General features: G+C 46.2%; 4 protein-coding genes and 2 long non-coding RNA genes across 10 annotated transcripts in view; 4 read left to right on the top strand and 2 right to left on the bottom strand.

Moving 5' to 3' along the window:
* The window catches only part of LOC124069902 (immunoglobulin lambda-1 light chain-like), an 8,615-nt gene extending 5,470 nt beyond the window's left edge, over window positions 1–3,145 (top strand). Inside the window, exons 3-5 of the mRNA XM_046409408.1 lie at window positions 169–209; window positions 2,097–2,396; window positions 2,497–3,145. Of these exons, the coding sequence (XP_046265364.1) occupies window positions 169–209; window positions 2,097–2,396; window positions 2,497–2,729 (574 nt within the window). The 3' untranslated portion in view covers window positions 2,730–3,145. The remainder of the gene's footprint in view (window positions 1–168; window positions 210–2,096; window positions 2,397–2,496) is intronic.
* A 6,374-nt stretch (window positions 3,146–9,519) lies between these two features.
* On the top strand, window positions 9,520–12,981 carry LOC124069831 (transcriptional regulator Myc-B-like). 2 transcript variants are annotated; one of them, XM_046409300.1, is made up of 3 exons: window positions 9,520–9,797; window positions 11,118–11,756; window positions 12,027–12,981. In XM_046409300.1, exons 2-3 carry the CDS (start codon window positions 11,127–11,129, stop codon window positions 12,531–12,533), a joined length of 1,137 nt encoding a protein of 378 aa, XP_046265256.1. In that variant the 5' UTR covers window positions 9,520–9,797; window positions 11,118–11,126; the 3' UTR covers window positions 12,534–12,981. The 2 variants fall into 2 exon arrangements, with proteins under 2 accessions (XP_046265256.1, XP_046265257.1); XM_046409301.1 differs by having other exon boundaries at window positions 9,522–9,797; window positions 11,118–11,757; window positions 12,031–12,981.
* A 6,761-nt stretch (window positions 12,982–19,742) lies between these two features.
* On the bottom strand, window positions 19,743–29,628 carry LOC124069723 (CYFIP-related Rac1 interactor B-like). 2 transcript variants are annotated; one of them, XM_046409122.1, is made up of 12 exons: window positions 29,473–29,606; window positions 27,712–27,895; window positions 25,445–25,518; window positions 25,215–25,336; window positions 24,947–25,052; window positions 24,606–24,742; window positions 24,442–24,519; window positions 24,051–24,167; window positions 23,270–23,349; window positions 23,041–23,167; window positions 22,606–22,676; window positions 19,743–22,447 (listed from the first exon to the last, which is right to left on the bottom strand). In XM_046409122.1, the coding sequence occupies exons 3-12, from the start codon at window positions 25,515–25,517 to the stop codon at window positions 22,378–22,380; spliced, it is 981 nt and encodes a 326-aa protein (XP_046265078.1). In that variant the 5' UTR covers window position 25,518; window positions 27,712–27,895; window positions 29,473–29,606; the 3' UTR covers window positions 19,743–22,377. The 2 variants fall into 2 exon arrangements, with proteins under 2 accessions (XP_046265078.1, XP_046265077.1); XM_046409121.1 differs by lacking the exon at window positions 27,712–27,895 and having other exon boundaries at window positions 29,473–29,628.
* A 1,974-nt stretch (window positions 29,629–31,602) lies between these two features.
* phb2a (prohibitin 2a) lies at window positions 31,603–40,715 on the top strand. 2 transcript variants are annotated; one of them, XM_046407790.1, is made up of 10 exons: window positions 31,603–31,743; window positions 32,902–33,031; window positions 33,636–33,720; window positions 34,389–34,468; window positions 35,498–35,682; window positions 36,040–36,169; window positions 36,443–36,546; window positions 38,051–38,128; window positions 39,256–39,332; window positions 39,686–40,715. In XM_046407790.1, exons 1-10 carry the CDS (start codon window positions 31,723–31,725, stop codon window positions 39,699–39,701), a joined length of 906 nt encoding a protein of 301 aa, XP_046263746.1. In that variant the 5' UTR covers window positions 31,603–31,722; the 3' UTR covers window positions 39,702–40,715. The 2 variants fall into 2 exon arrangements, with proteins under 2 accessions (XP_046263746.1, XP_046263747.1); XM_046407791.1 differs by lacking the exon at window positions 31,603–31,743 and adding an exon at window positions 31,846–31,864.
* Window positions 39,692–44,591, bottom strand: LOC124069071. Its single transcript, XR_006845019.1, has 2 exons — window positions 42,449–44,591; window positions 39,692–42,065 (listed from the first exon to the last, which is right to left on the bottom strand). It is a non-coding gene; the product is annotated as an uncharacterized LOC124069071 (long non-coding RNA).
* Window positions 44,592–44,593: 2 nt separating this feature from the next.
* LOC124069070 lies at window positions 44,594–68,108 on the top strand. Of its 2 annotated transcripts, XR_006845018.1 has the most exons (5): window positions 45,831–45,960; window positions 46,504–46,725; window positions 63,464–63,713; window positions 67,231–67,438; window positions 67,777–68,108. It is a non-coding gene; the product is annotated as an uncharacterized LOC124069070 (long non-coding RNA). The 2 variants fall into 2 exon arrangements; XR_006845017.1 differs by lacking the exons at window positions 63,464–63,713; window positions 67,231–67,438; window positions 67,777–68,108 and adding an exon at window positions 47,228–55,614 and having other exon boundaries at window positions 44,594–45,960.
* The last annotated feature ends 1,764 nt before the right edge of the window (window positions 68,109–69,872 follow it).

Raw genomic sequence — 69,872 nt, 5'->3', positions numbered from 1 at the left:
GCTGCTGTGTCTAAGAAGACAGTAGAAGAAGAGACAGTCATGTTGATATGAACATTAGAGAAACACATGATGGAGCTGAAATCTGATCCTGGTTCATCATGTGGACTCGTTCACCTCAGCTGACACATTCAGCAGCAGGAAGGTTTTTGTATCACTCTGTTTCACTGTGTACTTCATCTTTGGCTCTGGAACTAAACTGTATGTAACAGGTAAGAATAAACTTTCATGTTCCTTCAGTTGTTTTCTTGAACAAGTAGAAAATGTGTTTTTAATGAGTTTCTGCTGCTTCAGGCTTTACATGTTAGTTTTCTCTTCATTAGTAGAGAATTCTTGCAGCCTGCAGCTGCTGTGACATCAAAAAGCTTCATAACTGCTGAAAAGATGTTTAAATCTCACTGCACAACTGAACTTATTCTTTATTTCTGCTTCAGATGGAACTGATTTATATAGAAAAAGTATCCTGCTGACAACATTACAAATATACAGTATTTGATCACGTCAGTAATTCAGCAGCATCTCTTGTTTTTATCAAACAAGATCATTTATGAAATTAAACAGAATTGAATTTGTGTCAGAATATAGAAAAGAATAAAACTTTAGACACGTTGTATCGGATAATTAATAAGTAATTCTGATGTAAAATGTTCCTCATGACAGCTGAATTTTATATGATGGTTCATGTGTCTGTTAGTGAAGTTAAAATTATACATGAAGCCAAGCAGATCCTGAATATTAAAATAAATAGAATGTGTACAGACTCATTTAAATATTTCTGTATATGATATGTGATTATATGTGATAACACACACACACACACATATATGCGTATGGGAACACATTTAATAGAAACATTACGCGATCAGTATTTCAAATATATAAAAGTAAATATATTTTACAAAGTACATAACAAAGTAAATATTAATATATGCAGTTTTAACAAGAAATCACTATAATACATTACATGATATTAAGTTATGTGAATATTCTACAGTAATTTCCCGTCAGACATCAAAACGTTCCTTGTTGATATTAGACTGCAGTCTCATGTTCACATTCACATGTCCAAACATATCACTGCATATGAATAATGTTGTAATGAAGACAGTTTTGTAATTGATAATGTACTGATGTATTGATTAGTTCTGCAGTGGTTAGAATAAAGCGCTAAATGTCTAACTGTATAATATTTGTCAGATTATGACACACGGCTGCACAGTGAAATGTAAGTTCATGCTGCACACACACAGAACACACAGACAGTTTAAATTAAAACAGAAGAGAACAAAACCAAAACAAGATATAAAGTTATTTGTCTGCGTCTACACCCAGAATATAAAAATGATCCCGCCGCTCTGCGTCCTCTTCCTGTGGCCGTCACACGGCTCACGGCGGCGTTTGGTCCGGCTGGTCGGGCTGCGTGCTCACCAGATGTTGGTTGTGATCGTCTCAGGGTCCGCTGCACTTAATCCAATCCCCACACTTCATTTTGTGACTTTACTGAAAGTTTTGCTGTCACAGGTAACATAAGCTTCAGTAATGGGCCAGTAACGAGCCTGAATGCAGTGCAGTGCTGGAAGCTGCTGCTGACTGTGTGAATGTGTCTGTGCTGCTATCCGATTAAGACTGTGGAGATGACAGTGTTCAGGTACGCTCTGGTAGGTGATACAGGTCACTGTCTGCCAAAACCAGCCAGCTTGTTTCCCCAAGCAGTCACTCTGTTGAACACTCTGAAACAGCCTCCATCCTGACACTGGACTATGACAGTCACAAATGTCCTGCTCATCTACCTCATTTATTTAACCACACAGGATCATTATTATCTGTCTATTCCACAGCATTGCCTTGAACTGTATTTATTTATTTATTTTTAAAAATCTTAGTCTACCTACACTGTCGTTGCACTATTCCACAGATTCACCCTTATTGTAAATATTATTTTTTATTTTTATCTTCCTCTTATTGTATATAGTATCTTTTATGTTTCTTACTGCTAGGTGTTTGTTTTGTACTTGAGAGCAAAGTCTAACCGGAGTCAAACTTGGCCAATAAAGCTGATTCTGATTCTGATTCTGATGGTTGCTGCTGTCAAACTGCAGATGAGGAGGTAGTGAAGCCCGTGGTGAGCGTGTACCCAGCAGCCCACCTGGACAGGAAGGGCTCCCTGCTGTGTGTGGCCTCACACATGTTTCCTCCTCGGGTCAAGATCTCCTGGAAAAGACGAAGGAAGACTGAGACTGTGGAGGAGGTCCTGCCTCATGAGGGAGAGCAGCTGAAACTCAAAGAGTCGGGATGCACTGCCAGCATCAGACTGGTTGATCGTGACCCGCACTACACATATAAATATCGTTGCTACGTCGAGCACGAGGGGGGCACAGTGGAGGCCCAAACAGAACAAGGTAATGAAGGCTTGGTGACTGTGTTGAGCAGTGATTCAGCTTCATGTGGAGCAGAGGAGCAGAGGACTGACATTTCTGTTTGACTCCTTTTCTGTTTCAGAGGTTCCTGCTGTACCACCACCAGCTACTCCATCCCTTCCACCATCAGCAGTTCCATCATTTCCACAATCAACACCTCCAACAGATTTTCTCCAGTCTCAGTGCAGGGTGAAGCTGCTCTGTGTGCTCTACACAGTGCTGATAGTGAAGAGTCTGGTGTACTGCTATGGACTCTCTCTGCTGATGATCCTCAGAAACAAGGGACCGTCCACCAGCTGCACACATGCTGACTGACTGTTTTCTGCTCAACTTTTCTCACCATCAAATCTCAACAATTGATCTCATTCAACGTTTTGATCAGCAGACACAAATGTCAGTTTTCATATTTTGTGGTTGGTTGTAAAATTTCTCTTTTTATGGACAGGTCTGAAACTGTCATCCTAACAATATAAATACATGTATACACATATTGTTTGCAGTCAGTGAGTGTAAATTCTGTGTAATCGTGTTGTTTACGTGCTGTAGTTTAGTTTGAATTGTGACGTGTGTAATAATATAAAATAAAGCTGAATTGTTATCTGACTGATTATATTTTTCTGTTCTTGTGTTTCTTTTTAATACATTATGCAGAATGAGGCAGCTTTGTCCAATTCTTTCAGTGTAACAATCTCAATAAAGTGAAAAATCACAGCGTCTGTGTTTTGGAAACATCCTTGTTTTTATGGATTTCACTTTGGCAGGGAGCAAACATGGACACATAGCTGTTATGTACAAGTCAGTAGGTGTGGCTGTGCCACCAGGGTCAGTGCTGAGCCCCTTTTATAACTGTGTCAGTGTGGATGTCAAACTCTACGCTGATGACACTGTTGTTTACACACATGAACAAACAGCAGAGCTGCTCTCAAGCTACAGCTGCTATGAAACCATTACACAGCAGCTTCATCAGTCGGCCTCAAGTCTGAACGCTGGCAACATGATGGCTGTTTTTATTTTAATCAACCAATGAAATGACACTAAACATCAGATTCAACAAGACAACATGGATTGATGCAGTTACTGATAAAGTTGCAAAGTTATGTGTATATAAAGTTATGTTTCACATCATTTACACATGTAAACAGATAAACTGTAAATTATGTTTGTACTGATGTTGTTAAAAATGTTTGTTGCCGTGATACTTTCCCACGTGTCTTAATATGTTGTATTCTAACCAGACTTCCACTTATTAATGTGAAAAAGTTCAGCTGACACTGAGGAGGCTGCAAGACGAAAACCACAGAGCCCATCTGTTGCAGGAAAGGAAGTGTTGATTCATTGTCAACAGTTTCGTCTGAGTCCTAATAACCACTGAGAGCAGATTGGTATCTGCAGCTGCATGCACTCAGCAGCTTCTCTCAGCAGCTCTTTGTTTGTTCTGTTGTTGTCTCTGAGCATTTTTTTCCACTAAACCCTCAACACACACAAAGCTGAACTGAGCTCAGAAAACCACAACGATGACTCGCCTGGAGGTTTGTGGAGTTTATTTGAGGGGATTTTAGCCTTCAGAGTTTCACATTTCATCTTATTAGACAGTGAGACTTGCAGCTCATGTGCACCCTTTCACCCTGCCGATGCCCGGCCTGACTACATCTGCCATTTAATTTTATAAACCTGTGATCTGGAATGATAAATGCAAGAATGTTGAAATCAGTGAAAAAGATGAATTTTCCTGTTTCTGTAGTTCTATGTGACACTGCTGCCATCTGGTGGACATCAGTGAAAACATCACCACACCAGCCAATTACACAACTCTTTTACTTGAGTCAGAGTAAAGGAAAGTAAAGATACTCCTGATCAGATATTACTCCAGTGCATATAAAAAAAACAAGTAATACACTGTTACCTGCAGGCAGGTGTGTGTGTGTGTGTGTGTGTGTGTGTGTCTCCTCCTGTTCTCTCTTGTGTTCCACAGGTGCAAGCTTCTCGAGTGGATTCACCTGTGTAGCCTGGCGGTGCTGCTGATTGGTCCACTGAAGCTTAAAGCTGGCCAATCATGATTCGGGTCCTCGATATATAAAAGGCAGCACACCTGCGTGCTCTCTCTGGACCTTGGTTTTGGTCTGTCGGCCTGTGAGGCTTGTGTTCACTTGACATGTTAAGGTAAAGGTGTGTGGTGGGAGATGGGGGTAATTTGGTAAATTGGGGTACCCTTTACATTTTTGCTACACATAGATGTTATCTGTCTACATTACGGCAGGTTTATTGGTTGGTTCCTCATGGTGCTGTGTTTCATTTATTTAAGTCTGTTTTTAGATAAGAGAGTTAGGCCTTTAGTTTGTTCTTTTCTCACACTCAGTAGTGAGTAGTCAGGCCCAGTTTTATTGTACTGTTTTTGATTATTTTGGCACAGCCACACAGTTTCTTTTTGGTTTAAATCCCTGTTAAGTTTAGTTTGCTATTAAAATAAAATATTTTTATTTTCTCCTCCACCTTGGCTCCATCAAGTATTTGGTTGTTGTGTTGCAGCCCCTGGTAACCCCTTGGCTCCACCTCAATGTACATAAATACATGTACTTTAAAACTGTCCACCCCTGCATCCCATAAAGGATATCGGCAGTGCTTGTATATTATGTAAAATACGTTTTTCATACTGTAGAGAATTAATTAATTTGAAAATACACATTTGTGTTATTTACCTGCATAAGTGAGCCTATATTAATAAAATGTGAAGATGTGATGGTATGAATATTTAGACTTAGAAAGAACTCTGAGAGACCTAAACAGTGTGTGGCTTTACTACATACAAAATATACTAATAATAATAATACAACACATACATTGTTGAATTTCCCTCAGGATCAATAAAGTATCGATCTATCGATCTATCTCTATCTACAAACCTGTTCTTTGTTTGTAGGAGCCAAATGCAATGTTATGGGGAAGCAGGGTGAATCTGTATTTGTTGTGGGTGCCATAGGGGGCGCTGTGGTCACTCAGGCCATAAAAGAGTATAAAGGCAATGGGAAATCTGGGACCGTCAGGTGTTGTGTGACCCCGGAAGGTGAAACGGTTTTTGACGGCTGAGACACAGGTGTTGAATGTTGGAGGATGAAAGGACACATTTTGTTGCACGGAGAATAAACCTCGTATGATGGAACAATCAGTGGAGATGTGTGGACTCATTACTGACCTAGTAAGGAAATTTGGACAACTTAGCGCGTCAGATAGGTCACTCCGGGGTCAAACCCCTCAGTAGCTTAGAATAGACTAAGCTCCCATAACATTGTTCTTCAGGTGTCCTGCATGATGTGCCATGTTGTGTGTCTGAATTATGAAATAGAAAAAGCCTTATGTGTTTCTGTTTGAAGAAGAATGACTCCATTTGATAAAAGTCCTATAGTCAACATTTTCATTTTTGCCAAAAAATGCCCATGAGCAAAGCAAACCATCAACCAGGTGCTTGCATCACCTGTCAGTACTTGTTAGTCAGTCGGATCGCTAATGCTAACAGTCAGACACAAACACGTTTGGATCCTGGAGTGTTTTCTGGCTGCTAGCATCAGTTCATGTTAGCAACATATCAGCCTGCTGAGTGTGATCATAGCAGTAAGAGTTAAAAGGATCACTTGGCTGCTTATTTAGGAGTCTTTTGGAGTCTGCGTCACCATTTGGAACTGATCAGTGCTGATCCAAGTCTTGTCCTCATGTTGGATCAACCAGCATCTCGGCAGTTTCAGACAAACAAAAGGTTTCTCCGTCATGTGGACGGTCAGCTGACATCTCAGAGTTCCCTCTCGTCCAAATCTCTTTCAGCAAGTGGAACAGCTGAATGTCTCCCCCACATGGATTCTCATGTGTATCACCAAAGGTTTTAGTTTTGTTTTCCCCACAGGAACGTGCTCTACAGACTGGGCTTGTGAGAGTTCTGTTTCCTGTTTCCTGTGGCTTCGGTGTGGATTCTCATGTGCATCTCAACGTTTCTTCTTGATAAGTTTTCTTACAAACTGAGCAGCTGAAACGTCCTTCAAAGTAAAGTGTCATATGAATCACTGACTGGTTCTTCCACTGGTATGTTTTACCACAAACTGAGCGACTAAATGGTTCCACTCCTGTTCGGGGTCCGTTGTGTTTCTGCTGATGTCCCTTGTGGGACATTCAGAGGAGCTAACTGAAGTTTTTCCTGCATTACCTTCCATATCACATGCAGGGTTTAAACCTGACTGAGGTGTCAGAGAAGCATCAACTGTTTTCGTCAGTATCTGGCTGTAAATCTGGATTAAAGTTCCAGACTGGTCCTGGTCTTCCACAGTCTTCTTCATCACCTTCTGTTCTTATTTCGTCTTTGATGAAGCTGTGAGGACTGAAGGTTCTCCTCATCGTCTTCGTCACTCTTCACAGGGACAGAAGAGAATGTGAACTTGATGACATCAGCCTCCTCCAGCCCTTGAAGCTGCTCTGCCTCCTGACGGCAGCACAGTTCCTCCAGTTCCTCCAGTTCCTGTGGCAGCTCTGGTGGCTCCTCCTGGTCCAGACTGGGCCTCCACTCCGGCTGCTCAGGGGGATCCTCTCCTTCACTCACGTGTTTCTGAAACAGATTTTATAGTCTTTTAACATTTAAGCATTAAGACTTTGTCCAAACCCTCATTACAGAAGCAATATAATGTGGACCACTTGTGGGCAACATGAAGCACTGGAGGTGACAGCAGACAGCAGACAGGTGATACTGGTGTTTCTTCTTCTAAGGCAGACTGGACTCTGCAGTGGCGCATTGCTGCCCTCTACTGTTTGCTATAAATGACCTTTTGAAGAAGAAGAAGAATCACTTTATTGACAGTATATATATTTTTACATACACACACTGAATTCGTCTTCTGCATTTGACCCATCCTTAGTTGAACACACACATGCAACACCCGGCAAATTACATGCAGTGAAACACACACAGGAGCAGTGGGCAGCATCAAGCGCCCGGGGAGCATATTGGGGGGTTAAGTGCCTTGTTCAAGGGCACATCAGCCGGCTAATGGAGGAGGGGAGCTTTTTTTTTGCATTAATCACTCTACCACACCCAAATTTTTCCTGTCCGTCCGGTGGGGGAATCGAACCGGTGACCCTCCGATCACAAGCCGCTTCTCCAACCTCTAGGCCACGGCTGTTATTATTATTATTATTATTATTATTATTATTATTATTATTATTATTTTAGTCCAGTTCTGTGCTGATATTCCATCAGTTTGTTCATTTCAGTCCAGTTTGTGTACAGAGTACAAACAGTTTCTGCTGTGAGCAGCTTCCTCCTTTAAGTGAGATTACGTTAAGTTGTTACTGAAGATCAAACTGATGGCTACACACAAACCACAAGGCTGAAGACCTTTGGTCAACTGATCCATTAGTCAACTGACAGAAAATGAACTGTTTTTGATGCTGGTTTAAGTCATTTCTCATGTACAAACATTTTGTGGAAAAAAAGATTTGCTGCTTTCTTTTTAATTATTTTAATAATTGATTTCTCAATATTTTTAGAATTTTAACACAGCAAACAATCAGTGAATTAATGGAGAAAACAAGGCTGTGAGAACAGTCAGCAGCTGCAGCTCAGCCAACAGGAAACTCCTGCAGGAGTCACAGTCAGCTGATCTGAGGTCAGACAGGACAACAGACACAGGAGACACTATGCTGCATACTGAGTACTTCTACTTTGAATACTTTAAGTACATTCTCCTGCTACATCCTTTTCTACTCTTACCATGTGGTATGAGTACTTTTAATTCAGAAAAGATCTGAGTACTTCCTCCATCACTGCGTACTAACATGCTGCCCTGCACCTTAGCAATTAATTTTGCTCATTCACTGTCCACCTGCAGTTCATTTGCACTGTCTACCTCACCCACTTGCACTATACTCCACCCTGCACTACCTTACTTTGAACTACCTCCAGTAAAGTATTTATTTCACTTATTTTATTTTGTGTTACCTTATTCTATTTTATTTTTATTATTTTTTATTTTTTATTTTTTATTATTATTTTTTTATTATTTTATTTTATTCTTCAATTATATGTTACTGTTATGTTCTATGTATGCACCAATCACCAAGACTCCTAGTAATGTGAAACCTCTTCACTTACATGGCAATAAAGTCTTTTCTGATTCTGATTCTGATTCTGATACAAGACAAACAAACAGGAGCGCAGAGAGGCGCGGCGCAGCCACCAGGGGGCAGCAGGAGGCAGCATTTAAACTGGAGGGCTGACGGAAACAAGCTGAGCTCGTGGTGTGTCTGCTGTGGTTCAAACACCAGGACGGATGTAAACAAACATCCAGCTGCTGGTCGCTGCTTCATCAGGTTGTTCCGGTAGCTGCTCCACGATTCCATTCTCTTTATCACTGACGTGTCGGGTCCAGGTCTGTGTTACATGCTGGTCCTGTCCATCATCAGTGGTCCAGTGAGGCGGGGGGGGGGCTTTGTCCTCATGTGACAGTGACATGAGGTGCTGAAGGTTCAGACATTAGAGCTTGGGTTGGGTGAAGACAGGTAAACGTCAAGGTCAATATGCTTACGTCATGCTCACGTGTTTTACGTGTAAGCCCTTCAAATCGACGAGTTTGACAACATAAATAAGCGATGAGAAGAGATGGAGGCAAAAACAAAGAAATGTGACTGAAATTTATTTTTATTTCATTTTTATTTTAGACGTTTTTCTCTGATATTTTCTTTGTATTTAATTATTTTTATGGAATCACTTCACGTGTCGTGGTTTTGTCTGTACTTTATTTGACTTTTATCCTTTCCCTTTTCTCTTTAAAGTTTTGGTTGTTTTTATTTTTCAGTTTTTTATCATATTTCTCTCCTTTCATTTATCTTTTCTCATTCCTTCATCGTTTTGAATGCGACCTGATTTTAAAAAAAGAAAAACGTTTCTTTCCCAGCTGAATTCCCGGAACTTCGCGCATCACTTACTGTCCGCCGACCGGACCACCCGCTTACGTCACCGCCTCACTGCACATCCGCGGAAAACAGTTCCTGTGTTCAGGCATCTTATCGCTCCTCTACCCGCCAGAAGTCCTTTATGACATTGTTGAAGGCGTTTGGTTACCTGTCGCGTCGCCGTTTTGCTCGTTACGTAGTTCACACTTGGCGCGAAGATCGTCATGTGAGCGGATGACGACACAAATGAGCGGATGACGACAAAAGGCGTCATCCGCGGAGTATTAAATGTCTGCAGAGCGGCCGCTGACTCACACTGGAAGACATCCCGGGGCACCAGCGGAGATCGGTTGATCGATCAGAGTTATTGATTAGGAGCGGGTTGTGTTGCGTGAAACTCAGCCTGAAGTGTTCACTTTCTGGACTCCCCTCAGGTTCCGCGTCGCTCCGCTGACGGTGAGTTTTATTGGCAGCCCGGCGGCTCAGTTTGCTCCTGCATGGGGAGAACTTGTCTCCAGATCAGAATCAAGATGTCCAGACAGTTTCCACTGTGGACACAAACTGAGGTGTAATGTTAACACGACGTTGGACGCCGGTGGCATCGGCAGCTCCTTTCTTAGTAATAACTTGACGGTTCACGCCAGTTGGTGGTTTTCGTCCACATGGGACACGGACGGGTGCTGTCATGGGGTTTATGTGCCGGAGGGTAGCCTGTCCTCCGCCGATCACGACTCTTTGTATCTGAGTGGTATTTTCTAGTTTCTTCCTTTAACTATGAAGAAAAGAATCATAAACTTGCAGTTTCTTGAGTGAAGTTTGGTTGACGGTTCCCAGCAGCCCCCGTTAAAGCAGCGACACTGGAGGCGCGTCAGTGGAACCATGTGGGCTTTTCCCCTCACCTGCCCTCTGACTTACAGATTTTGACGTGTCCGGGAGTTCAGCACACCTGCAGCTCCTACCTGGTGACACCTGATCGAGCCCGTTTTAACGTTGGCTCATTCTGTGTGGCTAATATTCACGCTTCCAGAGTAGTTTTTTCAGTTTCCATCCGTGTGGGAATCAAAGAGCTGAGAAGTTTGTTTTCAGTTTTTTATTAGAGCTTTAGTGATTGATTTTTTCCTTTTTTAGCTGCCGAATGTAGGAGTGTCTTCTACTGTAAAAGAATATTTTTATTTCAGTCACATTTTATGTGTTCACTCAGACAAACAAACGATCGGGTTTTTAATGAGGTTTTGTATGGATGTGATCCTGGCTAACTTTGTCGTCTCAGCAAACAGACTTTAAACACATGTAATCTCTCATTTAAATACAACCTAACCCCGTTTTAAAGTGAGTCTGGGTTAATGACTCACCAAACGTTAGAATAACCTTCAGTTAACGTCCAGTCTTTGAGTCACAATCTGAAATGATGACGCGCACTTAAAGAATGTTAAACTCTGATTTCTGTTAATGGAATTTGGTGCAGCCTCCACCCCATCGGACTTCTTATATTGGCAGTAATTTTATTGTTGTGAATAAAGTTAAATGTCAGTACAGCTTTCAGTCAGGTAACTTGAAACAGTTTGGTCTAAAGTCTCCAGTTTGTGGTGCCTCACATCGTGGGTTTTTGGAGCTAAAGTGAGGACCCCTTTAGGACCGTGTTCGCTCAGACCGCCCTTGAATGTTGAAGCTGAAGTGTGAAGTCTTTACAGGCAGATTGTGAAACAGCTGTGGGTCCATCACAGTCCTGTCGGGTAAATCCTGCTGAGCCTGACCTCGTGTTTTGTCCCCTCACAGGCAGCCGCCATGCCGCCGGTGTTAACCATGTCCAGCAGGAACTATGACTATGATTATGACACGGTTCAGCCTTACTTCCTCCTCGACTGTGAAGAAGAGGACTTCTACCTTCCTCCTCGCAGCCAGCTGCTCCCAGGACCCGGCGAGGACATCTGGAAGAAGTTCGAGCTGCTGCCGACGCCTCCTCTGTCCCCCAGCCGGAGACCCTCCCTGTCCGACGTCCCGTTGTCCACCGCCGAACACCTGGAGGCGGTTTCGGAGCTGCTGGATGAGGACTGCAACCCCTCTGCAGCCTTCCTCCAGTCCTTCATCATCCAGGACTGCATGTGGAGCAGCAGCTTTGCCGCCGCCACCAAGCTGGAGAAGGTGGTGTCGGAGAGGCTGGCGTCGCTTCGGGCCCGTCGGGACTCCTCCGCAACCGACAGCGCTGACGCCAGCACAGACGCAGCAGCTGATCAGCCGGTGAACACAGGGTACCTGCAGGACCTCCATACGGCAGCGACGGACTGCATCGACCCGTCCGTCGTGCTTCCTTACAGCACGCCGAGCAAGAAGAGCGGCGGCGACGGAGCATCGATGGAGGAGGCGTCGCCGCTGTGTCTGGACTCACCACCACTCAGCAGCAGTGACAGCGAATCAGGTGGGAAGCAGGCTTTTATTTTGAAAGGTTTCAGACTGGCTTACATCCCAGGTCTGAATGTCGTGACCCTGTGCAGAACAGTTTAAAGGAGCACTCCGCCAATTATACACACTCATGTTAGTGCAGGAAAACAGCAGCGTAGAAAAACTCTGCACTGTGCCTTTAATCCATTCATTTAACTGTGAATTGTTCCTTTAAAACCCTTTAAAAAGTGTAACAGCTTCAGTACTGCTCACACACTCACACCAGAATGTGGTCTTTGTTTTCTCGCAGAAGAAGAAGTGGAGGGAGGAGAGGAGGACGAAGAGATCGACGTGGTGACGGTGGACCGGCGAAAGGCGTCGCGGCGGCCAGACGGCAGCAGCAGACCGGACGCCTCCCCGCTGGTGCTGAAACGCTCGCACATCAACATCCACCAGCACAACTACGCCGCCCGGCAGCCCGCGGGGAAACGGCCGAAGGCGGAGGGCGGCGGCCGCAGGTGCTGGAGTCCACGGTCTGACGGCGAGGACGACAAGGACAAACGCAGGACGCACAACGTGCTGGAGAGGCAGCGCAGGAACGAGCTGAAGAGGAGCTTCGCCGCCCTGAGGGATGAAGTCCCGGCGGTGGCCAACAACGACAAAGCAGCCAAGGTGGTCATCCTGAAAACGGCGACGGAGTTCATCGCGGAGGTCCGAGAGGACGAGAGGAGGCTGCTGACGACGAAGGAGCAGCTGAGGAAGAGGAGCAGGCAGCTGAGACACAGACTGGAGCAGCTGAGGACTTCACTTTAACTCCATCAGCTCCTCTTCGTCACGTGTTCATGTTGGAACTGAACTCAGATGCTGCAGTGAATCATTACTGATGACTGAGTGAACAGGAAGTGGCTGCTGGTCTGGCATCAGTCAGACCGTCTGTTCGTATTTATTGTGTTTTTATTGTCATTTTAATTTAAGACAGTCCTGTGAGTTTTGCACTACATGGAGACGTCCTGTTGGGAGCAGCAGGTTTCACTGGAGCCTGAGGCCGACTGCGACTCTCACGTGATAATCTGTCATTTCAGATTATTTAACCCGCGATTCATCCCCAAAGTCTAACTGTGTTTTAGGCCCTTTGTCACATAGTTTATATTTTTATATGTTTTCCCTCTTTGACTGATTCTGTGGAAAATGAGCTGCACGAGCGGAAGTGCATCAGACACACTGCAAACCCTTCAAAATAAAAGCCCTTCATACTGTCAGAGTTGCGTGGTGTAAAATTTGTATTGAATTTGAATAAATAAATAAAACCTGTGCCGAGTCACAGTTACTCTCTGCTGAGTCATGCAGAGATGTGACAGTCAGGATTTTCTGTTTCTGTTGTGTGAAACCTCCTCGCTGCTTCTGAAAAATCTTATTTTTTAAAGGGAAGCTGAGGCCTTCAAGACTCCAAGCTCCAAACCACTGCAACGTGAAGAACAACGTGAACGCCGACAAAACTGATTCAAAACGCGTCACCGTAAATCAAACGTCTCCCCAAACATCTAAATCTGCAGCTGCTCCACCTCCACCACCCACAGTTTCATTCATCCATCAGCAATAAAAATCACCGTCTGCTTTCAGTTCGTTTCTCTGGTGCAAACACGTTTCTGCTGAGTGTGTGTGTGTGTGTGAGGTGATGTGACACAACAGGTGGCATTATGGGACAGGGTCAAACAGGTGTCCTGAGGAGCCGGGGCCCCTGGTCTTTCAGAGAGACTGTGGGAGTCCTTCTCACAGTTCTTAAACCACACCACGTGACGTGACCAAAGGGTCCAGGTTTAAAAAACACTGTAACTGCCCTTTAAGTGTGTGAACTCAGGGAATCAGAAACGAATGTCTAGTTAGGCTAACAGTCCACCACTGCTCCAGGTCTGATCCAGGTCTGTTCCAGGTCTGCTCCTGGTCTGATCCCAGTCTGCTCCCAGTCTGCTCCCGGTCTGATCCAGGTCTGCTCCGGGTCTGATCCAGGTCTGCTCCGGGTCTGATCCCAGTCTGCTCCTGGTCTGATCCCAGTCTGCTCCTGGTCTGCTCCGGGTCTGCTCCTGGTCTGCTCCTGGTCTGCTCCTGGTCTGATCCCGGTCTGCTCTTGGTCTGATCCCGGTCTGCTCCTGGTCTCTTTACTGGGAGCACCATCTGGTAATCTGTCTTCTCGTCTCACAGTTTACCTGTTCAGGTAGAGCAAACAGCAGTCTGCCCTCCAGCTGTTTAACTCTTAGAGACATTAACATGCAGATGGGTCAGGATGTCCCGTTCACAGCCAGGCTGGCAGCTTCGTGGCGGGTCAGAGCCGCTTAATTAACACGGAGACCATGAGAAAACCTGCCGCTGACTCTGCGCTTCATCCACGTTTTCACACACCGAATGTTGTGGCGGCTTTATGTTTAACATCTTTTCTTTCAGATTTCATTTCTGGACTCGAGCAACGAACCTCATTCCTTCGTGTGTTTTAACATGTTTGAGTGACAGTAAACTGAACCTGAACCTCAACGATAACCTTCTGTCTCATCTTCAGACTCCTCGCTCTGTCCAACAGTCTCGTCAAAACCAGGAAGCAGCTGCAGCCGGTGAACACATGACTCAAAGAGCTGGGGATTAACACGACACGTCTCAGAGCTCCACCATACCGAGACTCAGTGAGGCACGGCCCCGTACTGCCCCGACTCACCCGGCTGAGCCCCATGGGACACCGCCACGGGATCCCCCCTAGCACCACCCACTCTCCACCCCGGTGCGTCGACTCGAGGGGGAAGTGAAACTTCTCTGCCTGCAGACCACCGGCAGAAGAAGCCGCCAGCCGCAGAGCAGCTTTCCACAGACGTAACAGTCGACTCGCGAGGCTGAGCCGTGGAAACTGAGGCTGCTGAACCTGCTGGAAAGTCAGAACAGGAAGGAGAGCGCCTGACGCTCTGCTGTTTCGTGAATTTCCTTCAGGTCATTCAGATGCCAATAATGGACAAGACTAACGTTCGTGTATCATTTGGTGCACTGATGTGTTCAGAAGCTGAAGTCATCAGTTGAAGGTGAAGACGTTCTTACGAAGGCGGCGACAGACAGCAGAGCAGGTGGAGGCTTTCTGTCAGCGGAGATTCAGGGGGAATTTCCCTTCAATCAAACAACCATCAAAGACAGAAACGTGCTGGTAAATTTGGAAAGTTTGAATGTGTCAGAGATCAGCCTGCATGAGTAAACTGTGACTAAACTGTGAGTCACGGGTGCCCCCCTCCACCCCCCTCCACCCCCCTCCACCTCGGCTCCATCTGGTCCTCAGGCTCTGAAACCCAACCCGACTTCTGCAGAAACTCTGATTAAAACGTCTTCACATTGTCTCGTGTAAAAGATGCCCGAGGTTCAGTGTGGTAAACAAACATTCAGCGTGTCAACATGCCAGCTGGGTCACCCTGAGAAGAGTCCGGTCCCGGCAGCTTTACAGCAGTCTGTAACGGACACCATCTCCCAAAAGCCCACAGACGTGTTCAGCGTCACGCCTCGAGTCCGGGAGGGAGTCTGTTGTTGTTTGTTTACGTCCGTTTGGGCACAAATTGGTGCATAAAAAACACAAAAACACATGTGATGCTCAAAATGTCCTCACCAGTGCAGAAACCGAACCTGTGAACTGACAGCAGGACAGGACGGACTGCCAAGAGTTTTCAGAAAATGGAAAACTGGTTCTAGACCAGAGTGTGCGAAGACTTTACGGAGACGAGTGAAACAAGCGTCCTGATCGTCCATCGTCGGAGACTTCAAGTGTTCATTTTTCTGTTATTACGTCACGTCGTGATGGACAGCTGAGCGCCACTCCTGATTGGCTCAGACAGGTGTGTGGGCGGGAACTCGATACCGTGGCTCCACCTCCCGATCGTTACTGCACAGACTCTGGCTCCAAATGACATCAGCGGAGCAAGACGGAAGCACTCGTATTGAGGATATTCTGGCCTCACTTTTGGACAGCAGGAGGAAGTGAAGACGTGTCGGCCATCTTTATTTATGTCAGCGGTTCAAAGAGTGCAGGATTAAAGGGTTAAAACAGAAGCCCAAGCATCAACCTTCCTTTTAAGGCACAGCTGATAACAGCTGAAGACAAATCAGTTTTCATTCTTTAAAAAGAGTCATGAGACTTGACATTTGAATCAGCTTCTTCTCCACGCGTCCTGTGACCTTCAGTTTTACACTCTCAGTTTTTGATTTTGCCTTCGTTTCTGCTCACATGTTTCTCCATCACTGAACTGAGTTTTTCCACTCAGGGCAGCAGGCAGATGAAAAGAGAGTGAAAGCCAAGTGTTTTTGTGAATGTACACCAAGCAGCAGCTAAAAATACCGCAGCGTTTCCTGAGCTTCAAACGCAGCACCTCGTGTTTTTCTAAGAAGTGCAGTCAACGTTTAGGAGAAGCTTCACCTGCTGTGGTTTCTGACATCGATTCGGTTCGCTCGCAGCTCAGGTGAGGCGGCTGACACGCACACACTTTGTCCTTTTATCGATGTGAGGAAAACGTACGTGAAGTATTTAAAGTAAAAGTACTCAAACAACTGCTTCATAACTGACGAATGTACTGGTGCCTTCAGCTGTGCTGTACAAACTGAAGGGGAGTTTAATTAACAACAAAACGTTCTGTAAACTCCTCATATGTTTTGTGTGACCTGCCTGTCGCCTTCGGCAACAACCAATGAGCTTGAAGACAGGAAGTCAGCCGGTACTGAGAGACACGAGTCCATTTTGGGAAACCTGGCACATTGACTTTTCGTCACAGTCCCTTCACTTAGTCCAAGTCAAAGTCCAGGAAGCGTCCACAGCGGCGATAACCGCTGAGCTCCGTCTTCTCCAATCGATCAATCAACATTTATTTGTGGAGCCTTTTATAACACAAAAGTGACCAAAGTGCTTTCCAATAGAATCCAAATCAAACAATAAAGCAGTTAACAGACAATAAAACTTCACAGGATACACAAGATACAGTAAATGTACCTGCTAGGTGTTAAAGCCGGTCTGAATAAATAAGTTTTGAGCCTGGATTTGTACAGATCCAGGTCTGTGATGGTGCACATGTCGGGGGACAGTGTGTTCCACAGTCTGGGGAGGCCGAGACTCTTTTGTCTCTGGCTGGAAGTGGAGGACACGAGTCTCGTCCGTGATTTTGAACTGCTGGAGATCCGCCCCAGAAATGGAAAGATTTCCCTCCACATGTGCTGAATCTGCTTCTCGTCAGGTCCAAAGAGGTTCGGGACCCAGCGGGTGGACACCTTGGTCCTGTGGAGGCTGCATGGACACGTCGCTGGGAGACACTCGCTCCGGGACGTGTCTTCTTACTCGTCGATCTCAGAAACGAGGCCGCGGAGGTTCAGATGCACAGAAAACAGTCGCGTTAGTTTCTGTGGAATCTAATCAGACAGCTGCTGTCTGGTTAACCGACACAACTAAAAGTGAAACTCCACACCTGATAGCTCAAACTGCCCCCTGATAAGACATGTGCTCCCTGTTTACCCACGATGCCGAGCGGCGTTATCACTCAGACAGAGGAGCGCTTTCCTGCTTCCTGCTGGCATCAATCCCTCTGACCAGGAGAAAGGAAGCTCCTTATACGGGCAACAGGTGCACGTGTGTGTGTGTGTGTGTGTGTGTGTGTGTGTGTGTGTGTGTGTGTGTGTGTACGTGTGTGTGTGAGAGAGAGAGAGGAAGACAACTGATCACTTGTGTTTAGATTTTCCTGTTTTATTTTGGTATTCAGTCGCTCTGGTTTTTAACTCCACTTCCTGTTTTTGTTTAGTTTCCCGCCACTTTTGATTGCAGGCTGCGCCCTGATTGGTCTCACCTGTGTCTCACCGCGCAGGTGCGTCCAGCGCTCTTCTCGTGTCATTTCTCGACGTTCTCTCTGTCAGATTGTCACAAAGACAGAAGAAAACCTCAGCAAAGTCATGTCATAACAGTACATTTACTCAAGTACTACTACAGTTGTGTACAGTCAAGTACTTGTACTCCACTTTCCACTCAACCACACTTCCAAAGCAAATCTAATGACTTGACAGACGCAGGAAAATCAAAAGCATAAAGAGATAAACAGTGACGGCTGTGAGCTCGCTGAGGACGTTGAAGCAGATGACAGGAAGTCGCCGAAACTGAGCGAGTCAGTGAGAGCTGATCCACCTGTGTGAGGGTTTGATTATCTGTGTGTGTGTGTGTGTGTGAGATAATAGAAACCACACACACGTCTATATTTAACTGGCACAGGTGAAGGAAACCTGATGGGATAATAATATCTGACCTGACAGGAGTCACTGTGTGTGTGTGTGTGTGTGTGTGTGTCTGTGTGTGTGTGTGTGTGTCTGTGTGTGTGTGTGTGTGTGTCTGTGTGTGTGTGTGTCTGTGTGTGTGTCTGTGTGTCTGTGTGCCTGTGTGTGTGTCTGTGTGTGTGTGTGTGTGTCCCTGCAGACCACCGTACGCTGATCACATACAGGAAACACACAGTTTAATGTCGACGTGATGGTTTTTGTGCAGCAGACGTTTTCACAGGAAAACGTTTTGTCACAGGAGTAACTTTTCAGTTTCATGTGTTTGTGTAAATCAGCAGACCTGAAGGTAAAACTGTTGTTTGTAGAAATGATGAGACACACACACACACACACACACACACACACACACTCAGAGCGCCCCCTGCAGGCTTCACTGTTTTTTCTTTTTCTTGGCATCTCATCCCTCAGTCAGCAATGAAATAAAATGTGGGGTTATCAAATCCCCCCACGCACACACATGTACACACACACGCACACACACACACACTCACACACATGCACACACTCACACACACACACAGTGTTCAGATTCTTTGGAAGCAAGCTATCTATTCCCTAGAAAAAACATGTGACAGGAAACAACACATTCCACGTGTGTGTGTGTCTGTGTGTGTGTGTGTGTGTGTCTGTGTGTGTGTGATGGGTGGAGTGCAGTTATTCTGATCATGATTTCAGCTCAGTGTGAGAATGGAGTCTGAAATAAAGCTCATTTTTGTTGAATTCTCCTTATTTGATGAATTTAATTGATGTAGAGAATTCAGAGTAAAACAAATGAAGAGCTGAGTTCAGTTGTGATAAAAGATGAATAAAAACACAACGTAAAGCAGAAACACGTCATGTATTTGGAGAAGATTTAGTGTAAGCAAAAAAGCAGAAACGAAACGATGAGGATTAAAAATATCCAAAGGAGGAAGAGCTGACGGCCACATCAGCTGTTCCTCCACCAGCACAGAAAACACAAAACAACAAGTAATGAGTATGTTAATTACTTCATCAAAGTCAAGCACCCAATCAGCCAATCAAAATGTGAGTGTTTGCTGTCCAGTGAACGGAGGCGCCTCAGCGCAGAGGCGGCTCCTCCAAAGCCTGCCTGCTCTTCATGTCCCAGCAGACTGACTAAACCACGTCGACTGTGCTGACGTTCACCTCTCGGAGTGTTTGTAAGACGTTTTGACTAACGTCTGGACTCAGACTATCTGCTTCTGAAACGCTTCAGTGGACATCTGATCTGCTGCCAAGACGTGACCGAGTTCTCCACAACACGATGCAGCAGACGCAGCAGACGTCTGATGATGATTCTAAAATTGAACCCAAAGGGAACAAATAGAAATAGAACTAAATCTCGCCCAAAACGGATCCCTGTGGTACTCCACAGGAAATCAGTGCAGTCTAGGAGGTAATCCAAACAGGAACTGCTCTGTGTTGTGGGTAAGACACGAACCGCGGCCAAGCCAGACTCAGAATGACTCATGATGATCGGCTGTGTCAGAAGCAGCTGGGAGGTCTGAATGAATGTTATGTAATGGTTACCACTTTGAAAACACCAAAACCTTCAAGTGCAGCTTCCACAGATGCTGTCAGCTCCTGCAGCAACGCTGACCAGGACTCTGCTGGCTACAGAATTGCTTTATCTTTGTTTAAGCAGTGGACACTCATGTATCACTGGGCAGAATCTCATCTGAGGCAAAAAGGCCACAAGAATCAGGTTTTTCTTAAAAATGTAAAAACTTTATTTGGGCAACACAAACAAAACAGTTAATGCCATACAATCCCTGACACTGCAGCGCCAACATACACAGCGAAATAAAAAGATCTCCAGTCAGCAGTCCCACTGATCAGATCAGTTCAAACATCAGTCTGAGGTTTCCCTCATTTCAGTACCGCATCGTCTTCGTCACAGTGGTTCTCCTCCTCCTCCTGCTCTCAGTAGCCTGGTTATTACAGTGCTGCCCGTGTCACAGCAAAAAACAACAAATCACATTTCATTAAGCTGTTTTTCAAATCATTAAGTGATTTTTATATGAAATGATTCTAGCAAGGTGCAGAAAGACGGTCAAAATGCTTCCCGTGGAAACACTGTGGGCACATTACCAAACCAACGAGACGGTCAACCTTTTAGTTCTTGTAAAACAAAACATACTGTTTGAAAACTGGTCCGATAAAGCAGTGAGAAAGTTCGGCTGTAAGACATTTCACTGAGGCCGGCGTGTTAGCCAGAAGGTTAACTTTATGCTGGCAAGATTCAAAGTCAACAACAAACAGCAAATTTAATTTAAGTAAGTGTCCATCACCATCCTGAAGCCAATCAGAATCGAGCATTCACCCCGACCATGGTATAAACACATGTATAATTCATTTCTACTGGCACTTGATTACGCTGACATACAGATACTTTAAGACCTTTTAAGACCAGCGTGATATCTTTACTCAAGTATGATCTTTGAGTACTTTTTAAAGCACTAACTGTGATAAAGCATAAATTTCATGTTTGCCTCTCGTGGCTCAGAAACTCAGATACAGTCTGTGCTTTCTGCTCTCTGGCCTGATTGAACTCATTGCTGCCTACAGCGCCACCATGTGGTGACCAGGTGGGTACTGCACCTGCTTTATGTGAAGTGTTTCAGGTTTACAAGTGAAAAGACTTAAAGGACGACCACTGGCTGATTGGTTTGGTGAAGTGCGTCTGGTTTCCAACAATAAGGAGCAGCGTCTTCTGAGGAGGAACGAGCTGTTTCAGTTTCCCCAAACAAACTGGCTACAGAGCAGCTCTTCTCCACCAAAGAATCCAGAACCCACAGGAAGTGTACATTCAAGCAGCCAGGAACTTGTCTGTGCCGTGCAGGAATTTTGGGGAAGTGAGGACTATTTGAAATGCAGGTCACATGATGCTCTAAGATCAAAAGAGATTTTTATTTTTTTTAAAAAATCTACAGTTTTCCTCATTTCAACCACTGACTCCAGTTTGAACACTGGAAAATGAGAAACTAAAACTGTGAGTGTTGGGTTCATGTGGGACCCCAACGCCGGTACTGTAACGGGGGCTGGTTTCAAACAGCAGCTGTGACACGATCAAAAGTTATAAAGGAATTAGTAATAAAGGAATTATTTGGAAGCGAGAACGAAGGGGAAAATTATTATCCAAACAGCGTGTTCTGTCATTACTCACAGAACTACAATAAAGTGAACTTTTCCTTTAAGATTCTCACTGAGCTTGTGTTTGACCAATCAGATAAGCTCAGTCCTGTAAAACCGTTCAGTGAAACCTCGGCCACGGAGACTTTTCTGAGGTAGGAACTGTGGCCCAGGAATTTAACCAGAACAAGGTTCCTCCAGTGTAAAGGTTCCTGGCTTCTTGAAAATAGTTTTGGAAAAGGTTCCTGTGGTGGAGAAGGGCCTGAAATGATGATCTATCCAACTGCCAAGCTTAAACAACTGGCAGCGAACAGATGTGCGCTGCTCAAAAACTGAGAAAGCTGCATTCAGGTCACATCAGAAGTACGGACGAACGAATGGTAAACTCAACAGGCTCGGCTGCAGTCTCTCATGATGATGCAGAACTGGAGGATCACAATGTGGCCCCACTCATTTATGACCAGAATGAGCTTGACATTGGTGTTGCTCAGGGTCTCCAGTGGACATGTTATCGCCCTCTATCAAGTGTTGGCTAGACCACTGGCAACGCTAAAGGAGCAGTTCGGCCAAAAACAAAAATTCAGTCATTATCTCCTCACCTCCATGATGGAAAGTCAAGTTTCTTAGTCCTCAAAACATTTCTGGAGCTTCACCATAAAACAGCACTGCGGATCTCTGCTAAACAGCTGAAGAAGCTGGGTACTTAAAACATAAACAACATGAGGTGGCTCCATGCAGCTTGTCTGGCGTAATCCAAGTCTCCCGAATCCCTGAGATCCCAAACAGATCTGAGAAGACGTAATTTACACACCTTTATAAGCTGAAATCTTCCCTGAAGTGGCTAAGCTAATAGCATCAGCATCCAGTCTGCAGTGGGCACACAAGCTCTAACGCACACAACTCAGAAAAAGATGGCTGTAATATTCTCAATGTCCACTAGGTGGCAGAATAAACACTTTGTTGTAGATCTGATGTGTCCTGAATGCAACTCAAGCAGCATTTTCAACTAACTAAAAGGTTTCCCTTGTTTTTCTTACAACAAAAAAAGCTTTTTTCAATTTTTTGAATGAGAATAAAAAACGTCTGAGGTTAAACAAAGAAATGTTAGCCACAGCTTTGTTCAGTAGTTCTTTTGAAATTTGGACCATAACACTTTTGTCTCCCTGCGTCGTTCCAGTTTCAGTTGTGCTGAAGAAGCGTTGAGTTAATTTGGCTGCAACATGTTTTTGATCTGCTTGGAGGTAGCCTCATCGTTCAGATGTTTGGTCGTATACCTGCAGGGATGCACAATTCAAACATATATATGATATGTATATTTTGATTTGAAAATACAAAGTCAGCCAAGCCAGCTTTCAATCCCTTAGACAATACATGTGTAGTTTAAATTAGGAGATTCCTGTGATGTGTTGGTGGTGCTGGTGGCGTGTCAGACCTGAGAGCGTTGAGTAATCCCTCCACACTGCTGGGCGGCTGCTCCTTCAGCACTCTGATGCAGCCTTTCATCTGAAAATGACCAAACCAACAAGAAGGTCTCAGTCCTCTTTGTCAGCAGGTGACAGGAAAAACTCCTGGTCCAGTTTTCATGGAACTTGGTGGAAGGATGCACCAAAAGCCACAGAAGAACCAGTTCAGCTTTGGAGGCAACTCCAAAACACAAATTCTTTTTCACATTCATTTAATTGGTAGCATGTAAAACGTGGCCAACTGCTGCTCACTGTGCTGGTTGCTGTGGTTATCTCTGGCCTTAGCTAAAGTTACCGTTAGCTTAGTTAGCTCAGTTAGCTCAGTTAGCCGAAGAGGTCCTAGTGGTCCTAAAGCTGACTATAAGAAATCTGATGACTGTCGTGTTGTTGTCTTGCTAACGTACGTCTATATTGGAGGTCTTCACGAAGGCCCCAGCCGGGTGGACGTGATCGTACAGGATGATGACGCCGACCATCACGCGGAGGCAGAACAACACCGTCTCCTCGCTGGCAAAACGACTGCGATACTCCCTGCACGCGCACACACACACACACACAAACACACACACAGTGTTGGCTCATGTCTGAGGCAGGTGGCTGTGACGATGCATTCAGGAACGTGTCAGGACTCACGGTGTTTCCAGCATCACTTTACACACACTGGCCATCGTGCTCAGGCAGTCTGTCGTGTTTTCGATGGGGACATCTGGGTTCTGTAGTATTAAAAATGTTATTAAAGTATTATCCACAAACCGTACTTTTACTTCTCTCAATGCAAAAAAATGTGCACTTTATATCAGAGTATTAAAGTATTATTATTACAAACAGATGAAATAAATAGAATTAAAGGAAGTTCTAAATAAAATAAGTTGCAGTTTCAGTATTGCACTGCACAAAGCTGAATTCTTATGCTTTTCTTGCTTCAGGTGTGAGAAATGACTTTGGGAAACATTTCCACAACGTCATGTGAATGTTATTCACCTGAGTGTGTTTTCACTGAGAGGAGGATGAACGCCGTGTGTGTGTGACAGAAATGGAAATGTGACTTCAGGGTTCATTAAACACTGAGAGAGAAAAGTTTCACTTCCTCTCAGTGTTTGTACACACAGAAAAATGCAGCGAGGGCGACCCCTGCTGGCGCTTCGTGAAAGAACAAGAGAAACAGCGCTGCTAGTGACCCCTGCAGGCTGAAGTGTTCATTACACCCATAAGAAGCGGTGAATGACTGGTTGCCGTAAGTTTGTGTCTTCCTGCTGTTGTCCTCTTTTTGGTTTCTGGCAGCAACCAAGAAACCAGTAAAACATTTTTCAGTACACTCAAAGTTCTGTATGATAAAACTCATTCATATGATGCATAAATAAAAACAATACAAATTCTCAAATAAAGTGCAACATAAATCTCTAGATGGACTCACATCTGAGACAAACTTTGACGTTGCATCACTTAGCGTCTTCAGCATCGGTGTGGCGCTGGCATAAAACAGAGACATCCGATTGGCCAGCTCGTTGTTGACCTCATTTCCTGTGTCGGCCTGTACACAAAGCAGCGATCAGCTGAATATTATGGGTTGTGACAAAGTCAAAAATACACCAAAGCTTTATTCTTCTTCTCGTCATGTTGACCTGTGGGGTTCATATTTCAGGATTAAAAATGTATTTGCAAAACTTAATTTTGATTTTCTAGATGACCTCCCACAGTTTACACAACATGTCCATACATTTGGTGGAAACGAGCAGGATGCAGTGACGCACTTGTGCCTTCTGTCAGGGGCGTCAGTGAACAAACTACAGACTTATGGTTCTTACAGACAGGTTGTTGATTCGCATGCGGCTGATGGTTCGGCGGTAGTAGCTGAAGTCGTTCTGGATGGCTGGGTTGGTCATCTGGAACAAACATGTGAGAAGGTGAAGAAGAGGAGGAGCGGGGGGGATGGAGGAGGTGGAGGAGGTGCAGAGGAGCGTGAGCACACCTTCAGCTCATCGAAGCGCAGCGTGAAGTGCAGGATGTGGGCGAACTGCCGGGCCAGAGCCTGTTTCTGCTCCAGCTGCTGCGTGGGAGTGGAGGTCGACCTGGTGAGGACGTCCAGGAGACACTGCAGACTGGACTCTGATGGGGGGGGACACAGCGGGACAGGTAAGTTTTCCATCACTGATGTGAGCTCTACCGGGCAGCCGTCTCTGCCGGCGCCCCCTGGAGGCCGCGCTGCTCATTGCAGCCACAGTATGACCCGACAGCAGGCAGGCGAGGCGTCTCCGCTCAGTGACAGAGCACACGTTTATTAAAGTGGACAGGTGGTGTCCAGGTTCTTACCGAGCTTCTGGGAGAACTCGTAGAAGGTTTTGAGTTTAGCGACCAGAGGAACCACAGCTGACCAGGCCTTCTCCTGTACGCCCTCCACCCCAGGACTCTGGATGGCCTGAACACACACACACAGTCCACTACCTGATGAATCCACTCATCATTTCAGCTCTACATGTAAAAACTCTTCATATGTTTTGTGTGTAAGAACGTGAACCCGACCAAAGCAGTCAGATGAACGCAGTGCGCTGAGAAGTACAGCACCTCCCCCGAGACCAACCTGTCGTATTTCCTCTCCTGCTCCCCTGTAGGCCTGCAGGTCGTCCAGGATGTCCCGGGCCTCCGTCAGCACCTGCTTCACCTTCTCCCACACCTCCGTCTCCGACTGCGTGGGCTGAGCGTCTGCAGGGAGACACGCAGTCAGAGGTCAGAGGTCAGAGGTCAGACACTCTGCATCTCACGAATGAATCAGTCCTTGTGTGTGTGTGTGTGTGTGTGTGTGTGTCTTACTCTCAAAGTCCAGGAAGAAGTTTCCTCCATTGTTGTCGATGTCTCTGGTTAGCACCTTGATCAGGTTCCCCATGCTGTGAACAGACAGGATGTTGTATGACGAGCTCAGCTCTGCAGCTTACGTGAAATAACAAAACTAGATCACATTTCAAATGTGGTGCTCAAAGCTCCAGAAAGTAAATCTCATTATTCTGAAGAGCAGGCGGACGTCATGAGGGTCCACACCTCCAAACTCTGCAGCTCACACCAAAGCTGTCCAGATGGGTAAAGAGGACATGCATGTCTGTCTTTGGGGTGAACTGTCCCTTTACAGCCCCCTCACTCAGTACTGCAGCTCACCTGGTGCACACAGTAGTGGTCTTTGTCACCAGCAGAGCATCACTAGAGTCTGGCAGAGCTGTTAAATGTGCTGAGCTCGTCTCTGTTCTCTCTAAACACAACATTCGATGATCTTTATTCCATTTGTCCTCTGCTGCCCCCGGTGGCCACGCGGACACATTACACTGATTGATCATTCATGTTTCCCTTCACCCAACGAACAGAAGCTGAAGAGGGAAGGAGCGGCGTCACCTCAGAAGGATGCACGCCATGACGACACTGTGTTAGCAACACAAGCACACACCTGGTTTAAGGTGAGGCCTACAGATATTCATAAAGGTCAGAGGTCACAGAGTCCTCGTAGCATCAAATGAACTTTTGAACGAATGAGCTGAACGTCACACAAACTGTGAAGCTGGTGGAGAAGACGAAGTGACCGACAGGGAGGAAGGAAACGTGGATTCAGGCTTCCCTTCAAACCTCAACGGAGACGCCAGAAAGCATCAGGCGCCGCCCACGGCACAGAAGACAACCAAAAACCGTCTGCAGGTCAGCGTCCTGCAGGCGCTTCTCCATAAACCAAAGTGAGGGACAGCTTAAAATGTTGACCTGTTGGTGGCGCTAGATAAAAGGTCAGAGCATCACCACAGTCCTTCAGGTGCATCCTGAGGGGAACACCTGAACCACATTTCAGCACAATCCATCCCACAGTCAGCAGCAGCCTGAAACCCTGATCCAACCTGAGCCACCAAAACAGACCAAACCAAGACTTCAGGTCGGCTTCAGAAACGTGTCTGTGAAGGAGACAAGCTGTAACTCTGAGCTTTGAACAACAACACGAAACGCGACAAACTGCGCGATGTAACGACCTGGAAGCGACTTACTGTGACGCTGAAGGGCAAAACTACACAAACATGAACTTTCTGCAGCTCAACTTCACACTGACGCAGCTTTGTTAAGTTCGTGAGCTGAAACTGAACTGGGATCAGCAATTGCTCGCTAAAGACGGTGAAAAGAGGAAGTGATGAAGTCTCTGAAAGTTTGGCCTAAATTTAAAACAGAGGAAGTAGAGCAGACTGAGCTCGGATCAGGTAAGACGGCGTACGAACGACGGCAGGCGCACACGCTATGAAACACTTCGCTTCAGCCTTTTACTTCTCTGTCAGCTTCAAAACAACAAGTCATCCCAGACATTAAAACTTTTATCATCCTGTTCAGGCTCATTTAGGCAGCTTCACCGTCTGACGTCTCTAACAAAGTGAACAGGAAACCAGACAAAGCACCAAAAACCCTTCAGAGTGTTCCTACAAAACAGCTCAAGTTGGTAAAAACACTGTAAACGCAGCAGGAAACAAAGAAATCAAACCAGGATCCAGTTGATTTACTGGTCTGAACTTGTCTTACTCACTGAGACTTTATGTTTGACTGTAAAACTAAAACATAAAAGAGTTTTTATGTTGTGAAACGGTTTGAGTAACGTTTTCACTGATACTGAAATGTGACAAGCGAACGCATCGCACAAAGACACAAACAATCATCATCAGTTACGTTCTCAGTGAAAGAGTCAGACGTCCTCACTTTCTTCACTCTCTGACAAACATCAGCGAGGACATCTGCTGCTTCTCCATCCATCAATCAATCAATCAATCAGTCAATCAGTCAATCAATCAATCAATCAATCAATATCGGCCTGCCGATCGATCGCTGCGGCTCCGGTCTGACAGTCTGAGGCGTATTTCAGCTGCTCACTTCTCGTTTGTGCTGTTTAATGAGAGGCTCCGCTCTGCACAAGGAGTACTTTTACTTCTGATACTACTGTGATGGAATACTTGCACATTGTGGTATTTTTACTTTAAGTAAAGTATGCGAGTCTTCCACCACGCAAACCTGCAGCGGTTAATCGATCAGTCAGTGGATGACGGGGTCACCATAGGAAGGTTTCTGCAGACCTGAGATCAGCTGTGAGTGCAGCTCTGGGCTTCAGGTCTGCTCAGGTTGGTGAGGACCAGGACCAGGACCAGGATCAGGACCAGGACCAGGACCAGGACCAGGACGGGTGTTTCCCCGGCCTTGCTGGCTGTGTTCTCGCCGCTTCAGTCGCCACGGGCTCCCCTGACGGTGACTCGACGCGTACTGTGGGAACGTTCAGGTGACACGTGTGAGACGCAGTGGAAACATTAAAGTCTGACGAGTGGACGGCGATCAGGTGATCGTATTGATCGTATTGATCACTGATCACTGACCAAAATAACATCGACGGCGTCTTCGTGTTGCTGCAGTCACAGTACTTCTACTGTTGGGCTGTTTAAAGTACATGAGAGATTCTAGTACTGCTTATTACAGGACATATTGTGTATTTGTACTGCGTAACATCCATCTGATGGCTCCAGGAATATTTGAAATGCAGTAATGTTGCCTGTAATGTAGTTCTCGATGGCAGAACTCTGAAAGTACTCTGATACTTTACTGAGGTAAACACAGTAATAGCACAGTGTTAAAATACTCTGTTCCAAGTAACAGTCCTGCTTTGTGTTTTGTGTTCGGGTTCATCTTCGTCTTCTTGTTAACATTTCTGAATTTAAAGGTACTCACATGTACTCTTTGTAGTAGTGGAAGAAGTACTCTGATCTCTGCTAAATCACCACATTCTAAAAACACTGCAAGTTCTAAACAATACAAGTACTACAAAACATACAAAATGTTGCTGAAGGAAAACTGCAAATTGTAAAGTATCAAAAGTAAAAAATACTCTGTTCACGGTGTTATTATTGCAGTATTAAATACACGTCCTAACGTTTTAATGTTGTAGTTCATATTTGTGCACTACTACAGTACTGCATAATGTAAACATGTTTTCATGTCACACGGACGTAGTTCAGCAAGACTGCAGTATTTCCTGTGAGATGTGGAGTAAAACACACACAGTACATGTACTGTTCTGTGGTAAACTCGTGTTTTTCATGTTTCTTCCAGCTTGTTTGACGAGCTTCACGTCAGCTCTCACGTACAGCGTTAACTCAGTCAAAGTCTAAAGTGTGACGACATGGAGAGACTCGCAGTACCTCACAGCAGTACCCCACAGCAGTACCACACAGCAGTACCTCACAGCAGTACCACACAGCAGTACCACACAGCAGTACCCCACAGCAGTACCACACAGCAGTACCACACAGCAGTACCCCACAGCAGTACCACACAGCAGTACCACACAGCAGTACCACACGGCAGTACCCCACAGCTGTACCCCACAGCAGTACCTCACAGCAGTACCCCACAGCAGTACCACACAGCAGTACCTCACAGCAGTACCCCACAGCAGTACCTCACAGCAGTACCTCACAGCAGTACCACACAGCAGTACCCCACGGAAGTACCTCACAGCAGTACCTCACAGCAGTACCACACAGCAGTACTCGGCACTAACGCATCTGGAGCGGTGTCGTCACGCACCTTCAGTAAACCGTCGCGCTGTTCCGGTGATCTGATCCCAGACCAGACAAACAAACCGATGCTGGTCACACAGTAAAAAGTAAAGCTGAACTCTGAAGTCAAACTGCAGTTTTTCCTGGCGAGTCCGCAGCCGCAGACTGCAGGACCTGACATGTCTGATCTGAGATCAGGATCCACCCAGAAGAAGACTGAACCCCCCCCGTGTCGATCCACAAGACCCCCCCGGCCTGCCCCGATCACGACCCTGCCCCGCTCCTCACCTTCACTGATAGCTGATCGATATGTGCGGATCGATACCGTGTGTCCGGGCTCCGGCGGGTCCGCGGCGGTCCAGGTGTCTCCGGCGGTCCGCCTCCTCTACATGCTGAGTGAGTGTGAACCCGGAAAACGGCCGCTCGACGCTCCGTTAACTATAAAAGGAGTGATTTCCTCAGGAGGAACTGAACCCGGAGCCAATCACAGCGCAGAGAAAGTCACGTCAAAGTCACTTTTTGAAATCGGAGTTCAAACACTTCCAGACTTTTTCTTTATTAAAAAATGTCCAAATTTTAACTTTTATCTCATGACGTGGGCCACACGTTTAAAGATAATGTTTCATACTTTCAACTCAAAGTCCTAATTCTGACTCAACATGTAATAATCCCGACTTTACTAAACTTAATAGTCCCATAGAGTCTCATAGTGAAAAGGTTTACAACACGTCATAATCTTCACCTGAAAGTTCACTGCTTTAATTGATATTCAATAAGATTTAAATAAGAAGGATATGTCTTCATCTTGAGTTTAAATCCTAACTTTGATTGACTTTATAAATATACAAAAAAAATCATAAACCTGACTTGAGTGGAAATTAACAGCTTTTTTGAACCTTAAAAAGTTTTAGATTAGCTGTTGGGCCCTGGACCCTGACGTTGGACCCTGGACCCCAGTGTTGGACCCTGGACCTCGGTGTTGGACCCTGGACCCCGGTATTGGGCCCTGGACCCTGACGTTGGACCCTGGACCCCGGTGTTGGACCCTGGACCTCAGTGTTGGACCCTGGACCCCGGTATTGGGCCCTGGACCCTGATGTTGGAACCTGGTGTTGGACCCTGGACCCTGACGTTGGACCCTGGACCTTGGTGTTGGACCCTGGACCCTGACGTTGGACCCTGGACCCCGGTGTTGGACCCTGGACCCCGGTATTGGGCCCTGGACCCCGGTGTTGGACCCTGGACCCCGGTGTTGGGCCCTGGACCCTGACATTTACCCTGGACCCCAGTGTTGGGCCCTGGACCCCGGTGTTGGACCCTGGACCCTGGTGTTGGACCCTGGACCCTGATGTTGGACCCTGGACCCCGGTGTTGGACCCTGGACCCTGGTGTTGGACCCTGGACCCTGATGTTGGACCCTGGACCCCGGTGTTGGACCCTGGACCCTGGTGTTGGACCCTGGACCCTGATGTTCAGAATCAGAATCAGAATCAGAATCAGCTTTATTTGCCAAGTATGTGTGACCATACAAGGAATTTGACTCCGGATTTTTCTCTGTCCTGTGCACCATACAAATACAAAATACCAATAATAATAATAAAAAGAAGAAGAAAATATTTACAAGAGAAAAATATATATATATATATATACATGTAGTGCAAACAGTGTGATGGGTCACACAATGGCAGGTGGTTTACGGGGAGATCAGGCAGACAGCCTGGGGGAAGAAACTGTTTTTGTGTCTGGTGGTCTTGGCATACAGAGCTCTGTAACGCCTACCAGAGGGAAGCAGATCGAACAGTTTGTGTGCAGGGTGAGAGGGGTCTGCAGTGTTGGAACCTGGTGTTGGACCCTGGACCCTGGCGTTGGACCCTGGGCCCTGACATTTACCCTGGACCCCAGTGTTGGGCCCTGGACCCCGGTGTTGGACCCTGGACCCTGGTGTTGGACCCTGGACCCTGATGTTGGAACCTGGTGTTGGACCCTGGACCCTGGCGTTGGACCCTGGGCCCTGACATTTACCCTGGACCCCAGTGTTGGACCCTGGACCCCGATGTTGGACCCTGGACCCTGTCCTGCTGCAGTCGGACTCCCACAGCCAGGTGGCCCTGCTGCCGCCCGCCTAGAAACAACCACTGCTGAACAACCAGAGTCCAGAGCAGCTTCTTCCCTCACACTGACACTGCTGAATTCACTCTCCATACATAACACCTTGACACTGACATGTGCTGTACGTCGTTTCTGCTCCAAGGCCTTCACATACACACGTATATACAAGTATAAATACATATAGTTTATATTTATTTGTGTGACTCAGGCCCGTTCTGATTCAGCTGTCTGTATGTTCAGTGTATGTGAAGAACGATGGGGCTACAGCGGACATGTTAGTGTGCAGCCCTGTGTTACAACATGACAATAAACGAACTCAGCCTCGGTGAAATCCTACATTTCCCATGTTACCCCGCGGACCCGGAAGTGCGTCATCACGCTTGACCTTGCACCCTTCTTCACTTGCTTTTCTAGAAGGAGAGGACGAGCATGGCGAATAAAGAGCCCGGTGTAAGTGTCTTTAACTTTAGCTTGTGTTTTAAATGAACCTCTTCCTTCAGTTCGGTCGACTCGGTCTGCCGTTTCCCGCTCTTTGCGTGTCGCTGCGTGACGTTAGCATTTTGAACATCAGGTACACACACACGTGAGCCAGGCTGCGTCTGCTGTAAGCTAGCTTACGGTTAATTTAACGTTAGCTCAACTGTACTCAGAAAGATTCGAGTCAAAGGTGACAACAAGAGGAGGTTTTGTTTAAGCTAATTAATGTTGGTTTGCTAACATTTCACTTAAAGTCTTTGAGAAATATCCCGAAGATTGGTTCACTCTTTTAAGCAGAGATACCAGTTTCCTTCTGAAAAGCTTGCCGTTTATTGTTCATTTATTGCCTATCTCCACATCTCCACATCTCCACATATACACGTATTATACAACAATGCTTTAAAGGTCACTAGACTGTCCTGAAATCTCTTCAATTCGGCATACATGTAGCACCCTGAGCGGACATTTACGCCTGAATCCTCAAATGTCACTGATTTTAGACAAGCCATTTACACGGCGACAACTACAAATAAAACTAATAAAAATGTGTTTATTGTTTCAGCTAATTCCGTCTTGTGGGTTAAACTTTAAGCCGAATTAAAGCTTAGGGCCCATAAATTCAAAACAGATCTTCAGTCATATCAAACTATGCGATTCATTTGTATTTGTGCTAGAAAACATTAAAATAGTGGAGTTTTGAATGAGTTTGTCTGGTCACGTACACACATGGAATGTTTTTGAAGCTTGAGGTCGTCCTTGGTGAAGCTTTTGGGGGGTGTCAGACGTGATGAGCCATCCAGTATCAAGGTCACTCAGTGTCATGAGTGTGGCATGGTTTTTACAGAACAGAAAAGCGTCAGAATCGTCTTTATTGCCATGTAAGTGAAGAGGGTTCACATTACTAGAAGTTTGTCTTAGTGGTTGGTGCATACATAAAACGTAAGAACGAGTAACGTATAGCAATAGAATAAAATAAGATAAAATAGAATAAAGTAGAACAAAATAAAATAAGATAAGTAAAATTAATATGGTTCAGGTTGTTTTTACTTTAAAACCAGCCCAGCGTGCGTTGTCACCGGTCGGTACTCGTATTTGTGAGCTGCGTCTGACACGTTTGTATCTGTCCCTCAGGGTTTTCTGCAGCAGCTGCGGCAGATCGCAGGCAGGATGTCGTCGGGACCTCGGGGTGCAGGACTCGGGCTCAAACTGCTGATCGGTGCCGGAGCTCTGGCTTACGGAGTGAAGGAAGCAACATACACAGGTAGGTTTACACACCTGCAGACTCCAGTGACTAAGTGGAAAAGTCCAGTTTAGCTGTAAGAAACTATTCCTGTCAGGAGGAGTTTAATAATACAGCTTGTCTTCTGAAAAATGACTGCAGTTAAGAGCACTTTGATGTGTGAGCCTCTTCAGTTTGCAGTGCAACAAAACAAGAAAGAAAGCTGATGGAAAACGTCGCTCTGATATGACACAGCAGTCCCACAGTGTGCAGGTTAATCTTAGACCTCTTCAAACCCGTAAGAGCTGAGGACTGCCAGACGTCATTCAGAAGGCTTCAAGTCCACGTAGACGTTTATGTTCCTGTGCAGACGTCCACGCTCCACGTCAAAGGCTTCACTTTGACGTGGAGCAGGACCAGAGATGTTGTAGGTTGTCTTTGCCCCCCCTGATAGATGCTGAGAAAGTAAAGGGAAGGGACAGAGAGGTTGAGGGATGTAAGTGCTGTGATATATTCTGTTTAGGCTGTCAGTAAATGAATCTGGACGGTCTGTGCTGAGCGTCGTGTCAGCAAGTGTTCGCTGGCTGGTAGAAGAGCGTCAAACTCGGCTCGGTTTGTGACCGTCATCGTGTCTTTGTGTGTCCAGTTGAAGGAGGACAGAGGGCCATCATCTTCAACAGGATCGGAGGGATGCAGATGGACACTGTTCTGGCTGAGGGACTCCACTTCAGGTAGGAGGCTTCCACCGCACTCAGAGGGGTTAGTGCATCGTTCTTTTCATGTTGAGGACGGAGGATACGAGCATCAGATCAGGAAGTGGTGGTTGGAGACGGATGTTTTGCCTTACGAGAACTTGACTCCGCATGGTGGTTATGTGGAGTCAGTAGCTGCTGCAGGATCCTGCACTCACCTCAGCCACCTGTCGGGCTGAGGTGAGTGCAGGATCCTGAACTCACCAGCCCTGCACACCTCAGTGTTTAGCTGCTACCCTGAAGCTCTCACCACGTCGTCTCGCGGGCGCCGCAGAGCGAGTCGGCAGGGAAAATATTCTGCTTCTGTTATCTGAGACGATAGCAAAACCGAATCTTTCTGGGCTGACGGGAGGATCCTCCTGAACTTCCTGCTTTTTAACTGCTCAGAGCAGTTTGCAGAAGTAATCTTTGAAATGAGACCGAAAACAACAAAGAGAAGAAGAGAAAGAAGAGAAGAGAGAAAACTAATGAAAGCTGAGTGGATGACAGAGGGATTCATGAAAGCACACTTAATGTTCACTTCCACTCTTTCTGCGGAGTTTGTGTTTTGTTATTGTTTGACGTGCGTCTCGTGTCTCGCGTGGACGCCGTGTCCTCGCTGGACGCCTGAAGCTGCTGCTCCTCTCTGACTGTGCTGTCGTCCTCAGGATTCCCTGGTTCCAGTATCCCATCATCTACGACATCAGAGCCAAGCCCAGAAAGATCTCCTCGCTGACCGGGAGCAAAGGTCAGACAAAACGAACGCGTAAAAACTACGAGTACTCGCAAATACTCTAATCTGTGAAGTAGTCGTATCACAGTGTGGAAACACAGCGTTAGCATCACAGTTTACTTATTCATGATGTTAATGTAGCAGCTGTTACACTGATTTATTGTGGTTCTTATTAATGATTTAATACTTTCATTGTTTAATCTGTAATAATTCATCTTTTATTTGTCAATTATATTTTTAGAGGTTAAGTAACCATAGTAACTAGAGCTGTCAGTTTAATGTAGTGGAGTAAAAGTATTAAAGTTTCTTAAAATGGAAATAGTTTAGTAATTGCAATTCAGTGCGGCACTGCGGTTAACATACTGCAAAGGTTTTATTTTAACAGATTAATTCAGCCTCCTGATTATTTTAAATGTGCATAAAATGACTTTATTGCCACAGAAAGTTAAAAATCTTTAGCTCAGCCTTTAAGTGCAAATAACCGTCATGTCCATATTTAATGTGACGCTTTCTCAGTGAATCTTCTTCTGTGGCTGCCAGTAGAAAGATGGTACACAGATATTTTATCCTACAGTGATGTGAATAGTACTTTTTAATAATACTTCTTGAAGGAAAGTAGCGAATCTGGAAGCAGAGAAGAAGAAAAGCAGAAGGATTAATTGCCGATCAAACGGTTCATTCAGCAGGCGTTTGTTGTCAGATCTTTGAGGCTGTTGGACACAGTTTGTCCAGCAGGGGGCGCTGACAGTTTGTGTACAGTATGAACCACAGTTGTGTTGTTTTCAGACTTATTGAACATCTATTTATTGATATCGATGTGGTTATTGATTTGAATGCAGATTGAATGTGTGCGTTTCCACGACGAGTCATGTGACCACATCGCCTGATTTCTCCCTCTCACAGTGTATATATTATATTTTTTACTTTTTCTTTTATAAAGAATATGTCGGTAATTCCTGCTATGCTTGAGCCACTGTACCGAAATTTCGTTTGTGATGAAAATCCAAATGACAAATAAAGAAAGTCTAAGTCTAAGTCTCTCAGACCTTCAGATGGTGAACATCGCGCTGCGGGTCCTGTCCCGGCCGGTGGCGTCCAACCTGCCCACCCTCTACCAGCAGCTGGGACAGGACTACGACGAGCGCGTCCTGCCCTCCATCGTCAACGAGGTGCTGAAGAGCGTGGTGGCAAAGTTCAACGCATCACAGCTCATCACGCAGAGGGCACAGGTGCGAACACACCTCCATCACACGCTTACAGTCCAGCTGCTTCAGCTCACATCGCTGTGAGCTGACTGTCGTCTCCTCTCACAGTGAGCCGACTTTTGTCCAAAATGTTTTTTCCTGAGACAGGAGTGTTGTCTCCCGTCCGCCTGGTAACCATAACAACAGTGCAGATGCTTCAGGCTCTGTTAGCAGTTAGCAGGTTAAACTCACAGAACCACGAGTCAGATGGACTTCAGACCCTCTACCGACCAATCAGGGCTGTCTGCTTCCATTTTGAATTGTCGCACAGCATCTGGTAGGAGGAGAGAGGCGAGACGGTCTAAGTGTCTCCGTTAAACATCAGGGTTAATCCGCCTGCAGGTTTCCCTGCTGATCCGCCGGGAGCTGTTTGAGCGGGCGAAAGACTTTAACATCATCCTGGATGACGTGGCCATCACAGAGCTCAGCTTCAGTCGAGAGTACACGGCCGCCGTCGAGGCCAAACAAGTCGGTGAGTGCATACAGGAAGTGGGCAAACCTCTGGCCTGACAGCTGGTCCCGTTATAAACCAAGTGAAGCTGCAGGCGTGTCCAAGTCACTGCAGATGATAATCCATCATGTTGTCAGCTCAGGTTGTAGGTTACATCATTGTGGTGTTGAATGGGGGGAGGGTGAGGGATTTCTATAAAGATTTATTTAAAGATTTGCTTTTGGTACATTTGGTGCATGAGGTTAACAAGAGACACGCAGAAGCATAATGTGACTGTTGTTTGTTCCTCTCCAGCCCAGCAGGAGGCGCAGCGAGCTCAGTTTTATGTGGAAAAGGCCAAACAGGACCAGAGGCAGAAGATCATCCAGGCTGAAGGAGAAGCTCAGGCTGCTAAGATGGTGAGCTGATTCAACTGCTCTGAAGTCAGTTTTATCCTGCTGTCATGTCTGAGTAGACTGTCACCACGAGTAAGGTGGTAATACCGCCGTGTAAAAGTACTGTTACCGTTACTTTAATGTTTATCAAGTCTTAATCAGTGAAGTGAGTGCAGTGAAGGCGTGTAGCGTGAACCTGCCGGCGTCGGCTCAGAGGTCTCTGAGGGATCGTTTGTCAGCCCTTTGGGTCGGTGGCAGCCGTGGCTGCCAGCCGTCTTTAGAATCATGAATGTGATCTCAGGAGCTGAGGGAGTTTCTTCAGGTTTGGCACAAACGTCCACTCGGACTCAAATATGAAGTGAGGAGAATTTGGAGGTCAAAGGTCACTTTGAGCTCACATAACTGAAGAGTTCATGTACCAATTCTGACAAACTTCACCCAAATGTCTAACAGGACAAAAGGTCAAAGGTCGTCCTGGCCTCGACACCGTGATGTTTCCTGTCCGTCATTCAGCAGCAGAACTCGGGATCTGAAGGGCAGGTTGGGACCAGATTCCACATGTGGTCCCAGACTGAACTGGTGACTCTGATCTTCAGACTGTGCTGATTGTGTTGATCTTCTGAGCTGTCAGGTTCAACACGTGTGTGAAGCCTCCATGTTTTCCAGTCTGTAGCTTCTCTGCAGCAACATCCACATTACAGACTTTGTAGTCCACCACAGACTCAGTGGTTTGATGATCCTGAGCTTCAGCTGATGAGGTGTGATGTGACCGACGGGGATGGAAACTGACACTGGACTGATGATGGGAGGACTACAACCTGAAAATGAGCTCAGGTCCTCTTTTAGTCCCCTAAAAGGACAGAAAAGAAGAAATGTGGACATTGTGTGTTTCAGTCTGTTAAATGTGAACAGGGAGCTTCAGCTGATTAACCCAGTGAGGAAAAATAAAGCTTTAGTGATCAAATGATTGATTTAACATTTGAAGAGCGAAGACCCGGAGGCAGTTTGAAGTGCGTGTGTTGAGCAGCAGTCAAACCTGTTGCCGTGCCGTCGGCGGGTTGAGCAGAAGGTTAGTGCAGGCTGTGGGTCAGAGGATTATTTGGATCAGATGTAACGACGACTGTGTGTCGTATCTGCAGAGTCCAGCAAACTTAAACTAACCTAATGAACCCTGAAAGCAGCCTGCAAACCGCCTGCGGGTCTCAGGTGAATTCCTGTTGTGACGTGAACCGCGCCGTTGCAGAGGGAAACCATTAGACAAACACTTCATCCAAATATGCAGTCATTATGTTCTGTGCCTGTCAACGTGCGAGAGAATCTTAAAGCTGGGCGGCGACTCGCCCGCGGCTTTGATCCTCGTGACGATCGATGTTTGTTCTGCTCTGAGCGACCGGCTCAGCCAGCTGCTGATCCGCCTCAGGTCGGCCGCTCGCTCTGCCTTTTGTTAGGTGTGTAACACTGCTTTCCTGTGAATACACTAACGTTTCAAATGTGTGTGTGTGTGTGTGTGTGTGTGTGTGTGTGCCAGCTGGGCGAGGCCGTGACGAAGAATCCAGGCTACCTGAAACTCAGGAAGATTCGAGCGGCGCAGAACATCGCCAAGACGGTAAGAAACGCTTCCCTGTAGCAGGAATGAAGCCGAACGAGCCGACCTCGACACACAGACCTCATCTGATGTTTGTCCGGTCCCTCGCTGCACCTCTGAGTGTTCTGTTCACCAGCAGCACCTGACAGATCCTGCTCGGTCTGCCCGTAAGTGAGCTGCCAGTACAAACAGTGGGGCCGGTTTTTCTTGCTGCAGTCGCTCGTCCTGTGAAGAGATGATTTGACCTTTGAGCTGTTTGGCAGCAGGGTTTTCACGTTCCTTTCAAAATGAGCATCACAGGGTTCACTTTCATTTGATGTGAGCTGCGCTGACAGGAGCAGCTCACAGTCAGTCCACCAGGGGGCGCCAGCAGAACACGAATGTGACAGAAGCCTGCGGAAACGTGACAGCTTGTCAGGCGTTTGTTGCTCATTGGGTCGAACTGTTTTTTCATGCTTTCATTTTCATTAATTATTGGAAACCGTGAGAGAGGCACATGAGAAAAGGTTTTTGTAGGATTTAACTTCATCAGTCTGTTGGCACTTTGACTTCGTCCCACTCAGTCACAGTTTTCCAAACTGTAAAACTTGAAGCCCAGCCTCTGATGAACAGCCCCATAAAGCGGATTAACTAATTAAACTGTGATACATGTGGACGGGTTACAGTTAGACTATTTATTTAATGTAGGCTTCATGAGCCGTTTACTTAGCAGGACTGAACGTCTGGAATGTGTTATAGTTTATGGACTGTTTATTAAAAGCATGCAGCAGGAGGTCAACAAAATAACACAACAACAACACGACAGGTTTGGACGGTTGTGGTCCAGAGGTGTTCGATGTCTCTGGAGCTTCTCTTTTAACAGGGGGGGGATTAAATAAAGTTTTGTGACTGTAGGTCTTCGTGTGAGTATTGATGATTGGACGGTCCGTGTCGGTCTGTAGGTTACAGTCACGTCATGTGACCCGGCGGTGCCTCACTGCTGTGAATCAGCTCAGTGTTGAAGCTGACAAAGTTCTCATTGTGCTCAGCAGCAGCAGCTCAGGCAGGCTGACAAACTTTTCCACCTGTTTGTGTTGTCCCTGCGCTCACACTCCCTCCTGTGTGTGTGTGTGTGTGTGTGTGTGTGTGTGTATCTGACTGACCTGCAGGTGGCGCAGTCCCAGAACAAAGTCTACCTGAGTGCTGACAGCCTGGTGCTCAACCTGCAGGACAGAGACAGCTTCAAGTGAGTCCACTCAGTCGTTTAATGATTTGAAAATGTCAGCTGTGACCAGCAGGGCAGGAAAACAATCAATTCATGCTTTAGTTTATTGTATTAGTTTATCTGTACCGGTATTGTTTGTGCGTTTATTTACTTCTTTATTGTTGAGACTCACCTGCTCAGGTCACGTTTACTGTTTTTAGCTGAACAAAGTGACCTGAGGCAGACTTTTCAGCTGCAGCAGTGTGACAGTTTGGCCCGGCTAACAGTTTCCCCCTGCTCCCAGTGTTTGTGCTAAGCTAAGCTAAGCGGGTCCTGCTCACTGGTCCCTTATCACGATGTTCACGTTGTGATTTTAAATGTTCTGTTTCTTTCAGTTTGTCGCTGAAGTAAGCCGACGGCTTCCTGTCGGGCTGTCGTCGTTCCTGCTGGTTCGTTTCTACAGAAAGAACACCTCACACCTGGCTCATTTCTCAGCTCCCGGCCGCAGGATGTCAGTCTGGTCCAGGTCCTGACTTTGATCTGTGCGTCGTGTCATCTGCTCGAGACGTTTTGTCTGAAAGGTTCCTCTGCTGTCAGTTAAAGTCCTGATTTCTTCACCGTTTAATTTGTGAATGAGAATCAGTTTCCCTCGGAGGAAGGAATCTGCTGCTTTTCCTCCACGTTAACTTCCTGTTAGCTTGTTTCAAGCCTCTCAGCTCCTTCCTGTGTGTTTTTGTCCTTGTGGACACTTGAGTGTCATCAGTCCACAGTTTGTCACATGAATAAGCTACGAGTGCTGATACATAACAAGTTGAAACAAACAAAGCTCCATTTTCATGAATAAAATGTAAAGACTTGAACCAACAGCGGAGGAATCTTTTAAAGCGTCGGTTCTTCTGAAGCACACACAGTTTTCACTTCCCATCTAAATCTCAGCCTTCCCTCCTCCCTGATGTGACCTGCTGTGCTTTCTGTTCACTGAGGTGTGACGAATCAGATTAACTGCTTTAGCACTAGAAGTTTGTTTTGTGGATCTCTGATGGCCGTTTAGGTTTAAGCATGCTCAGTGTCAAAACCGTGTGTGTGATTTGGGTGAACTGAGCCTTTAAGTGAACCGAGCAGAGCCCTGCTGGTCTGAAGGGAACTCTGAACCTGGAAACCTGTCGGTTAGACGTGTCACTGGTTTGTCTCGGTCGCACGTGGACGTGGACGTGGACGCTTCGTGACGTGGTTTCCTCCCTGAGGGTCTCAGCTGGACTCCCGCTGCACAGCCGGGCCTGGACGTGAGTCACCGAGCTTTCAGCCTGGTGCCTTTGACACCCGACAGTCTGTAGGAAACCGTCATCATCGTGTCTGTCTGTTGTGTCCATAGAGTCTCACCTGTCATGTTCAGTGTTTGCCATTAAAGGAAATTTGCTTATACGATATCTGGTCAAAGATTGGTATCGCAGCCCTTCAACATCCGCACGGGGGCATCCATAATGAGCACATTTATTAACACATAAGCAGTCGTAAAACATCATAGCTGTGACTTTTAATGAAGTACAAAGTAGTAGCAAATGGAAAGAATCAAAGTACAAGTTTCTCAAAATTCTACATAATTCTCGTGCTTAGTGGAATAAGCAGTGCTTGGATACGCGTTATTCTAAACTTTGACACTAAAGTATTTGTTCCAAATGTAAATGAGCTCCAAATATCAGTTATTGTCTGTGTGTTACTAATAGCCCTGTTATAAACCATGTCTGACAGGAAGGCTCAGTGAAGCAGTGCCAACAGACTGCTGCTAGTTAGCTTAGCATAAAGACTAGCCTGTCTGTCCACCATCCTCAGCACGCTGATTAACGAAGAGACAGAAGCTCTCGTTAAACTGGTTTACTTTGCCTCATTATTTCTGTGGAATTGCACGTTTCTCCTCACCGACTTTACTAACGGCTTCATATTCACCGTACACATACGAGAGTGGCAGCAATCTTTTCCTAAAATGCAGAACTGTTCCTTTAACCCAGTCAAACTGGAGGATCGTGTCCACAGTCAGACCTGGGACAGGAGACTGTTGGACTCAGCAGCTTTGGTGTGTTGTAAGCCGCTTCACTGAGCAGAGCCACATTGTCGAGTCATGGCCGTTAGGACCAGCGGGTGTTTATGTCAGGAGGCGTCCTCGCACAGCGGCGGCACTGACCACACACACTTTCACACACTGTTTGTTGCTCCTGAGTGTAAATGAAGAGCTTGTTTCGGTCTGCTCCTCCACGTTCAAGCGCTAATTCAATTTACATGAAATAAATCATCTTCGTTTTGACTTCATCAAAGGGCTCATTCCCTCATCTTGGTCACATAAAATAAATAATAAATAAATCCAATTTTTCCTCATTCCAGTTAAAAACAAGCGTAGAGTTTATGTCTCCCTACCTGATGGGCTTAACTCATGCAGTCACATTTAAAGATCAGAACCGGCCTCATTAAGACCACTCTGGACTGACAGGTGGCAGCCATGACAGCTGCTCTGCCAGGCTGTACTTCAGCTAAATGCTAACATCAGCAAGCTAATATGAGGCACAAAGAGTTGCAGCCCATAACTGGTCTGTGGGGACCGTGAACGTCACATGGAAGCCATCCAGTGGTCCCAGTCTGGACTGATGGCCCAGCAGTTCTGACTGATGCTGAGTCGACTAACAAACAGTCGTGTTTGTCTTCCGCACGGACTCAGAACCACAGCTGTCAGTGATTGGAGATGTTTGCTGACCTTTAAAAAGCCTCTCAAAGACTTGAGATTTTCTGCAAACAACCAGCAGAAAAAATTAAACCTCCACCTTCATCATTGTTTTAATCCACATATTCACCGGGGCAGGTTTTCTACACAAGAATACAAACTTGTAGTGTAAAATAAGGATTTTTAATACTTAGTACCATAGTTTGTGTGTGTTTTTGTACATTTAACAAGTTTTCTGATGTGAAGTTTGATCTGAACTCAGTACAATAAGAACACAGTAAAATGATCAAAATATCAAATTCAGGATGAACACACTTGAAGTATTTTAGCTTAGTGGTGGCCAGTACACACAAAGACGTGTAAATGAATAAACATCATTTGTATTCCAGCTACCAAAGATGTGGGGTCACCTTGAGTTTGTGATTTCTCGTATGTAAATGTGACTTACCGACTGTTTCCTCCCTCTGAAGCCAACATGACGTCATGAATATTCTGTAACACACAAATCCTTTTAATATCAACATTTATGTTTCAATTAACAAACTTTGAGTCAAATATAGTTTTAGTAAAACCCATTGGATAATAGACCTCTTTACCTTCTATTGTCCTGTAAACCCACATCGTTACTGATGAGGTACCAAACCGACAACATATAAAAGGCAGTCAGTTATTAGAGTACGTTAAGATGGAATTGATTAAATAAAACAAACGGAGCTTTGCTGGCCCCCTGGTGGCTGGCTGCAGTACAGCTCATAAGCTCCTCCCCCTCCATGTTAGCATTTCCCTTGGGATCAATAAAGTTTCTATCTATCTGGGACATGATCCGAACTAAAAACCCAAAGTACACGTCAAATGAAGTTTTCCCAAAGATGGTTTCTGTCAATGTTATCATGCTGATGATCATGTTTGTTCAAAAGTTAATTATGAAGAACGGTGACGGCTGATCGCTGCTCCTGATTGGCTCAGACGGGTGTTTGGACAGGAACTTGACACAGCAGCGCCTCCTCCCGGTCACTACTGTACAGAGTCTGGCTCCAGATGACATCACCACAACGAGGCACAACGATGGCAGCTCTTGCGTTGGGGGTATTTAGGATTCACTTTTGAATTTGAGGTAATCTAAGTCCAGAACTCAACAAAATATACAGTTCATCTGGACAGAATTCACACCGCTTGGCTTTTTCCACATTTTGTTATGTTACAGTCTCTTTCCAAAACGGATTCAATTAAATTTCTCCCTCAAAATTCCACACAAAATACCTCATAATGACAAAGTGAAACAAGTTTGCTCGATTTTTTTGAAAATTTATTAAAAGAACAATATAACACATACATAAGTATTCAGACCCTGTGATCAATACTGAATTCTGTCCACATGCCCTGTGCAGGACTGGTCACGTTAGCCTAGTTTTAGTGTGAAGGTCCCACGTACAGCATACACCTCATGTGTCCTGAAAGATGCTCACTCAGTAAACTGATGCCTTCAGTCAGTTGTCTTTATCCTGTCCATTTTGACTGAACATATTTACCCACATTAAACTTGAACTGTGACATAAAATATTTAAATGGGCTCCGCTCTGTTCATCAAGTGTCCCAGCATGGCCTGAAGGGGATGAGGTCTTCAGCCTGTGCTCGTCCTTGTCTCACATGTGGACGTGTCTCTGTCTCTGTTTCACAGTCTGCACAACAGCCTTAAACACGAGCAGCCATTTCAACCCACAGACAACCACAGCTCTGCACCGCCGCCTCACCAATCAGTACCTTCAGTCATTTATTCCTGTTTAACAGCTCGCCACCGCTGAAGATTGGAGGCCTTTAGCTAATGTCTTTGGTCATGTGACCCTCGTCATATTTGTCCCCAGAGCCGTCCTGCTCCCCTCCTCCCTTCCCTCTCCTCTACAGGGTTACAACACAAAAAGATAAGATGGCCGCCGAGTTATTTATAGCCCGAACTGCGAGCAGAGAGGCTGCACTTCAGAACAAGCTGCTGCAGCGCAACCTGAAATCTGCAGAGGGAGGGGGGGGGACGCAGGAGGCGGGGAGGGGACGGGGAAGGTGGGGAGGGACGCAGGAGGCGGGGAGGGACGCGGGAGGCGGGGAGGGGACGGGGAAGGTGGGGAGGGACGCAGGAGGCGGGGAGGGGACGGGGAAGGTGGGGAGGGACCGAGTCCATTGTGTTGGCGACACAAAGCGAGAGCTGCCGTCCCTCCATGTTTGAGAGGCTGCTGTTCTTCTACATAAGAATGAGGAAGGGGGAGGGCGGATTTAAATCTCAGAGGGGATTTTTTTCATCCAGGAAGGAGGAGGGGAAGGGGGGGAGGGAAGGGGGAGGTTATGGTACAGGCGGGTGAATATTCATGGCAGAGGGGGCTGGGAGACGGAGGGAGGACGTGATTGGCTGCAGCTCCACACCCCCTCACACCTCACACCAAAGCCTGTCAGGCAGCCAATCAGGAGCCTCTGCGCAGTTTGAAAGATGCCAGAGAGAGAGGGGGAGAGAAAGGAGAAGGGGAGGGGAGGAGGGGGGAGGAGGAGGAGGAGGAGGAGGGGGTTTTAAACGGGGGGGAGAGGAGTCACAGATGATGAATGTGTTACTGGTGTTGATCTGCAGCGGCTGCACTTTGTGCGAACACAAACACGTTTTGTAGACTCCGTTGTTTTCACACAGGAAAGCTGCGGCGCTGCTGGGGCTTTGGCACATGGCTTCACCATATGGTCGGCTCTCCTCACACGTGACATCAGCGTCCCACACCAGTTTTACACCCACGTCCACGGAAGGACTGTCGCAGAGAGCTGCAAAATGCTTTCCCGGTGCCTGAACGCAGCTCGGCGTGAGCCGTGAACGCACCGCGCAGCTCCTGTAGCACATGTTCTCATGGTTCTCATCGTCACCGAGACGCGATATCAGTTAAAACACGACGCTTCGCCTGCTGGCAGCTGTGGGGAACTGCAGCATCAACACGAGCCTCCGCCCCCTCGCTTTTTTAAAAGCTTTATTTGTCTTAAAAAATGTAAGCTTATTGGGTCGAACGAGTGAGAATAATGTCGTCCAATTTGTGCACAAGAAAGCCAGTATACATACAAGACACAAATACATAACGAACAACAGCAGGTCCAGCTACACGTGAATCAGCGCAGGTGTATCTGTGTGTTGGTGTGCACACACAGTGCAGAGACCTGAGGCTGTCCTCCATGTCTGAGCACTGTCCTTCTCTGTCCTTCCTGTCGCCGTGGCTGTGCCGCAGCCTCCCGCAGCCTCCCGCAGCTTCCTGCACGAGCTGATTACGCAGCAGCAGCAGTGAAATGCCGCCTGTTTGCGGTGACCTCGTTTTTTGCTCCAGATCATCAGCTCCTTTTAATCTTCCGCTGGTTCCTGCTTGATCTGCAGTGCATGATTGCAAATTCGCTATTAGGAGCCGGGAGAGGAAGGGGGGCTGTGGAGCTGGGAGGGGTAAGGCTCACACACACATGCTAACACATGCTCACGACTCCACCTCCCCTCGTCTCTCTGCCTCCACCCTCCCATCCTGCTTCCACAGTGCAAAAACAAGGACGGATTACCGTTCATCTGCTCCATCGCCATGGAAACACTGACCTCACACGGTGGTGACCGGCAGTCTGGGCTTGTCGCCATGGCGATCTGCTGCCGGTGCTGTGCTGTGCCGTGCCAGGCGGGTGGAGGGATGGAAGGAAGGAGGGAGGGAGCAGGGTCTGCTGGGTTGTGACGGAGAGGCCCTGCAGCTCTCTGCAGTATCACCAGGAAACACAACAGACTCCACTCTAATGTGACCAGCAGAGGGCGCCCACAGTGAGATGAGTGCATAATGACTATTGATCAGCGGCACAATGTGACCTGAAGACTACTTGTGACTAACACAAGTCTTAACTGACTGTTGCTAAACCCCTCCCACAAACAGCGACTGACTGCTCGCAGCTTAGCAACCGAACTGGACACTACAGGTCGGTCAAGTTTTGCATTTAGACTTGGACACTGTAAAGATACTGTGTTGTCTTTTTAGTCATTTAAAACCTAAACTAAGCAGCAGAATAGAGAGTGTGTTTGTCCACTGTTAGCTACAAATGTTGGCATGTGCAGCTAACCAGTTGAACGTATTATTTACTAGTAATCAGGTGTTGCCTGCAAGGCTAAGATGGAGCTAGCTGCTTTATGTGGGGTTACAGGTCACATTAAGAAAGGCCCATTTATGACTAGCATATCCAGTGTGTCTTTACTGTATTTTGAGGAGTTTATATTCCAGCATCTCCTTGTAGTTAGTGGAAATAAACTGATGAAACTAATGGTTTAATCTTAGAAGCCATTCATCTTGTTAGCTTGATTAGCTTGATAGCTACAGCGGACCAAGTCAGCCAGCAGCTGTAGTCATTTTATCAAAATGGATGGTCTGTGTACTTTGAAGTACAGTTTTTCAGACACAAAAAACACAATGAAAAAGAAACTCTGAGGTCTCCTCACTGAACGTCTTGGTGCTGCAGTACTGACAGAGAAGCAGTTTAGCCTGCTACAGGACAACAGCACGAGGAACATCACTGTGAGCTGCATGGCTGTGATGTGTTGGTGAAGATCATGTTTGCTGAGCGTGAAGGAGACTCGGTTTCCCACAAGCCTCGGCTGTCTCTGCTAACTGGGCTCTGCTTTTACCCAGAAACCCCCAGTCAACCGCCCCGTCCATACCCCTGGGAAACAGCGTCCAGAGGAAAGATGAGGTACTTTTACACATTGTACGATGGGAAACATTTACTTTGTTTGGTATTTTTGTTGGTAAAGTGGTACAGTCTCTGATGGAGATGCAGATGCTTAGATGACGTACTTTGACCGGTTTTACTCAATTATATGAGGTAGTTTTGTGTTCAACAAAGTAGAAGTTTTAAAGATCGCAGGCCCTGAACAAAACTTCACTCAGTAACAGTAAATGTCCAAAACACAATAGTTTACATTTTAAGAGCCCAAAAGCCCAGGAGCTGCTGTTTTACAGTCTGTTAATCGAGGGCTGGGGGGGTCAAAGGTCACAGCACCCTGACAGTATCCTTAATATCCTCCCTCTGAGCCTCCAGCTGAGAGCTCGGCTTCATCAGGATGCATGCGCCTCCTCTCTGAGCTCAGTGTGGAGGCGCCGCCCTCCTGTTGAATCAGAGCTCTGCTGTTAATTTGCAGATCTGATTGAGCTAATTAACCTGCTTCTCTTTTCCTGCTCCTGTTGCGGTGAAGGTCCACAGGGACGATCAGGAGCTGGTGTCCCAGTTCAGAGACACCGGCCTCCATCACGCCTGCCTGCTCTCCCTTTGTTCAGCACCTCCTGCATTATGTACATTTGACACGTAAAGGCAGCCGTCCTCCTGATATGATGGCTTTTACTCGTGCAGCCTCTTCGCCGTCACATCTTGCTGGATAAATCAGACGGTGGTTGTTGGCTGCGTGTATTTGCTCATCTTTTCAGTTTTTTTTTGTGACTCAACACACACACAATGTTTAGTTAAACTTTCTTTGAGTTAAGAAAAGTTCAAGTTCCTGCCTTCATAGTAGTAATTAAAAACATATAAAAACCATAAATGACACATCAAATAGCACATACCATGACAAACCACAGCCACATATTGCATGTAGTGCACATATTACACACCCAGTAATAAGAAAACCAAGAAGCTTTTGCGCAACAACTGCAGCCTGGAGCAACATTTTTACATTTTAATTGAAGAAGGCACAAATGAGTTTTTAACACGGTTGACTTTATGTTGGGTTATCTGGATCATCTACCTGAGGGAAGGGCTCAGCTGGAGAATATTCTCTGTGCTCATGTAGTGACTGGAGAGACTGGTCTTCATACTTTCCCAGAACCTCCAGGGCAGACTGTAGCAGACAAACAATCTGAACTGTGCAGTGTGGAGATCCTCTCTTCACTACACTGTGCCTTCAGTATCTCATATTTTTTCAGTCAGGCATTTTGAACCGAGCTGCTGGAAGTTCATTGATACCAGGAAATGAGAACTTATGGACGGAAGTGGCTCGGTAAGTGGAGGTTTTGTTTGCATCAGATTCATTAAGGTGACCTTTAGGAGTGGCAGCAAACAGTATCAGCTCCAGTGTGTTCCTCCCTTAAGCTTTGTTTTTCACACTGTTGTATAAGACAAAAGGAGAGTTCAGATGTATTTGTTTTCACAAAATAAGCAAGTCGGTTGATCACTAATGCCTCCCAAAACGAGCTGCGTGGAGAGAACCGGCAACAGGCGTACCGGGCCCTCGTAGTCCCAAGGTTAACGCTGTTGGACTCTCACGGTTTGGCTGGGTTGACGCAGCAGACGGTCAGGATCTGAGGTTAATAATGTTCGGTGTAGTCCTGCACATCCAGAAGGTAGCACACAGTCCAGATTCAGACAGTGAAACTGAATGGAGTAAGGCAGCTGTCCTCCTGATAAATCCTGACCTTCATCAGAGCTGTCTGAAACCATTTATTTCAGTTTCCTCTGTCCAGTCAAGTTGATAATTGCAGTACTAACATGCATGGAAACAGTTAAATTACTAAAAGTAGGTTTTCTAGCCGTTACAGTAAATCATTAAAACACTCATTCATCAGTACAATACACAAAAACAATAAGTTCTCCATGCTTGATGTAATTGAAAGGCAGGACAGCCTGCAGGGACCAGCAGAGGTCCAATGAAGTGTCTTGAAATCCTGATTCCCCCTTCACAGCTGGATGGTCAGGTTTAGGAAAAGGTTCAAATTAATATCTTATGGAAGTTACGTTATATACGTGATGGAAGTTAAATTTGACACGGTCGACCTTGACCTGACTTCCTCCTTTCCTCCCGTCAGCATCACTACAGCTATTAGAGGTCACTACTTAAAAATAAACACAAATCTGAACACAAAATACAATACGCTGCTTGCACAGATGACCCACACGACGACAGTTTTCAGGAAGCGGACTCGGTCATTCGAGTCTTCTTTAAAATGAAAGTTGTAGATAAAAGAGAAGCTTTGAGTGGCTTGAGTCAGCATCTCATTTCTGTTGGGAAAGTTAATCATGTCAAACAGGAAATGAGGAAATCTGACCTCCGATCAGCAGCAGAGTCTGTGCTGTCTCGCTGTTGCAGAGTAAAACTGATGAGCTACAAATTGTGACAACACCTACTCAGCCTGTGGAAACAGGCCCATCAAGTCCTCTGTGGAGGAGAAGATAACCCTGGTGATGTCATGCTGATGTCATCAGGTGTCTAACAAGGCAGCTCCAAACGGAAGGTGTGGCGTTGAAAGGACGTGGCTGTTTAGCGGGCACAGAGCCCCTAATGGTCGATGCTGTTGAACTGAATTATGGGAAATGTGGGATGTTTGTCCTGTGCAAAAACTCAGGGTCTTCCCTCAGATTTTTACTGATCTGCTCTTGTTAGTCACCACCAGCTTTGTTTGAATGAATTACTGAATTTCCAGGGAACTCTTTTACCCGGGAAACCCTTTTCTGGACGGGTGCTTGTGTAATTAGTCTTATTTGCCAGCATTTGTCCTGTCTGTCATAAGCTCACACTGTGGCGACGTGACGAGTGGAACATCAAATCTGATTCATGCTAATGGCTTCAGAGTGCTTCTCACTGTGCTCGGGGACGAACTGGTGAACATGTGAGCCTCCCGCTGTAGTGAAAACACACTGAAACTGGACTTATCAGGTTTCGTGAGCTGCAGCTGTGGGAAGCGTCGCCTGCAGGTTCACGCTCGACGCAGAAACCCGAACCTCCTGCCTTCTTCTCTTTGACTTTTGTTTTCTCCTGATGTGCTTTGACGTTTTCACCGACAGTCAGAGACAGTTGACGGTGGGCGGGTGGATCGGGGAGTCGTGGTTTCGGGCGCATCATAAACCAGCAGGAACCTGTTTGTGGTCAGAGGGGGTTTCCGGGCTGAATGCCCTCACAGAGTTTCCCCTGTGAAACGGATCTAAGCTCAGACCACCACCTCTGACTTGACAAAGCTTTCAGGTTTCAAACAAAAATCTCTCCAGCTTTGTTTCTCTACGCCCGAGTCGCTAAACGTTTACCAAACATGCGACTGAAACACGCTGTGGCTCATGGCCTTAATCCCTCCTCAAGTGTTGCTTTAAAGGAGCAGTCCGACAACTTAGCTCCGTCGACAGAGCTAAGCTGGCGGTATGGAAGCCATGACAGCAGCTGTGCTGTGTTGGTAGTCGCACATGAGGACAAACAAAACCGAGCGCGGTGGTCAGCAGCACCACAGGGTGCCTTTGGTTGCTGGATCATCACGCTGCTGACTCCATGTTGGTCTGGTCTGACTGAGTGCATGTCTGGTTCAAGTGTTCCTTTATTCTTCAAGGTCTAAAATGTTTCCACTGCATCTGTAAGTGTTGCTTTATTATTTTGATCCTGAACAACCTGAAGCCTTCTGAAATTACAGAAATGTTACAGAATTTCAGAATAAGAGCAGGAAGCTCATACACACATATACAAACGTCCAGCATTTGAATATTAATCTGTTTTTTAAATTATGTTTAAATGCTACTAATGCACAACAGCCACGTAGGAGTTTTAAAATCAGTTTTCAGGTTCCATGTGGGCTCCAAACAAAACTGAGGATGTTTAATTTGCTGTTTAATTGACTTCACTTTTCTTGCCTTTGACTTTTTAAATTCTGGAGGACCACAAACAGTAAGAAAGTGTTTCATTAATCAATGAAGAATTGTACAATAAAAAACTAGATTAATAATGTTGTTGACAAGGTAATTTATTAATCCATAAATATGATTTATTATTTGATAAGTTAATGGGATGTCATACAAAACCTTTTAATATTAATCCAGTTATTAAAAATGAATTTCCCAAAACACCATAGTTAAATACATCATTTAAAAATGAATTAATGAACTCATAAATAAATAACATAAGTTCAGATTTCTTTCAAAGTGCAGTGTAAAGTGAGAAACATCTGAATTTCCTCTTCCTGTTTACCTTCCCATTGCTACTCATGTGACACTCGTGCTCCTCTTCAAGTGTTGCTCTGCGTCCTTGAATCGACCTCACTATTACATTTATATTAGAATTTCTACACATATAATCATTTGTATAATTTACTCTTATCAAGTTTTACTATTTAATTTACAACAACAGTGTATGATCAGCAAACAAAACTAACTGCTACAGTTTTGATGCTCACAAATATCATGAATATATAAGTCAGTACTGACCCCCGTACGTCTCCGTGTTTAAACACAACCTCAAACTCTGTCGTGGTTTAGGTCAGCGGGAATTTAAATAGCGAAGACGTGTGGAAAACATCCATATGACTGAGACGGAGTGATGGAAGAAGAAGAAGAAGAACACATCGGTCAAAGGTCAATATGACCAAATATAAAATCACTCACGACGACAGCTTTGAAGCTCTGCTGTTGTCTGAAGCCTTTTGGCCTTCAGTCTGAGATCGCTGACAGCAGAAGGACACCTGAGGTCACCTGTGTTCAGTCTTAGGGGGCCACAGGTGACAGACAGGAGGAAGGTGGAGGGTTTCTGTTGGAGGACATTAGGACCCAGAAGAAACAGTCAGTGGTCTTCAGCCTACTGCTTTATGAGAGTCAAAATGCATCTCAAATTACCTCCTCCACCCGGCACCCACCCCTCCCCCTCCCATCCTGAAGAGAGAGAGAGAGTGTGTGTGTGTGTGTGTGTGTGTGGGACTCAGACATGGAGGACGACAGTCGTATCGATCGATCAGGGAGGTCGAGCTGCTGTGTGTTTCTCGTCATGTTAAAATGGGGAGACGTTGGGATTAAATTAAATTACTGCTGACTGATTGTCAAACAGCACACTGAAGACAAACCTGCTGCACGAGCGGATCTGTTTCCACACGCGGAGGAAGACGGCCACCTGTGACCGACGTGTGAAAATGTGACATTATCCTTCACGTTTCAGTTCGCATGATAATAACGTGTGAAACCTTTGTAAGATACGAACAGCCCCGATTCCTAAAGGTTAGCACATGTGAGGATGTGCTAACACGTCTGTCGATGAACACCGCAGCCTCCAGGGGGCGCTAGCGGGGCTCCACACTTCTGCTTGGCCATAAGCTGCACTTGTGGAGCACTTTCATAAAAACGTGACGTGGAAAGAAAGCGAAGAAAAGTCCAAGAGGAGCAAACGCACGGCGAGCCCGTCAGCCGTGCGGCGTGTTGTCGTGTATTTTTAGAGATGTGAATCAGATGCTCAGTCTGCTCGTGTCCGTCATCACTTTCACTGCCCTGAATTCACAGTCGGGCTTCAGCAGCCACACGCGGGGGGATTTCATGCTTCTGTTTTCAGATCGAACGCCAGGCTGCAGAGAAAAACAGGAAGTGTGCAGAGCGATCTCGGCCAGCAGACACGTTTCAGAGGCTGCAGCTTCGCTTCGCTCCACACAAACACACCCGGCACTTCCTCATTCTTCACATTTCCGTCCTGAAGCCGACAAACGGCAAATATCTGTTTTTATCCTGAGCAGGAAGACGCCGATCGCAGCCCGACCCGAACACGCATGTGTTTGTGTTGTATGGCGTGAGGTCAGAGCCGCGAGGGGAGAGAAGCCCACAAACCAGCCACTCAGAGGCCGGCCTTTAGCTGAATCCTCCTGCCTCGTGTGGCTCATATGAGCCCGGCACATGTTGTGATGTGTCACATGTTTGATTCTGAAAGTGTGCACAGATGTAACCTGCCCTGGAGGTGAAACCGTGAGGCTGGAGGGCTCAGAGGAGCATCGCGGTGTGAAGCTGAGGGCCGCTGAGCGAGTCCAAACCCTCCAGCATCTGACCTTCAGGCTGTCCCGTTGGCCTGGCGAGAGCGTCGTTCAGGTTCGACCCCTGAGTTCTGTTCGGTGGGTCATCGACGGTCGTGTTGGCCGACGCGTACATTTTGACCTGCTGACGGCTGAAGGTGCTGAAGACCACCGCGGCCGGTCGGCTCTGCGACCGCAGCCCGACTGGCGAGCAGAGCGATGCGTAATCATTAAGATCATCATCGGGGCGACAACACAAGCCATCACACCTGCAAGCTTTATGATTTTATGATTGTAATTTTTAGGGAATAAATCAGCTCACTCAATTTCACTTGACTGGTTTTTTATGATTCCTAAATGGATTTTATACATGTAAATAACTAGTGCCGATTCAGTTAGCTCGATGCTAACACATAATGAGAATTCCCATTAATGTGCTAACAGAAATTACATGTCCGTCATCTTGTAAAATTTAGAAAAAGAAACTTAAAATTTGAAACATAAAAAGTCTCCACAAATCAAAAATAATGTTTAAATCAGATATTTTCTGCGTTCGGCGTTTCTACAGGATGAGCGCAGAGAAACAGTAGCTGCTCATGTTGATGTTTGTGTACTTCTCAGGCCTCCTCACCCTTCATCTCCTCCTCCTCTTCCTCCTCCTCCTCCTGCAGTCAGGACTCCATGTATGGTCTGAGGGGAAACGTCTCAAACCTCCAGCCACCAAAAGCCTGCAGCAGGGAGTGACTGTGCCTCCCCAGAGTCTCACAGGGCGAGTCCCTTATTTTTAGAGCGGCAGACTTACAGGCTATGATGAAGGAGGGCGTGTGTGTGTGTGTTTGTGTGTTTTTGGCTGCGTGTGAGGAAAACCTGACGGTGATGGATGGATCATCGTGTCTCTTCTTGTCTGTCACAGCCTCACTGGTTGGCTGAATCAGCTGCTGAACTTTGAAACCTTCGTCTTTACGGCACAGAACAGAAATGTTGTGTTTATGTGACGGCTGAAGCTGCTGGTGACATCCAGGCTTTAAACTGCACATAATTACTTCCATTAACCTTATCCCCTTCCTCTCTCACCTCTTCTCTTCTCTCTTGCTTCCTCTGGATTCTTCTTTTCTTGTCTCACTCGTCTGTCGGCGGGGGATTTCCCACAGTCGGAGATACGAGGTTTCCCCTGAGACTAACTGCAGCACGCGAGAGGTTTTCCTCTGACAGTAACGAAGATGCGTTTCGCTCTCACTGATCTGAATGTCGTACTTTTCTGCCAAATAAAGGAAAGTGACTTCAGCAAAACACGTTTGAGTGTAAATCCTGCCTCAGAACGCTGCGTCCACACGGACGAGGCGGACTGGAGGTTTGTCGTCCCGCCTGAGCGTGGCTGCTGACAGGTGGGATGAAACTTCTTCCTGTGGACGCGTTCTGAGGCGGATGTGAAATGTGTTTTGTTGATTTTGCTGCTGCAGGTCGATTCCTCGGTTTGCCGGACCGCAGTCCGTTGTGAGCGTCGCACTGGAAGGTGGAGCGAAAGCAGCCGAGATGACGATGAAGGTGACGATGACGAAGCACAGGTTCACGTGGGGCTCGTCTGGTCGCCTGTGTGAACGCTGTGTGAACGACATGAAGCGAGCAGAGAGAAGTTCACACGGCCAAACGCCACCTCCACCAGGCTTCAAACTCGCTCCAGACCCAACATCTCCACATCACGTGAAGTAAAACAAAACACACAATCTCCTCTGTGCAAAGGACACGCAGCCTGACGTGAGTCCACATCGTCTCATGTCCTACATCATGTCGTCCTCCTCGGCAAGCTGGAACGTTTGCTAGCTTAATTAGCTTAGCTCAGTAGCTGCACATTTCCTTCTGCGCAGTGACACGTCAAGAAAATAGTTCCTCCATGAAGCTGCTGATAACAAGATTGTCATGGCTGATGAGTTTGCTAACGTGTTTTAGTGTCACGTGGTTCCACCTCCCTGAAGAGAAGGCAGACGTCTACAGCCGAACTGTGGATGGATGAACAAGCAGATTTTGCTTTTGGGTGAACTGTCCCTTTCAGCGTGACTTTTACGTATTTGTGCTTCACTTGAGTAATTTTGTTTTTCTGCAGTTTACATCACAACATGCAACGTGCTTTTATGAAGTGATGCAGTGCAGGAACAGGAACCTGAAGGAGGTCAGGACTTCAGTCTGGGGGCTGCAGGATACATAACTCATGTTCTAATTTGTGACACATTTCAGAACTTTAACCTCCTCGCAGCTCTGAGACCTCTTCAGCCCGTTACAGGAGACGGTCTGAGACCAAGATCACGTCTGGCACAAGCAAATCGCCTCACTTTGAAGGGTCAGAAAGGTTCACCACTACCACACCACGTCCAGGTCTGATCCATCACCCCCTGCAGGCCGAGCGCCGAGGGACGAGCTGCCGGATGTGACACTGAGCTCGGTGATGGTGTGTCTGTGAGTCCACTGAGGCCTTCAGGCTGTGGACCAGCTGTGGACACACGTCCATCTGATCAGTAACCAGACTTTCTCCTCAGGCTGAATTAAGACATCACACGTGTGTAGAAGTGGATGTGTGCGTCCCTCCCTGAATGAGTTTGCTTCGAAGCGGAAAAACCTGAAACCAGATCAGAATCCAGATCCGTCCCGAGCTCCGGCTCCGCTCCGGGTTTTCTGTCATCCCGCTCGGCTGGTTTCTCCGGCCGCCATTTCAGGAGCTGCAGAGGCCTTTTCTGTCATGGCAGAACAAAAGCAGCTCTGTCTTTGTCTGCGGCTTCACGTTCGCATGCAGCTCTTTTACATTTACACACACGTGCAGCCACTTCCCCCGCCGACACACACACACACACACACACACACACACACACACACACACTGTAACCATACTTTAAATGATTAAAACACTTTAACATGTGGTTGAAAAGGTCAGCTGAAAACGCACACTCACACACGCGCGCACACACACACACACACACACACACACACACACACACACACACTGTTTATCAGCATCACTTTTAAACTGGCTCACTCAAACTTTATGTCAGTGTTATCAGTTACCAGGGGGACGTTTAAAGCTAAACTCCTCCTTTCTGTGTGTCAGTCTGGAGCCTCGCGCTGATGTTTGACGCACTTCAGGACGTTTACATGTCAGTTTGTCTGTAACACGGTGGACTTTGTTCACTAAAACTTTACAGTCACTAATGTGCTTCCAGTGAGGATTTTCACGCTGAGTCCACGTCACATTTTACACCAGAAGAAATGCTGAGGGGGAAGAAGGTCTTCAGTTCTGTGGTATGGAAACGCCTTCAAACCTCCACCCCCCTCCACACACACACACACACACACACACACACGCGGGTAAAGGCCATCCCGTATCAAAGGAGCGTTTGATGTCGGTCGGTGTGGGCCGGCTGGTTTTGGGGGGTGGGGAGGGGACAGACTGCGGATGAATAGCAGACCTGCTCTGTTACATTACACAGAATGACAACACTGTACTTTAACCCACACACACATTCACAGCCAGAACAAAAGAGGGACAGACTACAGCTGTGTTGGCGCCCTCTAGAGGCGTCTCCGTCCATTACAATGTCCACCAGTGGGAAAAACAAATATAGCAACAAGAGCCCAGAGCCACAGCAGCAGCTAAACGCTAACAGGCTGATGTTTTAACATGTAAAGTGTTCAGAGGAAGAGTACTCAGAGTACTGCAGTAAAGTGTCCCCTGCTGTCCTGTCCTGTCTGACCTCAGATCAGCTGGCTGTGACTCCTGCAGGAGTTTCCTGTTGGTTGGTTGGAGCTCATTTTGACTGCAGCTGATGATTGTTGCTGATTGTTTCATGACTGTCTTTGTCAAACTGGTGTCCAAACAGTGAGACATGTGGACCCAAAGCGACTCCATCACAGAGTTCGTTCAGTCCAACCAACAGTCCAAAGCTCAGCATGATCACAAACACATGAGACGTAGTGCAGTAGAAGTAAAGTACAAGTACCTCAGATTTACCCTTAAGTGTACTCAGTTCCACTCCTGGACGTTGATGGCGATGAGCTCGTATCAGAGTGATGATGGTCTTCTGATGCTGAAGGTTTTTCTCAGAATGGACCAGTTTGTGTTGTCCCACGGCCTGCACGGGGACAACGTGTCCTCGGCTGAAACAAGTCGGTTTGATGGTAAACTCAGCTTGTTTGTGGTCAGTCGTGCTGTAAACACGTATTTCTGTGATGTTGCTGTGATACACATGAAACGCGTCGCCCTGACGGTTCGTCCTGGCGCCCTCCATTCTTCTGTGTGTGGGTCGTCATTAGCGTCCACGATGCGTCGCGGCCTCGTGCGTTCAGTTTCCTGCTCATGTGTTGGCAGCTGCGGCCTCAGACGTGTCATTTCCTCTTTAAATCACACGTGATAATGGAAGTGCAGCGAGCGAAAATTGGTGTGAGTTGAGTTCAGGTTGAGACTTGAAGCCGACGACCTCGACGGCCTCCTGTCATCACGTCATCAGCTGGGCGGGAAAACAAAATGTGTGTTAGCAGCACAAAACTTCTCTTTCTGTTACGTTGATCAGGACGTTTCTGCGGCGTTCGCGGCCTTGGCGGCCTTGGCGGCCTTGGCAGCCTTCGCGGCCTTCGCGGCCTTGGCGGCCTTCGCGGTCTTCGCTCGGGTTGTTTTTCCTTCTTCTGATCATCAGCTGTTGGCTGTTTGTTCAGCTACAAACCAAATCAGTGAACGTTTGTGTTGAACCGTCCGACATCTTAAAACACTCGAGTCCTCCTGTCATGAGAGAATGATAATGAGAAACATTCATTAATAACATGATGATGGCGATCAGAACACGTTTGATTGACGATTGGGTTCTGCGTCTGCGTTTCAGTTTGATGATTTGTAACCTGAAACTGTTTATAAAGTTTAAACTTAAGACAGCAGAATTAAAGAACATCCAATAAGTGACTTTTCATACCTCAGACTGACTGGAGGACAACAGACAGACAACTTTTTTACAAACTGCCATAAAATGAATTTAATTCCCTGATTTTTATTTGAAATAAATCTGAATTTAAAACCTCCTAATCCAGGTTTACGACAGTCTGTGACTTATTTTAGTGCTTTTCTCCATTATTTCAGATAAGATAATCCTTTATTGATCCCCCAGAGAGGAGATTCAGCTCAAAGACAAAACAGCACAGGCAGAATAAAACAAAATGGAGAAGTAAAGTCCTCACAGCAGCTCCAAGCTGTGAACTGGGACCACTTTAAGTCTGTTCTGTTGTACTTTTACCTGAAGTGAAGGTCTGAATGCAGGATTTTTACACTGTGGTAGTACTGCTTTGCTGTTAACCAGGAGGAAACGAACAGCAGCTTTGTTCTCATGTTCAATTTCATCCTGTCAAACTGACACGCAGGAAACGCAAACCGTATGTTTATTTATCAGGCAAAATCTGAATGATTCCCACAAACATTACATACAAATGTTGAGACAACCGTAAGAACATAACAACAAGACAGCCAAAACTATTACACATACTACATATACAGTATATTATATATATTTTCAAAATATTCGGTTTTAAAGCAGTGTGTGAAAATGCAGATTCCCCCTGAGGGAATAAGATTATATAAGATTATCTTCAAGTTAAACACAGCAGGAAAACATAAACAAAATGAAGAATGGAGTAAATAAATTAAAATATAAAAACACAAAAAACAAAATAAAAGAAAACATTTTGTTAGGTTTTCCTCGTGAGCCTTCAGACTTTCAGTGTTTTCAGTCCTTTTTTATTTAAAGTGAAATGACATCAATGTTATCAATAATCTGCTGGTTGGTGCTGAGTGTGAACACCAGGGGGCAGCAGATACATTAAAACTGATGCTGCTTGTGGTACTACTGCAAATACTGCACTGTGATGTATCACAATTATGTAATTAAACCAGTTTAACCAATTAAACCAGAGTGAAAAATTCACATTTACACAACTTGTGATCCTGAGCTCAACAGATGAACTGAATGCTGGTTGTAAAACAAGCAGAGAAAACAGCAGGAAGTTAAAGAATCAATTAAAGGCAGAAACGTAAAATTAAGCGTCAGTATGCAGACAGCCGCCGATCAGCCACAGCCTCTGATTATATGAATTATCAATACAGTGATTTGATCGGTTTTGTTCTTGTTTTATTTGGGTTTTCCTGTTGGTGCCTGAAGTGAACATCAGTCAAACTTTATTTCTTTCACGTGAGAAAGACAAAAAGTACAAACCTCAACTGCAGAGAAATAAAACTGAAATAACAAAACAGACAGAAGTGTGTGTGTGTGTGTGTGTGTGTGTATTCCTGTAGTTGTGGGGACAAAAATCAGTTTACACAGTCACACTGTGAGGACCTGCCTTACTTATGGGGACAAAATGCAAGTCATAAATCTAAGTAAATCATTAAATATTAGGGTGAAGATTTGCTTTAAGGTTTGGTTGAGGTAAGTAAGTTTATTGTTATGGTCAGGAGGTGGTAATGTCCCCAGCAGTGATGAAACACGACTGTGTGTGTGTGTGTGTGCGCGGTCACTTCCTGTCGGCCTGTCTGCTGCCAGCAGATGGAGGCAGAGACTTGAACATCTCGCCGCTGACTGACTGACTGTGTGGACGGCTGCAGTGTCACACGAGGACGTCTCACAAAACCAAAAACAAAGACTGATGTCACCTCACACTCTTTGGACAGACATAAGGACAATGTCTTCCTCTCAGACGCAGCAGTGTGAAGTCTAAAATAACATAAATTGGAAATACTCAAGTAAATATAAGTATCTCAAAGATGTACATAAGGACAGTACTTGGGAGTAAATGTACATCACTGCCACCGGATTACTTTATACTGAGAGGAGCAGAAACAACTGTGTGACCTCAGCACTGATTCAACCTCAATATGACAAGCGAACACTGAACGCATCATGGCAGAACAGTCCTATCGGACTGCTTTAGACTGGACAAAGATGGACAACATGAGAGCTCCCTAAAGTGCAGCCAAACATCTGAATGGCCCCCTGGTGGCTGGCTGCAGTACAGCTCATAAGCCCCTCCCCCTTCATGTTAGCAGATGAATCATTTTTTCCCAAAGGTGGTTTCTGTCATTTTAGGTCGTTCTTATCTCGCTGATGTTTGTTCAAGTGTTCATTTCTCTTATCAGTTTGGGGTTTTTTTAATTGGTTTGATGTTACAAAAAGGGGCTGACATATCATGATTGAAAGCTGAGTGCTGCTCCTGATTGGCTCACATGTGTGTGTGGGCGGGAACTCGAGAGCACAGCTCCGCCTCCTGAACGCTGCTGCACAGAATCTGGCTCCAAACTGATGCTATTGTCGATAAGTATGGTAGTTATTGACGACGATATGGAATGGTACTGTTGACCCTTTCATTTGGTAGGTTTGCTTTGTTTTTTGTTTTTGTTTTATGTTTGTTTTGTATCCGGTATTGTCTGTGTTATGTTTTTTAATCCCCTGGCACAATCAGTTTTTGTTTGTACCTTAATATGTTAATAAAGGTTAAAAAAATTGGCTTCAGCTTTGTACTTTGGGAGGAAGTGGAGACATGTTGGCCATCTTGGTGTGGCGTGCCTAATGAAGTTTGTACTTCCACACCGTAGAAATGATGCTTAATTTGGTGTCGCCGTGGCGCCACAGAATTATCAAATAAGCAAAGAAAAAACAATATGCTAAATGCTGAGTTTAGTCTAAACCCCGCCCACCTGTAGAATTGAGACCACGGGATTGGATGATGGTCTGTCTTTCACATTGATTGGCAGGTCTGTTTAGAATCTGAGCTCTCACTGTTTACATGAGTGATGCAAAGTAAACAACTCACTATGTATCACTTGTGATTTTTCATATGGAGCTGCAACACAAATAAAGACTGTTTACAAGACGTGTGTGTGTGTGTGTGTGTGTGTGTGTGTGTGTGTGTGTCATATAAACTGAAATGTTTTTACTGTCAGACCTCAAGAGTGATCCATGAAGCATCTTCTTAATGACATTATCAGAGACGTACATTACACACTGACTGATGACATCATTGTGTGTGCGTGTGTGTGTGTGTGTGTGTGTGTGTGTGTGTGTGTGTGAGTGTCCATCTGCCTGCTGCAAGACTCTATAGAGATCAATAATTAAACATGGCTAATGGGCTGCAGCCAGGGACATCTGTCTGACTGCATGTGTGTGTGTGTGTGTGTGTGTGTGGAGCACAGAGAGGCAGTCTGACTGAGCATGCTCAGTTCAGCTGTATCATATCCAGGTCAGAGCCTCGGTTTGACCTGCTGACCTCCAGACACACGATGTCTGCTGCGATCAAGTTTAAATATTAACTCGGCTGATGTTTGCACTAGTACTGATACTAATACAGGGAGTAGTACAAACACATGTACTTGTATGAACATACTGAGGACATTTATAATGTAAAAGTAGAAAATGTAGAACGTTTTTTATCACGCCGGCTGTCTTCAGCTCAGTTCAGTCCAATAAAAGGACTTTTATTGGAGCGGTTGTCACAGTCCCGTTCACACGGGGAGGTTAAGGTCTGCTCGTGGTTACTCGGTGGAAACATCGAGTTTCCCCCCGCTGCTGCGGCTCCCTTCAGGTACCTGCTGCTCCCAGACAAGTGGGGATCAGACAGCACGGTCTTTGTGTCCACAGGCTCTCCGTGTCTCGTCGTGACTCAGAATCAGAATCAGAATCAGAATTCCTTTATTAATCCCTGGAGGGAAATTCTCAACTGAGACTGCAGGTTGGCGCCCGACCAATCGAAGCTCATCGTCTTTCCTGACCTGTGTGATGTCATCAGGAAGGAGGCACATGGAGCCAAAGTGTTGAACTGCCCCTTTATCTGCACCTCTGCGGGTTAACTGGCTGAGCTACGTTTAGATTTGGACTCGTTCTGCAGTTTGCTTCTGTCCTGAGGTCAGCGTGAAACGCTGGAGGGCGGGACTTCATTACAGCTCTGAGCTGATCACAGACCAGCTGCTGGTTCTCTGTTACAGGAACAGGAAGTTACACTTTCACCTCTTCCTGTTTCAAACCCGCTTTTCATTTAATGGACTTTCACTTTTACTTTGAGGGACACGCTGCCATACTGCAACCGATCAGCTTTTCTACTTTAAACCCTGTATTCACTGATAATGAGCCACATATTACATCTGTTAATCAATAAGGATCAATAATAACCTGTGTGTGTGTGTGTGTGTGTGTGTGTGTGTGTGCGTGTGTGTGTGTGTGCATGTGTGTGCGTGTGGTGTGTGTGCGTGCGTGTGCGTGTGTGTGTGTGTGTGTGTGCATGTGGTCCGTGTGCGTGTGTGTGTGTGTGTGTGTGCGTGTAGTCCGTGTGTGTGTGTGCGTGTGTGTGTGTGTGTGTGCGTGTAGTCCGTGTGCGTGTGTGTGTGTGCGTGTGTGTGTGTGTGCGTGTGTGTGTGTGCATGTGGTCCGTGTGCGTGTGTGTGTGTGTGTGTGTGTGTGTGTGTGTGCACTCACTCTGTTTATCTAGTTTCCTTCTTATCAGCGAACTCTCAGTGAAAACACGCGACCTGAACACAAACAGCCTGACTGCCTTTTGAGTCTTTATAGAAAATGCCAACGGGTGTAAATTTTGGAGAAGCAAACTGAAGGGTTGTTAGTTTGATTCCCAGATGGGAAAACAAAAACCTGGTTTGGAAAGACAAAGTGCCACCGCTGAGGTGCCCCTGAGCAAAGCGATAAGACAGAACTTTATTTATCCTGAGGGAAACTGCCGTGGCCTGGAGGTTTGAGACACGGTCTGTGAGCGGAGGGTTGCCGGTTCAATTCCACCCTGGCAGGGAAAATCTGGGTGTGGTGGAGTGATTGATCAATTCTTCCCCCCTCTATTAGTTGGCTGATGTGCCCTTGAGCAAGGCACATAACCGGGTGCCTGACGTGGCAGCCCACTGCTCCTGTGTGTTTCACTGCATGCTGCGTGTGTGTGTTTCAGTCAGTGATGGGTTCAATACAGAGAAAGAATTTCAGTATATGTAAAAATATACTGACAAATAAAGTTTGAAGTTTTTTATATAGAAAATATCAAGAACATAAAAATATACTCACTGACGAAAACGTAAACTGGCTTGTTGGAGCGCTGCATGTAGACCTGTATGTATGAGGGGGTCATAAAGGTGTGTGTACAGTGTACAGGTTAAGTGTGTGTGCTCTGCGTTGTGACGGCTTCATAGCCATGCTAGCAGCTCTCAGAGGCTGCACTTTAGCACAGCGCTACGTTGAGCTAAAGGCTAACATGCTCACAACACGACTGCGTATAAAGATGGAGGACAACCGTCTTTAACAACGTCAGAGGCTCGCAGTGACGATTCTAACATGCTGGTGTTCAGCATGCTAACACGGGCTAATCAGCAGAAAAGAGGCTGAGGCTCAGTTCTGCAGGTATTTGGCCAAAGTGTTGGACTCATTAAAATGTAGACCAGAAGAGGGCGCTGGAGTTCATCCTGAGGGCAATATGAGCCACATATTTCATCACAATCCATCCAAAGGTTGTTGACATATTCGAGTCTCAGTAACTATTTGCTAAACACACACACACACACACGCGCGCGCGTGCACGTGTTAGTGTATTGTAATGTATTGTGTGTAGGTTCCTACAGCTGCCACTAGAAGTCACTAATGAGTGCAGCTTTAAAATGTGTCAGATTTACAGCTTTCACCTGCCGTCTCTTTCAGTTTGATGGCATCAAGTTGTTGGTTGTGTAACACCTTCATGTAACTGGACAGCAGAATCACCTGGAGGAGTCACCTGAGTACAGACAGCCATCTCACCGGTCCCCTCCCCTCCCCCCTCCTCGTCCTCCACCAGGCCCTCCAGCCAGGGTTTGGACCAACCACCTCCTTTTGTTATGTGTGAAGCTGTGGGCCATCTGAAAGTCCTCGCACCGACCGTCTTTTCATGCTAATGCAGCCAGCACAAAGACAGGTAACGCTTTAATAGGAGGGGAAATGGGTCACGTGTGTGTGTGTGTGTGTGTGTGTGTGTGTGTGTGTGCGGGTTCTTTTCTCCCACACAGTATTTCAGCCTGTCCACAAACATTGCAGCTGTGTTCTTTAAAGGAACAGTCTGATGTTCTGGGAGGCGGGGCAGAACTTTGACAGTGAAGCAGATGCATTGTGGTGTTCTGGTGTTCATTCTGCTGTTCTGTCGTCATGTGTTATGGCTGTTTGCAGAGAGGGAGAGCGTTTGTTCTGCCTTCATCTAAGTTTGTTTCTACAGCTTCAGCTTTTGAGAGGTTCTTTGTCACAATTTGGTTTTACTGACAACGGTGTCTTCCTCAACATGGTTTTAACACAACCGGATCTCGTTTGGGTCTCGGTTTGTCTTTCCTCCGTCACCTCTGCTCATTCATTCTGTTCCTCAGTTGAGGATCGGGGCTTGATTGTATTCAGAGTACTTTGCAGTAGTCAGTACTCTGCAGTAGTCAGTACTCTGATGAGCTGCGGAGTTCAGTGTCTCAGCTCACACTGGAAAAGTGACAGCAGAGTTGAAACTCTCTTGTTGTTTTACAGTCCAAAAATTAAAAGACGAATGAGAGGAGCAGCCCATAAAAAATTGAAAACAGATTTTTCATGGCGTTCTGTGAAGTTTAAATTCATTTCTAATGCCACAATGATTGACATGCTCTGATGCACACATTATATCATTTCCTGTCAGTATAAAATATTTATCCACAGCCTGCTAACTGCACAACAGTACGGGCCGGAGACCAGGACGAGTCATGAAGGAAAAAGACTTAATTTGTGTGCTCGATTCATAAGTCCTGTAGTTCTGTAGTTAATCATTTTGTTTTTCATTTGGCATCACTTAGCACCTCAAAGTCTTTAATCTTGTCTTGTTTGTGCCCTTCACAGACTCACTCCTGATTACTATTTGACTGTTTTATTTTGATCCTGGCCTGAGACATGAATCTTTTGAATATCTTTAATCCACGTCAGCATGTTGAATGCTGATGTTAGCATGCAGCTGTTTGACAGGTACAATGTAACCATTTTCACATCTTAGTTTAGCTTGTTAGCATGATAAACTTAGTTAGTCAGCAGTAAAGCCGAAGTACAGCTGAGGTGCTGCGAGCGTTTGGTCATTAAGTATTGGACCTTTTTCAAAGCTGACCTGATGGTGGCGCTACATGAAAAATCAGACATTCACCAGAGCTACAGCTGATCCTCAGGGGAACATGAATGTCTGAACCACATTTCATCAAATGTGTTGATTTGAAAAAGTCAGACCGGTTACATTAGTGACAGTAGAAGCAGCGGTGGTAGCAGTAGCAGTAGCAGTAGTGGATGTAGTACTAATTGTAGTAGCAGAAGTGGTAACAGCAGTACTGACAGTAAAGTGTGTGGTGCCCTGCACAGCAGCACAGCGGCAGCAGCTGGTGGGTCAGTGTCTCCAGGAAAAGGCTGTTGGAGGAGGAGGAGGAGGAGGAGAGGGGGGTCTGGAGGGGAACAGAGGAGGCCTGTGGAGGAGCTGTGGAGGAGCAGCGGAGGTTTTGAGCCCCTCACCGTCCCGGCTTGTTCTTTCAAACAGAATTCCAGCTGGTAATGTGGAGCCTCGGGCTACAGGCTCGTAAAGCTGCAGAGACGTCTTTAAAAACACTGAGTGGGGGCGTGTTGGAGCCCCACACATCCACCCAGTGCATACACCACATGTAGCCATCACAGGACGGCTGGAGCTGCTCCTCCGACTGTCTCTCAGGTCGCCCCAAGTCTGCAGCTTCTCTGAAGCCTCCAGACAGCAGCTGGAATCCCAGTCCTGTTAGTTTACCTTCAGGTCTGAACTGCTTCGGTTCCTGGACATATTCAACATGCTGTTAATGACTGTGGACGAGGTGGACAGCGTCCATCAGTAAGTTCTGTTAAAAGTTTGAATGTTTTGGACTTGACACAGTCATGTGACTGTTACATCGACCAGAGAGACGGGCAGGTAGCACAGCGATGTTTGGATGTACTTTGACAAAGTAAACCACATGAACCCTAGCAGACCCTTGTGTACTTGCAGATGCAGAAATGATCATTTCAGCTTATCAGGAAACCCCCACTGCCTCATTAGCTAGCAGTGTTAGCCTGCAGTGTTGTGATGCTACCGGAGCAAAGAAGATTAGCCAGCTGGTTATGAAGAAAGTTTGGTGAAACTGACAAGCTAGCACAAAGGCTACTGCCAACAGCGACGTGTCGTTCATGTGGCGCCCTGTACTCACCCATCCCACCTATTGAACAGTGGACAGTATGGAGACATTTTCTCTGGACTCTGGACAACAGCTTACGTTAGCTTCATGCTAAGCGTCTAAATGAGAGAAGCGCTTCCACTGATGGGGACATAGCGTCCCGTAACTTCCCTAAAGACACAATTTTTTATTTCATTCACTCATGTGTAAGACTGCGCAAAATCCAAATAATGAAATGATACGAGGTGCGTCAGGACACGTCTGAGACGCCACAGTCAACAAAATGATTAAACTAAAATAATTTGCAGCGACAAGCAAAAATAAGTGACAACAAGCACAAAAATTTTCTGTGGTTTACAAAAACATACATAATGACATATATGATGAAAAAGAAGAAAGACTATTTATATGTATTTATATATATAACAAGATATTATGTTGGCTATTTGTATATATGTTTAGGAAGTTTTGCGGACACAGATGTGGATGTTTGGTGTGCCACGGGTCAACACATCCACACTGTTGTGAACCCAGTGAAGTGAGCAAAGCTCCGGTTTGACCTGAGTGACTGACTGTGAGAGCGGCAGGACGTATCTGAGACAAAGGGAACCTCGAGGTGCTGAGAGCCCATCTCTCCCTCCTCCTGTAATGTCATACATCAGGCATGGCGTCCTTGCAGGGCTAATCGATAGAGAGAGAGGGAGGAAGTCAGAGCAGAGGAAAGAGAGGTGATGGTGAAATCAAGCTGTGGGCGAGCGAGCAGGATGTCAGAGTCATGTGACCTGTGGAGGAAGATGAAGCGAGACAGAGGAAGGCTTTCATTGGCTGCTGGTTATTAAAGAGGACAAAAAACCTCTAAATAAATTTGCCTGAATATTCCCTCCGTGCCGTGTGTGACATGTGACACCACGTTCATTGGCGTGCCGCTCGGACGGCCTCCACGCACACGCGGTGGCTTTTCTGATGGCCACACAACCCGAATCATCCTGCAGGTCTTGTTGTCGCTGACCTCCAGCGGCTGAAGCTTTGCTGCTTTTGCTCTGGCTGGTTTGAGTCGTCTGGATGTGTTTGTAATACTGCTGAGCTGTGGACTGTTGGTTGGAGCGCTGCCACCACGTGCTCCACCTCCCACCACGTGCTCCACCTCCGCGTTCAGCTCGTATACGTGTGATCAGAGCGTAGCTGTAGAAAACGTGCAGACTAACATATCTGGTTTTCAGAAAAGAGCAGTTGTGACATGGCTCTGAGGCTCGGTTCCCTTTGTTTTTCCCATAGGTGTTGCTGGTGGTTCGCTCAGCTGAAGCACGTCAGCTGAAAGATGTCCTGGCTGACACGTCAGAACAAAAGCAAACAGAAAATTTCTGCTTCTTTTCCATAAAGTCAAACAAGCCCGTGAACTGAAGTGGTTTACGACTCCCAAGCTGCATTTCACTGACAAACGTCCAATCGCAAAGCTTCAAATTCTGTTCCACGTCAGTTGCAGGTGAATTCCGCAATAATGTCGCCAAGCTACGTTCGACAAAGTATTTTATGTTTCTGGCTGATTCACGTCTCTGACAGGTTTCTTCACCTTCCCACATTTTCATTAAAAACATATTTGCATGTTACATTTGCATGTTGCGTGTAAATTTGAAAGACTTCTAAGTGTTTGGGAGGCAGCTAATCTAAGTCTAGCTCATCTGTTAGCATTCTGTAGCTAACTTGTTTAGCACTAACAAGTGTTAGTGCTAAACAAGTCACATCACTAGCTTAGCTAATGCTAATTTCTTCAGCTCATATGAACAGGAAGCCTCACACATTAACCTGCTCGATTCTCCACAGCCCAACATGAGATTCAACATGTTGCTGCTGCATTGGAGGACTGAGGAAATCACGGTCAGGCGCACTTCCTCTTGTGTCACGTAACGCAGGCTGTGGTTTCTCCTGATATGGCCAAATGTATGTGGACACCCCACACACATGATTGGGCTCCTGAGCTCCAAAGAAAAGAGATCTTAATGCTCCAGAGTGAAATAATATTTAAACAATAATGTTCCTCTGACTTTGTCTCAGCAGTTTGTGTTTGCATGCTTGAATTTCAGACCTGCAACATTTCTGAACTGAAGGCTGTTGGAGGTACGTGGAGGTTGACTTTACCTCTCGGTCCATTCATTCCTACAGTCAAAGGTCTACATCACGTGCAGAATCCAAATTCTCTGGTCAAACAAACAAGGTGACACTGATGCAAAGTGGTGCGATTTGACGCTAAATATGATTCTTAAAACTAGCACATCACTTTCAGATTAACATTTCCACTGAGGTGGGACAGGAGGTGAAGTGACCTCTTTGAGACGTGGTCCTCCAGAGTCTTCCATCAGACCAGCATCTGCAGCAGCAGAAAGCTTCCTGCGTGTTTTATCTACCACTCAGTCCTACTTTGTATTTATCAGTTCATGGAGGCGAGAAGCGCAGACTCCCAGCAACAGGTTGGACCGTTCGACTGTCCAAACACCAACTGTGTCCCCTGCAGGCCGAGCTGCACCAGCCCGCATTCACTCGAAACCTGGATGAGTGCTGGCCCTGAGCCTCTGAACGTTCAGACTGATGAAGCTAAGACTCGGCTGGTCCGATAGGCACAAGCGTCTGAGTTCCTGAGGTAGAAGGTACAACGTTCAGACGTCTCATTTGAGTATTGATTAATATTTATCTTTGACTTAAAGCAGGCAGGTTTATTTGTGTGGAGCTTCTCAACAACAAGCTCAAATTCAAAGTGTTGACAGACATCATAAAATAATCTGACATAAACAGGATTTAAAGAGTGCAGACGAGTAAAATCATCCATCCAGTTCCTATATCACTTAGTTATACTGATGATACTGAGCGTATCACAGCTGACGACACACACACTCACACACACCAGTTAACCTAATGTGCATGTTTTGGGGGTTGTGGGAGGAAGCTGGTGAACTATTAAATCATTACATTATAATTCCACATCTTCACACTTCTGCTGTGTTCTTGAACATAATTTAGAATAATGTGGACCTCAGTACGCTCTCATAACGTGGACCTCAGTACGCTCTCATAACGTGGACCTCAGTGCGCTCTCATAACGTGGACCTCAGTGCGCTCTCATAACGTGGACCTCAGTACGCTCTCATAACGTGGACCTCAGTACGCTCTCATAACGTGGACCTCAGTGCGCTCTCATAACGTGGACCTCAGTGCGCTCTCATAACGTGGACCTCAGTGCGCTCTCATAACGTGGACCTCAGTACGCTCTCATAACGTGGACCTCAGTGCGCTCTCAGCGCAGTCGCGTGAGACCTTAAACAAACTCTGTTAGCTGTGCTCTGTTTGTATTTGTTTGATTTTGACATTTTAAACCAACTTGAACAAAGACAGCTAACTGCTGCTGGTTTAACTTTCCCTGCCTCTGTGTCCCCTCAGGTCCAAAACAAGTCAGGTTTATCATTAAATGGCGGAATTTAAAACGTGCCCTCCCTGCCCGACGCCGAGCCGCCGTGTGACGACCGTCTGTAGGTGAGTCAGTGATTCAGAAGAGTGTGGCCCCTGAGCCAACGCCACTCAGTCGCTCAGCCTCAGACGGCCACCGGCCCACAGGATGGAGCCGTGGGCCACGACCCGTCGCACTTCATATTATACTGCAGTGATGCGGATTCCTAAACAAAACTGCAGTTAATCAAATTATGTACGAGCAGTTGAAGCATATTGAACCTGGGGCCCCTCGGGGTCAGGGGCCCCAGGGCCCCAGGGCAGCTGACTGTAGTCCAGCTGATAGATTAGTGTCAGTACCCTGAACTGGACTGATCTACTCTGACTGGCCCTGGACAGTGTTGACAGCTGAGGTGACAGGAAGTGACACGTTGATGTCCGACCCTAAATTCTGCATTTAATGTAAAAACATGAAGGTAAAC

This window comes from Scatophagus argus, chromosome 13 (genome assembly GCF_020382885.2).
Source record: "Scatophagus argus isolate fScaArg1 chromosome 13, fScaArg1.pri, whole genome shotgun sequence".
NCBI lineage: Eukaryota > Metazoa > Chordata > Actinopteri > Scatophagidae > Scatophagus > Scatophagus argus.
Note: the sequence above shows the minus strand (reverse complement) of the source record. Positions and strands in the feature narration are given on the sequence as shown.

Excerpts from the sequence above, each read along its gene's own strand:
- LOC124069831 (XM_046409300.1), top strand. The coding sequence starts at position 11,127 with ATGCCGCCGGTGTTAACCATGTCCAGCAGGAACTATGACTATGATTAT. Across the intron at positions 11,757-12,026 it reads GCAGCAGTGACAGCGAATCA|GCAGAAGAAGAAGTGGAGGG; the intron begins GGTGGGAAGCAG and ends CTTTGTTTTCTC.
- LOC124069723 (XM_046409121.1), bottom strand. The coding sequence starts at position 25,517 with ATGGGGAACCTGATCAAGGTGCTAACCAGAGACATCGACAACAATGGA. Across the intron at positions 24,520-24,605 it reads TGCGCTTCGATGAGCTGAAG|ATGACCAACCCAGCCATCCA; the intron begins GTGTGCTCACGC and ends TGTTTGTTCCAG. Across the intron at positions 24,168-24,441 it reads TGCGAATCAACAACCTGTCT|GCCGACACAGGAAATGAGGT; the intron begins GTAAGAACCATA and ends CTTTGTGTACAG.
- phb2a (XM_046407790.1), top strand. The coding sequence starts at position 31,723 with ATGGCGAATAAAGAGCCCGGT. Across the intron at positions 31,744-32,901 it reads TGGCGAATAAAGAGCCCGGT|GGTTTTCTGCAGCAGCTGCG; the intron begins GTAAGTGTCTTT and ends TCTGTCCCTCAG. Across the intron at positions 38,129-39,255 it reads CGCAGAACATCGCCAAGACG|GTGGCGCAGTCCCAGAACAA; the intron begins GTAAGAAACGCT and ends ACTGACCTGCAG.